This window comes from Protopterus annectens, chromosome 8.part0, assembly GCF_019279795.1.
Source record: "Protopterus annectens isolate FY-2018-M chromosome 8.part0, PAN1.0, whole genome shotgun sequence".
NCBI lineage: Eukaryota > Metazoa > Chordata > Ceratodontiformes > Protopteridae > Protopterus > Protopterus annectens.
The window spans coordinates 995101366-995173454 of NC_056741.1; positions in this window are offsets into that span (position 1 = coordinate 995101366).

The following is a 72089-nucleotide window of genomic DNA, read 5'->3' on the forward strand; positions in this document are numbered from 1 at the left end:
TACAATGCTGTACATGTGTCAGGACACCATTGTGTCAGACATGTATGCATGTTAATGAACACGTCAGCAGATTACATGTCAAGGACACTTCAGCCATGTGTACTGTTAATCTGTTCTGGTCCACATGGTGTATCATGGGGATGCATGCTTACTACCATGATTGTGTGAACTGCATGGCTACTGATATGACACCTGCTTGCTGTTGTGTGCAACCCAGGGAGGTATGCTAACTAACACTATTGTCTGAGCTGCATGCCGCCTGCTGTATCACATACATGCTGCATGCCGTCTGTCAAATCACATGCATGGTGTGTCTGTGTGCGTGTGTCTGTGTGTGCGTGTCTGTGTGTGTGTGTGTCTATTGTAATATAGAGTCTTTCTTTGCATTCACAGGTGATGTAGGTGCATTACCTTCCTTCGGTCCATCTGATGTTAGTGTCCCCACAGATACTAGCAGTGATGAACATATGCATGAGGTACAGGCAGGGTTGTCAGGGGCTGAATCTGTGCCAGTGGCTGCCATCCCAGCTATGTCCCCCTCTTCCCCACACAGAGTTCTGCTGCCAACACATACTGCATCACCAGTGGCCATAGAGGAAGGACAGTCAGCATCTGTTAACATGGAACAAGAACATGTGGTGGCTACAGAAGGTGTGTCTCCATACCATGGTGTCAGTGTAATGACTGCAGATGTGCCACACAGGCATGTGGCCAGTGCTGCTCAGAGGAAGGCCTCTGGCAGACATGCACCTGCAGGACAGAGCACAGCAGCTGGTGTCACCAGACGCATGTTCAAGACTGTAATGGCGGCATAGGCATGTGCTGAATGACAGAACAGAGAAGGGCAGAGGCTGCAGAGGGCTGCTATCCATACTCTAAATGACAACATCCAGGCATTGGCAAATGCTCAACAGCAGATTGCTGATGCTCTGTACAGGCAATTGGGTGACATGGTCAGAATCCTTGACCATAGCATGGCAATCCAATCCGCGAGTGTGAGCTGTCTGTGCTGGAACATCTGGTAGGAGTGAGGCATAGGCCACGTGGACATAGGCCAGCTACACCACCTAGTGCAGGTCAACGTGAGCATGCCACCTCACATGCCTGCTCCCATAGTGCCAGTAGCAGTAGCAGTGCAGCTGGTGCTGCGCTGTCCACACCAGGACACAGCAGGCCACATGGACGTGGCCCTGGATGTTCCCAGCGGGGACACGGTTCCAGTGGACATGTGTTGTCAGACAGTAGCCAATCTGTACCTCCACCTGGTAGTGCCCATGCAACCCCTGGCTGGCACAGGTCACGTGGCCGTGGCCAGACACAGTGAGCTATACATCCTGGTCTCTGCAATCTGGAGCTGTCAATAATACCCCTGTGTAGGCCTCACAAAAGGCAGAACTGTGTGCACGCATACACACACATGGCAAAAACATCTGTAGGGCACCGCAACACCCACATGCATAATGACCACATGTGTCAGATCACCGGCCCTTACCCACACACATGACATCATCCATTGGAGCAGCCTATGCCCCTGGCAAACATTATCACCCTGTACATATGATGAAGCCTGTGCCGCATCCCTGTCATCACACCATCGGTGCAGGGACATGATCAAATGGTCTGATGCACAGGGTGAACAGAATAGTGAGAGAAGTGTATATTACATTAGTTGTGTACTGTTGACACCCAACAAGTAGCAGTGTTTGCAGTTTCCCAAGTGTAAATGTGGAGTAGTCACAGGCATGTATGGCAATATCAGCATGTTATATGTAGCCTCAACCTGACTGTTGGAAAGGCTAACATATCACAGATGTCCACACATCTACTCATCCAGAAGCATGTGGGCTGTTTAATAGGCTACAGTGGCTAGAAACATGACATCCATACCAGGTCACATCACAGGTATGTTGACATGGTGTGGGGGGTGTACACAGCGGTCTGGACGATGATAACGTTAGAGGCCACTTGATAGCATGAGGCCTCACTGTGTAGCAGTAATACCCTGTCACATTACAGGAACAGAAAATATATTTTAATGTTTAACTAATAATAAAAATATATCACTAACATATTAAAAATATATAAAATACATAATACATAAAGCCAACATAAGTATTTTTAAGTATTTATTAGCACAGCTGCACTTTCGACAGTGGATCAAATAATAGAAATACATTAATGGGTTAACTCAGTTTGGGTAACCCAACTTGTTATATTCATTGCTATACTAATTGGTTTTTTGAATGGTTCACTTGATGGTTGTAATTAATTAATTTGTCAATTATTGAATAATTACTGCAGTATTAGAATTGTATAAAAATGTGAGGCACTGTTTAGTAATTATTCTGATGAAGTCTGCTTAGGGCAGATGAAAGCGCTCAACTTGGTGGATTTTAAGCTACATTAAAGACCTTTTTGTTTGTTTGAACGGAGCTTCGTATTCGTTTTTTGGTTGCAGTTTGGCTTTCCCTACATTACAGGAACATGCCCACACTCACGGGGTCAACAACACTAGAATGCACACTCCATAGTGTTGAGGTGATGACCCCTGCCTATGTGGTAATCACCCTCACAGTACTGTGCTCCCACACGACGCGACACAGAGAATGAACATGTACAGGTAGCCAGTAAGGCTGAGACCAATGGCATCAACAGGGTAGTAGACTGCATCACCATGAGGGGTTAGAGATCCTGTCTGTTCTGTATGGTAGCGTACACCCTCACTCCATGCACCAGACAACCATACATACATACACACACACACACACACACACACACACACACACACACACACACACACACACACACACACACACACACACACACACACACACTGTGGAGTCCACAAATGTCATTCACATACGGATATCTGACATGTGTGTGATACACACACCACCCCTGCCTACGTCATGCTTTCCACACTGCAGTATGTACAGATCTCTACAACAGTGTACAGGGGTGTGTAACAATTGGGATGTATTCCCCACCATATGTGGCATATATGGTCACACAAGCTAACACACATGGCAGTACTGTGAATGATACACCTGCTATATGATGATACGTCTGACAGACATGCAGCAGTATTGGCCGCATTATGTGTACCAACACTACCTCCGGCAATTGTGCTGCTATATGCACATGGGAGGATGTAAGTGTTACAGTTGTCAAGTGACTTACAGTCAGTAAGACCCAACTGCTGTGTAGGCTTTATGTCTTCACCGTCAAGTAACAGTAACATAGTGTACTATTTGCACATGTAATGGTAGGATGGCGTATGACACACCTGTGAGCCGTCCCCAGCAAACATCCATCTGCAAAGGTGGATCACCAGTTTATGTACACACATCCATCCATACCTGATGTACATCCTACTGTACTGTCAGTATTTCACCATATACAGGTGTCAATGATGGGGCTTCATTGCAACTGCATGTTGTAGTTAGGCACAGATGAATTACATACATCAGCTACTGCACATGCATGGTAGCTGCATGCACACCACTACATGTACATGTGTGTTGGTCCTACATACCTGTCACGTAGCCATGTTTGTATGCATTGCAATTGGTGGACATGTGCAATGACATACATAACACATGGACTGTTGTATGATATGATGGGTGTCATGGGTAACTAGTACAGAGGGAATGTGTCCTCAGTCAGCATTGTTACCTCATGTACTGTTAGCATTCAACAGCCATGGACCTACCTTCCATCTGCATGCGTGTGATTGCTGTAGCCACTTGTCTACACGGAGGACAGCAAAAGCTATGCTATGTACATATGTGTTGTGTGTGTGTGTGTGTGTGTGTGTGTGTGTGTGTGTGTGTGTGTGTGTGTGCGTGTGGTCCATGCACATATCCACTGTGATTACATGTATGTCATATCCAAACATGTGTGTTCTTTGGTGTACAGTGACAGTCATCTGACACAGCTGTGTAAGACCCAGGGCCCCTGTTATGTGTAGAGCCGACCTGGTTATGTACAGTGGTATCATTGCATTGCATAACACATGATGGAACCCTGTCAGTACATGTGTAGTCTGCACAGTTGCTGTAGACCTATGTACAGTCCACTGGTCATGAGTCACACGGTGTTGTGGTAATGTATGACTGTGTGTTGCTGGTCCAACGACATGGTGATGTCTGAAGGCTACATAGTAGAATGCGGCATTTACCTCTGTGATCTGCACCTGAGACATCTGCGATGGCTCTTGAATGTGTACTGGTCAGTACATGCGAGTGGCCTTCATGTACGTGGGGACAGTAACACCATACTGTGCCCTTCCATGTTTAGAATCCTTGTGCATGCAAGACAGCCCTTTGCTACTGCTAAGTGTGTGAGCATGCCCAGTATGCCATTGTGTAGATGGACACACAGTACATTCCAAACTGTGCCCTTCCGTGTTTAGAATCTGTGTGCATGCAAGACGGCCCTTTGCAACTGCTAAGTGTGTGAGCATGCCTAGTACACCGTTGTGTAGATGGACACACAGTACATTCCAAACAGTGCTCTTCCATGTTTAGAATCTGTGTGCATGCAAGACAGCCCTTTGTTACTACTAAGTGTGTGAGCATGCCCAGTATGCCATTGTGTAGATGGACACACAGTACATTCCAAACTGTGCCCTTCCGTATTTGGAATCCGTGTGCATGCAAGACAGCCCTTTGCAACTGTTAAGTGTGTGAGCATGCCCAGTACACCGTTGTGTAGATGGACACACAGTACATTCCAAACGGACATGTGATACTAAAGTGTGTGAGCATGCCCAGTGACACCTTGTGTCTGTGATGTGCCTCTGTGTATGGGCATGGCCATTGACATCCTGTATAGCGATGGTGGTCATCCAGGCAACAGATGTCCATTTTCCACGTCAGGATGGATGCCTACATTGAACACACTGGTTGACTGTCTTGAAGGGTGTACTTTCTGTGGTGCGTCTTGTATCTATGTAGTGTTGTAATAGTGCTCCATAGATAGGCAGTTGAGCTACTCACACCACTGCCATGTGTTTATCTACGTCTACCTTGGGACAGTAATATGTTTTTAGACTGCTCACTCTCTATACATTCCCTATCAGCGTCTTTACCTTTGCGGATGATGTCATCCACCTAGAAGTATGCCTCTGGGAGTGCTGTGTTCCAGTAATCTTGGTAGCGCATTCTGTAACTGCGTAATGCTGTAGTGTGATAAGGTAGTTAGGTGTATGTTTGACTCCCAGCCCTGCCAAGTGTGTGTGTGTGTGTGTGTGTGTGTGTGTGTGTGTGTGTGTGTGTGTGTGTGTGTGTTTCCAGCTGCCAGGGGACCGAGTCATGCTTTTAGATGGCTCACTCCACATACATTCCCTATCGGCGTCTTTGCCTTTGTGGATGATGTCATCCACTTAGATGTATGCCTGTGGGAGTGCGGTGATGCCGGAACTCGGTAGCGCATTCTGTTACTGCATAATGCTGTAGTGTGGTAGACTAGACAGGTAGGTGCTCGATTCCAAGGCATGGCAGGTGTGTGTGTTTGGCAGTTATACCATATGTGTTGGTATCTGTGGGTGGCTAGCTCCGGGATGTGTTCAGTGTGTTTTGTTGCTGACCTATATAGTGTCCACAGCCTGCATATTCTGCCAAAACACTGGGTTGTCAACAAATACATTCGCCAATAGGTCTGGTGAGTAACTGTCAGCAGCCCTACTCTTACCCTTGATACGGTCTGACCCGTGTGACGCAACATAACACACGTGCCTTGATAGTAACAACACTACATGATGCAGGTGGCACATGTAGTTTCCTTTTCATTCCTGTCTAATGCATTGCTGTCATGTGGTCTGCTGTTGTGATATAAATGCCATATCTATATATGTGTACAAATAATATATATGATATATGTAGATGTAGCGGTGGACATAGATGTGAACATATATGTCTGGGGACATCAGCACTATTGAATGTTTGTGCCGGATGATCTGTACGTGATAACCTGGGATCTATATATATCTGCCATGGCGTGGTGGTAATGCACATTGTCTGTAGTGTGCAGGGCCACGGGTTGTAGTCGTGTAGACACCGGTTATTTTGTTGCTGGGAAGACCATGGGACATCGAATATGGTGATAGTAAGGCACATGTTGCCAGTTGTGTATGGATCTGAGCGACACTGAGCAGTGGTTAATAATTTGGAGGTTCGGTATCGGTCATATAACTATTCATTAGAAGACTATACTATGCAGATGAGGTTGATTATAGTGTATCACATTTATCACCAGGGTGTGCTCCTGGTCCCTGGAGTGTATGTGTGTAGTCAGCCGGGTGCAGGTCTCGAATATAGTTGACAGCATGGGAGGGGGGGTGAGGCATACTGTACGTACATTGCAGAACTGTGCCTCACGAGTGCTCCTGCCTTAGCACACCTAAGCTAGGGGTGTGTCTATACCTGCCTGGTGACATTGGGAGGGATTACAGCAGTGGTGGGGTAGTCAGGGTGTACAGGCTGCACAAACAGTTGTTGATCAGCACAATCAGCAGATGACATGGCCAGTCCGCACATGAACAGTACGTTAATGCGAGCAAGCAGCATACACACAGGTTTCATCCGCACTCTACACCACCGGTGTATACCTGCAGGGACATTTCACGACACAGTCCAACCAAATGACACAGGCTGCAGCAGGCAACATATACCAACATGTGCAGAAGGCTGGGGCAGTGAGGATGTGTATGCTGCCGAACAACCTTTACTGGGGGTGACATAAGACTTTATAGACCGAGGGTGACTTACCAGGGGCTACATGGGCTGGGGATGTTGGAGCACTATGGGGTGGACAGAGATCTCCTACAGCAGCTTGTTGACCTGTGCCTGCCACACCTGACACATCAAACAGGCCAAGGGAAACACATCACAGTGGATACCATGGGATGTGTTGGCCTAGGTGTACTAGCCACAGGTACCTCACACAGCACAACTGGGGATATCATGGGTATCTCACAGGCATCTGCATCCAAAGTATTGCACCAATTCACAGATGCCATGTCAACACATGCTAGTGAGCACATACATGTTCTCAACACACGTGATTAGTGGACCAGCAATATGCACCTGTTCAACCACATGGATGACTACCCTGGGGTACTGGGTGCTATAGCCTGCACACGTAGCACCACCCGGGGAGTGGGGTAGGGCCTACAGTCACTGCAGGGGCATACCCTCCAACAGCTAGGCCATATGCGATGGCCAGGGCATGAGATTGAATGTGTGTGCTGTCTGCCCTGGAAGCTATGATGTGTCCGATATATGGTTTCTGACACAGCTGTAGCACACCAATGCCTATATGGACATTCTCTACAGTCTCCTAGTGGGGGATGCTAGGTAAACATTGGTGTAGTGGCTGATGACACCCATCAGCAATGCACACACACCTGAACACTCACACCATACTGAGGCAGATGCACAGGCAAGACATATACTTGTGAATGTGTTTGGGATGCTTGGTTCACAGTTCTTGGTATCCGGACACATCCGTTGAAGCTCTGCAGTATTCACAAGCTACATGCATATAAGTTGTTATGGCATTTGCTATGCTACACAATGTTATCCTGCAGTAACAGTTGCAGCAGGAACAGCATGGGGCAGGGCCACACAGCTCAACACCACTGCCAAAGCCTGTACAGGCACAGTGTGACTTGGTGAAGGAACTACCTGACTAGGGCACAGTCGGCGAAAGCCCGTGCACAGTATGACCTGCCCTTGGCAAAGAGGCAACACAAGGCATATGCACTGACACAGTAGGTACCCACGGATTTCCCCTCTCTGACCCACACAGAGTACAATGGATGCCAAACATGACAGTACCTATGCTCGGCCATGTATAGGAGGTGCACTGTGTGCATCCGACATAGGCAGCACTCCAGCACCGTCCTCAAGTTCGGAACACACCCAGGGTATGTCTATTGACCTAACAAGTGGCAGTTGTATTAGAATGTGTAGTTACCCATTGCTATGGCATGTATGTGAGCATACAAGTGACTGTGGTGGCCAAATGTTAGGGCAGCAGACAGTACACATCCATAGTGGCACTGTGACCTCTGTAGCACATATGGGGGTCACAGTGGTAGCCTGTAGTACACAGGGTGTCCTAACCCACTGTAGGTTATGGGCTGACCATTATGTATGTCTGTACAGTCCACACACATTCCATGCAGCTGGACAGATGTGGACCAATACAGACAAATGATATACAATGGCCTATGGATATGCCCAATGAATGACCCCAGCCCCCTAAGACACATACAGATGACAGCAGGCCAGACAGTTTGATGTAGGTTGTGTAAGCTAGGACGTCCAACACCACTGTGCTGGTAATTAAAGCTGGGAACTGACGTACCCTGGTATCCCTCCAACCAGCAATTTAGGTAGGTCCACACACTGACATGGAGTACCCAGCATACCAGTACAGTAGTGGCAGATGTGTACAACTGTTGGCTGTGCCCCCCCATCACACCTACACATGTGAGAGTCATGTGCACCACCCACAGTGCTGTGTAGGACTGCGGTTGTGGTTGCATGTCCCCCCACACTATGCAGACATGTAGCAACTGTCAATGCCACATGACCATTAGCTACCCTGTAGACACAGCATGACAGCTGTCTGTGTAGAACGAAGGGGTCAGCAACACAGTGCTATCTGGACATGTGACACATGCAATACAGTTGACCATACTTTGCATGCTCACACACATGACTGTATGACGGTATTGTCGGTCGGCAACATGCGTAACAGTCATACTGGGCATGCTCACACACTGAAACATAGGATGGCCAGGCATGCATACACCAGTGGTCCGGACATATCTGCCAGTACATTGCTATACTGTTGGATGTCTGCGCTGTATGGTGTGTGTGTGGTCTATTGTCTGTACATATGCCATGGTCTATTGTTAATTCACATGAGCTATGTGCACAGGGTACTTCTGCCATCACGTGTATAGGGCGGTTCTTTGTTTGCGGACAGGCTGACGCCTTTGGATACAGACCGGGTAAGGCACAGTCCAGCAGGTGGGAGCTGTTGTGCATGGGTTTGCACAGTGTTAAGCACTGCTGACCTCTGGTCACAGCACCATATACACGTTTAGACTCCACATTTCTTTGACAGTGCACTACTGGCATACTGGTAGACAAACACGCTTACAGCCACTCGCTCTCCGACATTTCCGCTTACATTTGTCACTCACGCTGGGTGTGTGCAATCCCTTGTGATGCGTATTACATTGGACTACATGACTATAGTATTGGGTATGTGTAACCATTTTGTGATGGCAGGCGTTCAACTGTATGGACTCATATTATATGCGTGTTCCACATATGATCTGCTCCCATCTGCCTGATACATGGAAATCGATACTCTGCAATGCTGACATGTGACTTGAGTTTGTTAATGCAGCTGTCTGCCGAGTTATGCTACCGCATACCTACTGCACGTTGACCACCTTTCAAATTGCACGACGGGGACTGTAGGAGTGACACCTTTCCCACTTTGCATGGGACAGTCCCTCATCACACATATCTCATGTGACAATACCAGAACTCTCCACCAATTGGGAGCACATTTCTGCAGAATCAGGGACAGGTCAAGAAAAATCAGGGACACTTTTACAAAAGTAGTGTTATTAACTTGAAACATTGACAGAATCAGAGCATATGACTTAATTCACATATTCTGAAGTAAAAGTTGTTTATAACTCTTACTTATTGTCATTAATTAGTAAGTGTAATTCACCACCTTTCCTTCAACAACCACTAATTTTAGGAGGGATTAAGAAGGACAGAGTTAGACTTTCAATCAAACTCAGGGACGTACCTGACATTCAGGGACAGTTGAGTGGTATGGACAATACTCTAGCCATAGCAACTGTCCTGATTAGGGGACATTCTCATGTTGTAGGTGTCTGTACTGATTGCTTGTTACAGGTCTTCTATACCTGACACGTTGATATGTCATATGTAGTAGCATAAGCAACTATACTGCTGCTAGACTACGCTTTGATTTGTTGCGATATGTATATTTCTGTACTATGCATGGCTGTAGGTATGTTCTGCCCTGGTACATCTGACAGTTCTACAGAGCAGGTTCCACTTTGGCCATTCAGAATGGTGGCGGCCCTATAGACCCTATATGTAGAGCTATCACATGTGTCAAGGCAACACATACCCACAGCCAGAAGTAAACGGACGACTTTCACGGTTTGCATACGTTAAGGTTATTCATGTAGCATTATAATTGATAATACTGTTTCCTATTACTTGTAGCTGTTACTGATACAACAAATTGATGTCTGACACCACTATACACACTATATAGCCTCCATTCCCGAACTCACAGGCCATGTGCCATAAGTGTCATTTTGCAGGACACAACTGCCCAGACGGGTGTGTCCCTCACAGGCGTACGGGTGTTGAACCTCTTCTATTATGCTATCATCTACCTGAGGTGGTCAGCAAATTATGCACTTTCCGTCAGTAGCAGAACTCACATACCAATGGGTGTGAATGAACACTGTATCAGGAACAATGCATAACACCCTGTGGGACACATTTAGATGATTGGTTCTATTAACCAGACACATTCACAGTCACAGAGCATATGTATTCATTCACGTTTGTCGAGGTACATGCTGCTTATGACTCATACATGTTGTCACCTGTCATTACCTGTATTCTGCCACCTGTTCACCTAATATCACTAGTTCTGGAAGTGTTTAATTGGACTTTGTTACATTCTGATACATAACTATGGACACCCATGCTAATCAGATACACGGCACTGATTAGGTCTCTATGTATTCCCCCGATGGTTTACAGAATATCCGGTAGATGTGCTCTTCAGGTTTGGGAGGTGTAGGCGTATGCTATGCCCACATAGGAATATTAATGGCTTCCACTGGGCGGGCCTACTACATCTCTGCCAACCAGCACCTGCACACTTAAGCCCATTAATGCATACCCATGGTCCACCTACCTGGCACCCTTCTACTGCAGTCATGACAAATACTTACTGCGAGCGCAGCTGGGGTAGGAGCACAGCCCTACACATTGCCCATTCTCCCCATCTTGGGACACATGTCATACGTTTTGTCAACCCATGTATTATCACACTTGCACAACCTACTGTTCCATGTAAACCTACATCCTGCTCATCATAATGTCAGCAGATTCACACGTACCCTGAATTTTTGGGGTCCCGCAAGGGACACCATTATCCATGTTTAAAGTGTAGACCTTGCAGAACTCTCCCACTAGTCCTTTCCTACCGGTGTTTTGGACAGCAGCAGTGTATTGATCTGTAGTGCCTGTCTGCATGTCTGTCCGGCCTAGCTGGGCGATGAGGGGGGTACAACGTTTATTTATTGGACCTCCCAGTTACATATGCCCGGGCTGTAAATATGTTACCCCTAATTGCTGCGAAGTAACCTATTTATGTACATGTGTATATCTACAGTGACATATATATTTTGTTTTGTGTGTATGTGTATATATCACTACCTGTTGTTTGTGTGTATATATATATATATATATATGTATATATATATATATATATATATATATATATATATATATATCTGTAGTATATCCTTGTGTGTGTATATATGTATATATATATATATATATATATATATATATATATATATGTATGAATATATATGTGTATGTAAATTAATATAGATATATGTATATATACGTTTTTATTTATATATACATTTGTGTGTCCATTAACCTATACATTTCCCGGACATGGACACTTGCACATGCGTATTGTTTTTATCTCTGCTTCAACAGCATACTATTGCCTTAGTCATTCTGACACCGACACTTCACTCCGGTGAACTTGTGCTCAGTATATTGCACGTTATGCAGCGGACAGATGTCACACGTTTTTCATGTCTGGGGTGCCGCTGCTAACTGGGATGTGATACAATGTCATTCGACCTATTACTCATATGCGCAACCTATTATTCCTGCTACTGTGTTTGTTTCTGTGCACATTCATATTATTACTGTTGATAGGATGTGTGTTTGTGTTACTGTGACTGTACGTCAACATATTGTTGACTTCATGTAGTTGTGTCTTTCTGCTTTTCCCGGTTTGGGGTTCTCACAGCAGAACTCCGTTCCACTCATGGGTGGCATATAGGATTTACGTGCTGGGCTGCCAGACCTGACACACAATGTCCGACAACGATACGCCCATTCACGCATGTCTCCATGCCAAGGACACTCTATCTGGGAATCGTACCTACGTACTAGCTGACCTCCACGGGCCGCTCCATTGCACCCGGTGCAACATACCCTAGCACTCCTGTGTCCATAATCGCATATCCATAGTTTCTCCTGCACACCTGTACTGAGTTTCCGTGCATAACAGCTATTATACACCTGATCTCTCAGCCATGACACACCTTTACACATTGCCCTCTCATGAGTGTTGGGGCCCTACACATATTTTGTACTGCCTCGTGTATTCACAGGCTCACCATCCATTCATATTTGCACATACGTGCCTTTCCTGTGTTATGGATTACGAACGATTTGCGGGTTACAAGTGTAGGTGGTCGCAACATGTACTACATTCCATCTGTTTACAATGTTGACGTAGCACTTCAACGATGTTATGGCCACTGGTATAGCCCTGCCTCTGGTGTGAAGAGTGGTGCTCTACTCACACTTGTGCAGCTTTATGTGACATACGCTGCGAGCACTTCATAATTCCTTACTTGCTCTGGATTCCCTTCACAACCCTTATGTTTGCTTTTGTCTTTCAGCGTTCCTTATATATCTATATATATATATATATATATATATATATATATATATATATATATATATATATATATATATATATATATATATATATATATAGATATATATATGTATATATATAAATATATATATATATGTGTGTGTGTATATATTGATAAATATGTAGATATATAGATATATGTAGATATATAGATATATAATTGCATATTTCTGTTATGTCTGGATATTTATCTATACATACATCTATCTATCTATATATATAAAAGTTACAGTTGTACAAGACAACATACATTTGCTATGCTCATAGCTGCATACACCCGCGCAGGCCCACTTGCATCTACTTATTCTGAGTTACATATGTTTACAGGCACTTCTTTGGGATTACATGTACCTTATTCCTTATGACAGTACCACTTTGATGGAATCTGGTTAACGGACCCATGTGAACGCGGTCACCTTTACATGTATAAATGTTGGCTTTACAGCACAGAGGCATTCATTACACAATTAATATGTGCTATAGTCGTACTTGAACCGTGAATGCCTTTACGTTGGGTGGATGCTGTAACCACTACACTATTGGTGTTCTGACTCATTTATATGTATACCCATGGTTCATAGCTATTCTGACACATGCCTCACCACTTCCCTTACACAGCAAGCATTCATTCTCCTTCTGGGAAAACCGCAGTACTACAATTAGGACATTCCCTGTTTCCTATTGCTCTGGACCCATGCTACAAGTCTACTCACTCCAAGGATATTCAGAACTCCTACGATTATAGTCCTCGCACATATACATGTTTGATTGTCAGGGTGTTCATGTGCTAGTCTGGGTTAAGGCTCAGCCGACTGGTGACTAGAACTGCCCTGGTGCTGTTCAAAGATCAAATGTAGCACATGGACAGAGTTAGTCCAGAGTTTAACATTCCACCTGTGTTTACAGACACAGATGTTTGGGCACCTCCGACCACATTATTGGGTCAGCGCTACATAATTTAGGATGGGGAGTGGTTCCACTACATAATGCAGGTTGGGGGGTGGTTTCCACATGTTTCCTTTCCCATTTGACTATTTCATTCATTTATAGATTCAATGAATATTATTCTGGGCATCTGTTATAAATTCACTACAGGTATGCAATAATCCTGTCAACAGATGTGACAGCTGGTTGGTGTACTTATGTGGACGGACCTCTATGATACTTCGGGACTCATTTCTACAGTGACAGGGACAAGGCTATGACAAATCAGGGACAATCACGGACACTTCTACCATCTTAGTACTATTAACTTGGAACATACTGACAGATTCGTAATACTACTAATTTTCTGCAGTTAAATGCATCTATTAATCTTCATTGTTGTAAGTAGTCATTCTCATTTAACACCTTTCCCCCAAAGGTCACTGACTTTGTGAGTGGTTAAGGGGCTGGCCAGTTGTGCGAATGCTCTGACCATTGCCAGCGTTGACATTGTCATATGTACAGGTTGGGATGTATTCTGGGGACTAGGGTTGCCACATTTTCAAATGGCCAAGATGGGACATTTTTGGAACACACATCAGATTTTGCAAGTCGACACATACCCATGGTCAGTACAACGGATAGAACTTTAGTTCTTTTCCTACATAAAAGCCTACTGTTGTAGCGGTTTAGTTGCTTATTCGGTTTCTTGTAACATTTAGGTATTTTAGATACTGCAATAATTATTTTCTGCAACTATTACATAACATATGGGACATAATTATGTCCTACAATCCCAGGACATTTGCCATTTGTAATGTATTTTGTCAGGACACAACTGTCCAAAGAGGGACTATCCCTAGCAAAGCGGGACAGATGGTAACCCTACTGCGGACACCAGATTGTTTGGGCCAACACATATCCACGGTCAGTGCAGGTTTAGAACATTCATTTGTTTCCTAGCTGTGAGCCTTATACCTTTGGCACTTTTTTTGTTTGCCTGTTTCTTGTATGAATTACATTTATTCTATCCTGACGTGATTGCTTTAGGCAACTGTTACATGCAGTATGGTACATAGTTATTTCCTACGATCACAGGACATTTGGCATTGTATCATTGTTGGTCAGGTCACACCTACACATACATTAATTGTCCCTCACACAGTGGATCAGGGAGTATCGTGTTTACATCAGTGCCTTCATCACCCTTATACCATGTGCCACTATGCGAATGTGTGCAATATATTCTCTCGCTTATTCGTGTCGGGACACGTGCTTCACAGGCAGGTGTTTGATCCTGGGTAGTAGGTTCTGCATGGCCATCAAGGGCTGACACTCTCGTGCACCACTACTGCACACTCAAACCTGTGTCCAGATATCTACAGGACTGGACTTCGTGTCTTCCATTCTAATGTTTACACAGGTTACTTATCCCATGTGGGATATCCCAAAAACTGAACAAGACCGAAACAAGACAAATACCGAACATTCTTCTGGCGTTATGAAAATGGGCTGGGGGTTTTACATGCATGAGAATCATAGTTTGGAATCCTGAAACTGCCTAGGGTGACACTACCTACTACATATGCGTAATGGTCACTATGTGTAGATGTGGCTGCACCAAACCAGTAGGCCAAGTATGGCTGGATTTGGTGGACGTTCAGGTATGGGAGCGGGTTGAGTGCTGTGTAGGGGATGCAGGGTAGTCCATTATGCATCCAGGTGTGTTTCATTTGATATAGCCAGTTCCATCAGGACCAATCTGTGGGTATGTGCCGGTGACATGTCTATACATTTGCATCGCACATTTTAATATTCATATGTTTTAGGGATTGTGTTCTACAGTATGGCCTGTCTGGTTGTATTGCAGATGTTTATACATGTTTTTGTGTTTCTTTCTGATTCACCCACTGCTCTCTCATACACCTCAGGTTCACCTATTCTGCATACAACACAGTATCACCTTGGAGGATTTTACCATTACCCATACCCCCTCACACATATTCCTGACACTCCATCCATCACTGCTTTGGTTGTTGGCCCATGACATGGTCAGAGTAACACATTGCATACCCTACATATGTCAGGTACCTGTATGGTTGTGTGGACTACCCTGCCATGTTTGCTTTCCACATGCTATACCTCACGCACATAGGTACATGCCCATACTTAACTTTCATTACATGGTTGGTATACCCAGGTAATACCCGTTCAACTGTGACACATCCTGACAAGTTTGGCTTGTACCGCTGATGTGTGGATTTTGGCAGACTGTTCTAATCATTGGTAGGATGCCACCTTTTCCTATGTCCAGGATGGGATATATTCCGGACACATATCCAAATGTACTGGACAACACGTACCCACAGTCAACGGTATGGATAATACTGTTCCTTTCAACCTACCTGTTGCCTTATTGTTGTAGCAGTTTATATGCTCCTTCTGTTTCGTTTACATGCTTATTCTATTTCCTGTCACATTTGGTATGTGAAATACAGACATACCTTTTGTATGTGACTATTACATGCCTTGTGGGATATGATTCTGTCATATGGTCACTAGATATGTACATTTATCGTATATTTTGTTATGGACACATCTGCCCATCTGTTTACCCTCCCTCACAATATGGGTCAGCTGGTGACCCTAACCATTGGGCTGAGCGTACCTATTGGCGGCACGTTAACATATGATGCATTTCACCTCCACTTGGTATAGCTATCTACACTGCGTTGGACTATGGGCACATGGTTTTCCATGTCATTTGTTCATGGGATAGGGACCCATTATTCCCTACCATGCATTTGTGTTTGCTTCCTCATTTTGTGTTTGCAGGAACTATCTTGCATGCTTTGCGTACGTTTCAGTATCCACGGACACTGACAGATGTGATTACTATCTTGCAAGTTGTTATATGCAAGCATTTTAGGTTGCACGTCGACAGCTGGCATTTCCACGCCTCCGTGCAGCACTTCGACATGCCCTATGCACTTGCGCTCCTTTCCTATGCACGCTGCTGTAGCGGCAGTGCACCTTCATTAATATGCATTTGGTGCTACTGCACCATCTTCAAGCTGCACTGTCGGCGCAAGCCTACCGCCGGCCTTGTGCCGAGCTTCATGAATCCCGGGGTATGTTTATATTTAATTTACCAAAGAGCAACAAGGTAGGCCGGTTCCAGGTGACCTACTGACCTTGGCTCCTCCAACCACAGCACCGGAGGCCAGTAAATCTGGGCCACAGCTTGGTGACACCCCCTCTGCTGCCCCTGCACTACCTGTTCCATTGGGTAGTACCACCCCACAAGCTTGGGGTGGTCCCCCTCTGGGAGTGGAAGTGGAGGGGATGCTTATGTCACCTTTGAAGAACTGCTAGGCATGGTGCAAGGGCTGCTGCACCAAACTGTTGGTGCATGCCTATGTCTGATGGAGAGCATGTTGTCCATACTGGTGGGGTAGTCTGTCCCCAGGTGCTGGCATCAACCACTGCCTTCACAGGAGCAGTGAAGGTTCAGTGCTGACAGTCCCATGGGTGAGGACTTGATTCACATGGTTACCATGTCTCACATCCATAGGACCGGGATCCCTAGTAGCCTCCCCAACCGAGGTTTTAACCCCCCCTCATGTGTACCTCATCAACCCTGTCTGTGTCTTGTATGTCTTCTCTATCTGCAAATGCTTACTCACCTTCCCAACTTACCTTCCCCACATATAACTATGTCCCTTCCCCAACATCCCACTTTCACCATTAAAAAATAATAGGCACCTGTCCCAAAAACATATCGTCCCATACATAGCTCTCCATTTTACACAAGTGTGCACTGGACACACTTAATTTGCGCCAATTGGCTTGACAACGCACTTGTGTTGTCCTCACCCCTCTCTGGGGGTGACAGTCCAAATTCTGCTAAACAATCTGTTAAAATACACAGTTGTTGCTGAACAAGAAATGGATAGCTATGGTTCTTTCCTACAACCTTACTCCACATACCTACCTGTCTTTCACTATGTTTTCCCCCTGCTTGCACCCCATTTCACCACTGTCCTATCTCCCCATTTTCTTTTCTTTGAAGAATTTTTGTGTGATGCTGTGTGACACATGGCATCACTAAGCTACCTTAATGGTGTTACATTGATATATGTTTTTGAAAAAATATTAATCACATTCAAAAGTTACACCTGCACCCTCTTTCAAAACCAGAACCATTACAACTGAAGAATAGTACATAAATCCTCCAAGCCACACAGCTGTTAATTAACACAGGTGTTTTAAGGAAGACATGGTAATTGTCAAGTTCCCGTCATTAAGCATGTTTAAGCCACACTGCGCATTGCGTCACATCATGCAAAACAGCTATGAGTTTAAAAGAAAAATAGGAGTGAAACTGGGACTCTGGTAGAGAAATACATCATTATAAAGCCATACACATAAGCATAGATGTAAGTGAGGTATGTAACATCAGCTAACTGTGCAGTTATATATACAACATGTAAAAATACACCTGCTTCATGAGTAATGGAAAAATAGGAGTGCAGCTGTGTCTCTGGTAAAGAAATACATCACTATAAAACCATACAAAATATAATATATACTATTAATAATAATAATAATTAATACTATTACTAATAGCAATTAATATTAATAATTAATAATAAAATATTATAATATTAATTTATTATAATAGTATAATAGTATTATTAATATTAATTATATCAATTACATTAATAATAATAATATTAATAATAATATATATATTTAATATATAATATATAATAGATGATAGTGAGGTATGTAACAACAAGCAAGTGTGCGGTTGGGAGCTTGACATAATGGTAAAGTTGTTTACCTTACAGACAGAAGGTGCAAGGTTTGATTCTCACAAGGGGTAGTTGGCTAGGCTTAAAATGGCCCACAAGGGCAGTTAGCCTAGAACTACCCTAATGAACTAATTATATGTACAACATGTAAAAATGCACCTGCTATAACAGTAACTCAGTCTGTTAAATGCTGTGAAAACATTAATTTTTGGTTCACATGGTCCTAGTTTCAAATACAGTTGTCTCTAGCATTTAAAATGCATGCATGTGTACATCACCAGTATAAATTCTGATATGTATGACTGTTTCATTACCTATTTATCCACCCATAGCAGTACACTTTGAATGCCTGCTTCTAAATAATGGCAGTCAAAGGTCTACAGATAGGACCACATTTAAACTATTCCTATTATTAGAATGTGCATAGAATATCGGGTCATGCATCAGTATGAATTCCCAGAGGATTTTGAAGTATATAATTCAAATGAAGCCCAGTCATAGCAGACTGGATCCCAGAATGATTTGCTACTGATATTACAGACAACCACAGCAGCACAAGTTATAAACATATAGAAAGCTCGTGCTATAAGCAATGGTTGCAGCAAACACGTTCCAGATGACTAACATGATATTACACATGACTTGGCAGTTACCCGACTGATTGACATAATAATTAATGTACCCCTACCTTGTTCTAGGATACAACAAGCGTGTTTCCTTATACTATGTTAATGGTACCTTTGGCTAACATACTTAGCTTAAACGCAGCCCTTACTTTCCATTAGGATGGTTCCTTCAGTCAGGATCTGGCTGTAGACCAAGGATGCCACAGGTCACACAGTGCTGTTGCCCTGCACATTCTGCAGCCTCTCTAGCTATGCCTACTGCCTGCAGTAGCAGCATCAGATTCAGCCTGTAGCACACACATCTGTATGTAACAAGTAGCTGCTACAAACATTCTGTGTATGCTGAGATAATCCCTTCCCCAGTAATTTCCAACTCAAAATGTGAGAAAGTGGATGGAATCTACATTGAGGCCTTATATATTGTTGAGTAGTTGCATGGAATTGGGTGATTATACTGAAAATCAGCTATGTATGTAGCATCTATGTAGCATTCCTGAACCACAGATTAGTTCAGAGGCAATCACCTGCTAATGAGAAACATCTTAAAAAGGCACACATCTAGCTAGAGGAGCCATTGTGTATGAAAGTTAGTTTGTATGGTTAACTCATTCACATGGTACTCATATAGCTGTATCTTTCAAAAGGTGAGTTTTGTACTCCATCAGGTATGTAACCATTTTGTTTTCAGCAGGATGCATATGTTTGAATATACTTAGGGGGAAATGGGGATTTACATCAGTAAGTCTTTCTTAGAATGTAATGATGACATGCCAGTGATCTCCAGCTGTGTTATGCCTACAGAGAATGTAGAGTACAGCAAGGGTATAATGCTGTGTTAGCTAGGTACACAGGTCTCCTGGATAGTTCCTTTGATAGCAGTTATAGTAGTACCCTGCTATTTGGTTGGCACTGTTGTTTATGAATATGTTATGGGTGGGGGGGGTTCCCTGTTATGGGGCACATTACAGTTGACTCCTGCTTTTGCTGTGTGATCATATATGAGTATCTGTCATGTCACAAACAGCAGTGGGTCACTATTGCTACTATCTTAGTTACTTCCACAACCTTTCTATGTTTGGAACACTGTTGATTAAGAGATGTGTAATCATGTATGGAGTACCAATAGCTGTATCTGTACATACTGTACTCCCACATATGTGATCCTGACAAGTGTTCGCATTTATCTGTACTTCAGGAGATATCATGCATGTCAGACACCATCCACCTTTCACTGAGGCAGAAAACTACCTCATTATTGAGGCCTTGAGACAACACCACCAAGTCCTGCTGTCCAGAGGGAGGGCAAATAGGCAAGAGCAGGCAGCCTTTTGGGATGAACAGGTGCACGACATTAATGCTGTGGGTCATGAGAATTTGATATATGCGACACCGTGCACTGACATAATCAGCTTGGCACACAGACGTAAAGCAGACGTGGCCAGGGACTGTTAGATCACTTATGGTGGGCCTGCAGCAGAACAACCTCTGTCAGCCACAGAATAATTCCTGGTGAACCTTGCAACACAGGGCAGCTCCCAGTCATCCATTACCCCATATGTCATGGATGTAGGTTCAACCATTTCCACTCAAGAGAAGCATTCAGCTATGCTTAGTCAGATCATCATTGGAATACTGTAGCATTCAGTGTGTCAAAGTGCACATAGTTTTACGTGGGTGTCAGGTATTTTTGTGGGGGTTAGCTGCAGTTTTAAATTCATGCACAGTTTGTGACCCACATACCTGTTAACAGCAGCTAATGTAAATGTGAGATATTTTGAAGTATTAGTCCTGTTATACTGTCACATGCACTGCTGTGTACATTACCTCTCCCTAACATTTTTCCAGGATCATCAGGAATAGGAATAAGCCATGCTCCTGCTGCTGGTTATTACAAAACTGTTTTGTCAAAGATGTAGATTTAGTTCACTGTATTCGCTCAAGTGCCATCACAGGCCTGCTGGCTGGATTGATGTATTGTCTGCATGATTGCCAACTGTATAGATATTTTCTGACTGTACACAGTTTAGACTCATACATATGCCTTCTAGGTGTGACCACAGTGACTGATTTGACAGTATTGTCAGGACATTACAGATTACCATAACTGTCAACTATGCAGAGTTTTTCAGAATGTCAACAGTGTACATCATTTATGTTTTGCTCATGAGATTCCTTTTTAAAGAACATTTATTCCCAAATGATTACAGATGTGGGTTAGAAAATAATGTCCTCATGTCCTACTGTATGAAGTTGTGGGTTATACAAGTGTGTAATACTGACAGCAGTGTATACAGTTTAACATATATTGCAACATAGTACTGCAGAGCATAGTAGTGCAGGTATTAATGTAATGTAATGCTTTTTCCTTTGTATCACAGGTGACCAGGAAGGTTGGTCTTTGTCCCCTACACAACCTGATGTCAATGTCTCTTCAGGCTGTGATGATGATGGTGGGCAAAGTGAGGCACAGCTGGGAGTTGTAGGGGCTTAATTTGATGCAGAGGTTGACATCCCTCTTCCCCCTATATCACCGTACACAGCCAGTATACCTACACTTACCCTGTCATAGATATTGGACTGTTGGAGGGTGGGGACATTGGACAGGGAAGTGTGGCTACTGTGGCTTCAGTGACTGTTGACACTAGCCATAGACAAACAGTTGGTGAGGTTCCACACAGGTGGATTGATAGGGGTGCTTGTGGGAGGCCTACTGTCCCTCCACCAGCTGTTGCAAGTGTCTCATCTTGTGTCACTCTGCATAAGTTTAGGGCTATCATGGAGGCACAGGAACATTCAGAAAGGAACTCTAGATAAATGCTCAGTGTTATGAATGCAGTGCAGTCTGACATCTGTGACTGTCTCCACCAGATTAATGATACCCTGGAATGGTTCACTGACACAGTGGAAAGAAGTTGCTTTGAAACCGATCACACACTATCTGTCTTGGAATGCATGTTGTCTGTGATGGAACATCTGGTTGGAGTTGAGCATTGGCTTCATGGACATAGGTCAACAACTACATCTGCTGAGAGTCAATGTGGTGATGCACAACCATGCTCCCATAGCGGCAGTACATCCAGCACTCCAGAGGTGACTGTGCTGTCCACACCAAGACATGGCAGGCCATGGCCTCATGCCCCTGAGTGGTCTTGTGGAGGTCACATTCCCAGCAGACAGCAGCCACCCTCAGGTACTAGCACAGCATCTGACCTTGGGCATGGAGGTGCCAGTGCAACTCCTGGCAGAGCCAGTTTGCATGTTTGGGGGCAGAGACAATGAGCTGTCAGCCCTACCACACACGTCTAACAGCTGTCTAACATACAGACATGTAGGGCTAGCACTGAGCTTGGCTGTGTACAGTCACACACTCACACACCAATGTCATATTCAGGTCACTTTAAGACACACATGCTACATTTCCATGATTCATTCTGCCTGCATCCCTTCCTGACTCACACACAAGCTTGACAACCTATTGGGTCATGCTAGGCTTCCTGCTCCCCAACACAACACCCTGTGCAAGTGATGACACTTTACTCGTGACACATCCCTCTTATCTCTCCCATGGATGAAGGGAAATAAAGTACATCTCACCCTGACCAAATAAGCAGCATCCTTATTTCAACCCCCTCTTATTTTACTTATCAAGCAGAGTCTCATCACTAACTTTCATTCCCACTTATTGAATTAAACATCCAAACCCCCTTTTACTAGGGCAGCATGACCTCACTCACCCTAACTACATAAGCAGCGTCCTTACCTCTGCTCACTTACTTTTAGTTATCAAGCAGATTCCAATTGCTCTCTTTCATTTCCCAACTCATTGAAATAAGAACAGAAGAGGGACAAGCCTGCCCTCTTCTCTGCCAACCAGCCTGACCAGGCTGTTCCCCCTCTTATTCCAAAATTCTTAACAAATCCTCCAAAACAAACCTAACCGTACATTAAAAAAAACTGAAGCCAAACATCATTTGGTGTACTCCACCCTCTCTGAACCAAACTGGATCCTTGTCATCAACATCCCAGAGCCCTATCATATAAATACCCAAAACAGCCAGTTGGCTAAGCAGCTGAAATTAAACCAATGATCTCTCTCTTCAGCACTCGCCTCCACAGAAAAGCCACCATCTTCACTCAACCACTCATTCTCACAAGAGACAAACATACACAGACCCCTCTTTTATGACATCCATTTACATACCACTGCAACTTCCTGAAAATGCACCATACTTAGCATTATGTGCAAACACATTTTGCCTGCAAACTTTTTGGGGAAATAAATTAATTTAAAATGGTGCAATTAACCTTGATTCTGACCATGAAGTTCAATGAATCCAAGCACGCCAATGAAGTCAATGAAAGAGATATTCACTAAAACTCCAACCCCCCCACCACCCAGCAACTGCCAACCTACCCCACTATTGACACACAAGCACTCCCCCAACTTTAAGATCAATGCTAAAAGTGAGAGCCTATCTGTGCTCTTCTGCTAATGCTTGTGTTGACCTCAACCTCTCAGAGAAAGTGATGGAAAAAATGAAATACTCCATCCTTTTCGTACGTCATTGTAGGTTAACTAGCTTGCAGGGACAATATCAAAATTATTGTGCTTACCAATTCTGCCCTTTCCAACATACCAGCTCTGAGACCCCCCCCCCCATGACCACCTAATCAAAGATGGGAATCAAACCCTTCACCTTATGTCTATGAGGCAAACACACTGTCACTATGCCTCCTTAACGTCTACATTAAGTTAGCTTTCCGATCTGGAAGCTCAAAACTGGAGAACCCTCTGAAGTTTAAAGAACAGGCTTAAATTATGAGATAAAATCTGTCCATTATGCCACATCTGGGCAAAAGTAATGTCCACTTACTGCAAATACCAGTAAAGGTGTGTGCAAGCCATACCTCTCAACCTCCTAGATAAAATATCTGGACACAGCCATAAATAAAAGTGCGCCAAAGGTCCAAAATAGGGACTTTTTTTTAATATTGCTCTTAAAAGCCTAGACAGTTGATAAATAACCAGTGTTGCATTAGCATGAATTATCTGAAGGGTAGAAGTCTGAAACTCAATTATCTGTCATAATTTTTAACTTCAAGCTTAATTATTTTCCAGTAATTTGCCAGACACCCACAACTGTATGAAAACAGACCAAAATATGAGGTCAAATCTGAACATTCTGTGAAAATCTGTACAGCTGAGAAGTATGCTCTCAACCTCTTAGAGCAAGAATTCTGAACAAAGCCATAAACAACAAAGGGACAAAGACCCAAAATAGGGACAACCACTAAATACTGCTTTTACAAACTTATAAAGTTGATAGAATAACATAGCACAACTCCTCTGAAGAGAATGGAGTCCTCTGTAACATGGTAATGAATTGCCAGAAAATCAAAATTTTCTGAAGCAGAGCTGAACATATGAGATAAAAATCCAGACAGTCCATGAAAATCTGTGTGTGTGTTTGTGTGTCTGTCTGTGTGCACACGTGTGTTCAGGGATTTGCAAAGGTTTTGTCATCAGCATATCTTCCTAATGTATAAGTCTGTACAATTCTCTCCAATTCTTACTATATTAAACCTGTACATTCTGTGATAATCTGTACAGTTAAGAGATATGGTATGAGCCCTTCCTCCAGACACCCACCACACACCAACCATCAAGTGCAGGCATGCTTCCCTCACAACAGACTCCAAGCCCCACCACGCATGTGTGGAATACAACACTGCCTCTAGGGACACTTTTTAAATATTGCTCTTACAAACTTATAAAATTGATAGAATAACAGGTTTTGCAGTATCATGAATTTTTGGAAGGGAATAAAGTGTACCTAAATACGAGGAACAAACCTCATGTAGGGTCCTAAAAAGTTCATGTTCCTCGAGGTTCCACACTGAAAGGGCTTGACACATTTCAAGTTAGGAATTTTAAACAGATGTTCATGGTAAACAGAAATTAATCCTATTTATTCCTTAAAAAAAACAATTATACATAAAACCAGCATATTTTAACTATCCTATGACCTTCCAAGTTGAAGTTGTTAGCAAGCCATAAGTATGTGTTCCACAGACACAAACGGCACCACAAACTGCAAAAGGAACAAACCAAGGCAGGAATAAACAGCATCATGAAATTTTCAGCTCTTCAGCTCTTTTATTAAAATGGCAAGAATAAAAACGATGGTAGCAAAAGCAAAATAAAAAACAAAAATGTAGAAAATACAATGAATCTGGTTGGATGTTTGCCACTACCCTGGCATTAACGATTGTTGTTCTGTTCAGAGCCTCTTAAAACTTAAGAACTTGAACAAGTAACTTACACATTTTTTAGGGCTAAGAATTAGTATAGGTTAGTCTTGCAGTTAATTAACATACTGAATGTAAAGGCTGAGTTTTACTTGTATAAGAATAGTGTTTGATGTCAGTTTCCGTCATTGTATTTTCTACATTTTTATTTTTCATTTTCTTTATTGCAATATGCCTGTATGTAGTATATTTATTGCACTATGTCTGCATGTAGTATTGACTGCTATGCTGCAAATTCAAGGCTAATTATTAAACCTAACTGATACTTACTAAGCGATTAAGTTAATAGGACAAAGAATGGGGAAATGTATTTAAGCAACTTTGTGCTTGCTGTGAGTTGTCTGAAGAAGTCTAGTTATTAAATAGGTGAAAAGCACTTAACTTTATTTGCTTTTGCTGCCATCATTTTTATTCTTGCCATTTTAATAAAAGAGCTGAAGAGTTGAAGATTGTGTGGTGCTGTTTATTCCTGCCTGGTTTGTTCCTTTTGCAGTATGCGTTCCACATTTTGCCAAGTTGTTCCACCTTATGAGGCCTGGTGTTCATCATTTTGTGGATTGAAGGTTGAAATCTATGTCTAAAACTCTGATGCCTGTCAGTATCTTCTGAATTTAACCCTCCATGTTTAACTAATGAATTGCCAGAAAACCACAATTTTATGAGAAATAGACCACAAATATGAGGCAGAAGACGTTCTGCAAAATCTATACAGGTGAGAGATATGACCGTAATGGCTGTAATGGTTCCTCTGCTCCCAAGTATATATGCTCCAGAAATACCATGCTTAGACAGACTACAATCCATGGGAAAGGGAAAAAAAATCCTGCAACAGATACAGACAATTGAAAAGAAAGCCACCAGCAGCTCAAACAAAAACAAGCTACCAACGACCCAGGAGGGAGCAGCAAGCACCCAACTCAACCAACCACAAGATATTTGCCTCCCACAGCCAAGGTCCACTATGCCATGAGCACATGACAAGCACCCATCTTCTCAACTACCATGCGGCTTCAACAGTTCCCTGTCCAGGTGCACAGTTCGTCCTCTCCACCTTTTGTTTCTTTGTAAGATAACACAACATGAGTCAAAAATCTGGACAGTTGAAAGGTATGACCTGGTGTACTCTCACTCCTATCCTAAAACCAACTAAGTTACTAATGCAGGTTGAAATCTGAGATGCAATTGTATGTAATTATTTAGTGAGTGCACTTATCGGATCCTCACAGTGATTTGTCAGAAACCCACACTTCTATGGAAAATGAAACCAAAATACACCTCCACCCAGAAAAATTCCAGACCTTCTATGAAAAATGGAACCACTAAACGGTTAAGCCAACAACCATGGCAAGGACCAAATGTCCGCACAACCACAATACCTCTGATAACATCTTAGCTGGGTGTTAACTGCACTTGTGCAGCATGTGAATGTTATTCAGTAGATATCACAGCCTGCAAAAAGGCATTCCCACTCAGCTAGACCCCTGCTAGCTTCCAAAAATAAACAACTAAAACAGTTTCCTAGCTAGGAAACCCCTCTCCCCTTGCCAAAAATACCATTAGGAGCTAACATGACATTGTACCACCCAACCAAAGCAGATTAAACACCAGTGCAACATCAAACAACTAAAGGCATGTTTTCAGTCCAGAAAATAGTTATCTCTGAGAGCATGTGAGTGAATTTCCCTCAAACTAAATGATCTTTCACAATTTGCCTGACTTATTTCTTTTTCTTTCTTTTTTTTTTTTTTGTATAAATGCACACTACTAAATCCAGGCCACTACCCTTTTCACGTAACACCCCCTCCCCCATCAAGAATCGTACAACAAAGGCCAGCCTGTGCTCTGCCCTGAAGGGAACAAGGGAGAGGAAGGAAAAAATATATATATCCCAAACCTTTCCTACCAGTCATTACCAATTTCCAGCACACATCTATCAATCCAAGGGCCTACCTGATCACTGCAGTATGTACAGGCTGTCTCAGACGTAACCCTGCACTGTAGCAAGTTCACGCCAAAATGTGATACCTTATCCAGTTACACTTGCATAAAACCCGTTAAGCCCCTCCTTACACTTACCTCATTTCCTCACAGTCTTCCTACTTTCCATTTAACCCTTTCATCCCCAACCCTAACTTTCTTCCACTGCCCACTTAATTTCCGTTACAATTTCTACCTAACCCACACATGAAGATGTCCCTGGACAAATTAGTTTGCTACCAAACCTCATATGTTACCATTATGTTGATTGTGCCATGTAATAAACTAACTCTGTCCTCACTTCATTTGAGAGCTGCATACCCTATGGCAGGTTAATCTACTCCACTACATCTCTTCTTTCATTTGTTTTTCAAGTAAAGTTAAGACATGCTTCATTATACCATTTTATGTTCTGTTTGTGTTTTCTAAATTGATTAATGCATTGGATAATGCAAGCAAGTAGGCAAGTAACAGTTATAAATCATTTTGCAAAAGACCTTTATTAATACGTGCCTTTTCAGTGCTATGTCTGATTTTTGCATTGCTTTGTTTGTCATTATTTATTTTAAAGGAATCCTTGAATTTGTTTAGTTAAACTGAAGCAAACCCACTGATTACATTAATTGCATACACTGTAATCCCAAATGAGCTAACATTCATTTGATTCTTAAGGTAAACTACAAGTGCCAGATAGTTTTCTCATGGCCTTTTCCATAAATTTTATTTGAAATTCAAATATTAAAATATAAGTCATATTAAAGCATTTTGGTGATAGATCATTAGTAGATCTCTTATCTGATATTGTTCCATTTATCAATGGCGCAAGACCCTTATTGCCAGAGGGTTTTAAAATATACATCAGAGCTAAAACTAGAGGAAAGATCATGTGCTTTTAATTTAACTGGAACACTGTTTTTAAGATTTGCCAGATCTGTATAGTGGAATACAAGGGTTCATGACTCACTGGCAGAAAATATCAAACTTTTGTTCATAAAAAGAGTATTTGCAGTTGGTACCTGCTTTTTGTGCAGTCGTTTGGCTTTTACAAGAGGTCTTTAATTGCATTGATTCAAAATTTCTTGTTACAGAAGAAAGAATTTTCCTACTTCTATTAAACTTTATCCATCTGTTTTCTTACTCAAAATGTATATATATATATATATATATATATATATATATATATATATATATATAATATATATATATATATATATAAATATATATATATATATATATATATATATATATATATATATATATATATATATGGGTCTATGTCAGATAACTGAGTTTTCAAAATCTCGAAATTCATACGTTCGAAACCATATAATTGAGTTTCCAAAAAATAATCCATCAAAAAATACAAAAAAACATAAAAATCTACCTTTTTACATTGTTGCAGGGGTAAAGCCCCCGTGCATCCCCCATGTTACTCCCCCCTCAGCCCTGTAAATTATATATATCAACTCCGAGATCACACTGCAATGAGAAAAAGGGTAAATTTTCCAGTCTGTCAAACCGTACTGTATCGCAATCTCCATTCAAAAGCTTCTGGTTTTCAAAAACTCGATCATAAAGTCTCAACCGTATGAATTTTGAGTTTCTGAGAGCTGTATATACATATGTGTATATATGTATATGCATATATATATATATATATATATATATATATATATATATATATATATATATATATATATTTATTAGATAAAGATATATAGATATAGTGATATAGTTTCAGAAGCATAAACCTTTCATTATTCCAAGCCTTCTTGAACCTTTAGAAAACATTTCTGTGCATGTTCAATGGAAATTATTTATTTATTTATTTATTTGTTTGTTTGATTGTTTTGCTTGTTTGTTTTGTTTATTGTTAATCAGATAAACACACTAGATGCAGCTGCCACTTTCCAAGGTCACCTGCCTCTTTTTAAAGGCAAAACAGGAACATATTCTTGTTTAATGAATGTGCAGAATCATCCAGAAGGTATTGGAGTGGATTAAACCTTTGACATTTAGATGACATCTGTTAGAAGCATATAGCCCTAACTTGCCCTTCCATCCAAAACCCCTTTTCTCATTTTTCCACATGTGTTTGTGATATTACACTAATGTTCACAGTAACTGTGTGGTTATCTCTGCCTCTGAAACGTAGCCATAACCAATAGTGCTAAACAAAACATGTGCAGCAGTTAAACTAACAAACTCTACTGAGCGTGCTGTTCATACATATGCATCACATGTAACCTATTGACATCTCCTAGATGTGAACTGGGTCCCTACTCTGCCCTACACCACTTACTCAAAACAAACTTTTCATCAATGTCCTATACTGTCTTAAGCACAAGTGCACTGCAGGTGTTATGCAATTAATATAATAAGACTTGGAAAAGACACAGAAACCCAACATACGTATCTGAGTTCATAGTGTTCTGCAATTGTCTGACATTATGTCAATTTGAAAATAATATTCTGTAGCATGCTAATTATACCTAATCCATTTATACCACAAACTACTTTCACTCATCTTTTAGAATGATAGCTCTAGATTGAAAGATTTAAATGTTCATGTAACACTAATTTACCTTGCTATATAATGTAAACATTATTAATTTCCTGTAGTGATGCATCTACTTCCATCGGTTAGATATACTAAACTAATGAGCTTATTCTTTTTGTCTTCCATCACCAATTATTTAATTAGTATCTTCCAAATTAATTTTAACTTTCTTACATTTTTTGTAATATGTTTATAATGCCTAAATGTACACCTTTATAAATGACTACTATATCATTATTCCTTTAGGAGCTGGTTAAAGGGGTGCACAGAGAAGGGGTCTACATTAATTAATTGAAAAACATATTTGTCAAATACTTATTCATTGATGGATAAACAGGAAAATTAGTTACAGTGGAGCATGGACGTTTTCCTAGGGTTAGGAACCACTCACTCTCTAGCACTCTGGAACACACACTGCACTAAATCAAACCCACCCACATTCTCCCTTACTATATATACCAACTCAGAGATTGGGCTATGGTGGGGAAAAGGGCAAAGTTGTGATGATGGCCAAGTGTTTTTTAACCTTGGGAAAAATTCCATGCTTCACTGTAATGAATTTCGCTGTTTAGCCATCGATGAATATGTATTCGACGAGTACATATTTTGATGAACTAATATAGACCCAAAGAGAAGTGTTGGCTCTTGTAAATGCAGTCATGCTCTCTTTAAACACAAAACATCCAACTTCTGATTCCTTTCCCAGGAACCCATCCAATAGCTTTTATCTTCCACAATTACTAAGAAGCACTGAAAATTGTTAATATTACTGTAGCAGCATTAATAACCAAAGTGCAGTACATACAGCCTGACTTCTAAAGGAGACCTCTTAAGTAATAGATTTAACAGAAACATGGCATAAAAGAACTCCCTTGTTATCCCCACTTCTAAAGACAATATGTAATTCCCCACTTCTTAACGCAATATAGTACACCTTTATAATTACAACAAGGGAATAAAAACAGGTGTTATTCCTACCATTTTAATTAAAAAGTAATTATGTTTTCAACATACATATTGACTGTTATGATTTAGGCATAGTGGCAGGACTTCAGATTTTTCCTCACTCTTCCTAGTTTTACAGCTTTTCCTCATGACAACGGACTTATTTTAATCAAACATGCATTGTTAAATTGCTAAGTGAAGACTACACAATGATTTCTTATCAGTAATCATGGGGTCTTGTATTTGAGGTTATTCTGTTCTGAAAAACATGAAAATACTCAGTTTTCTGATCCTTTGCTTTTGAAGACCAGTGCTATGACTTTTTAATTCTCAAAGGTTGAGAAGTCTGCCTCATTTCAATGATATTGCATCATTCCCTCCATTACAGCACTTTTGAGTGTGTACCTTTAACTATGAGAGGATGCTGTCTGAGCCTTTAAAAAATGAAGTCTCGCCTTACACTTCTAAGAAATACTCTTTGACAGAGGTCAAATATCAATACAATTGGGTTTGCCATAATGTATGCTTCAGGATAAAATAGTCTGATACCTTGTATACAGCATAGTTTTGGAATTATTAATGCTAATATGAACAATCAATATTTAATGCCTAGAGGCACAGTAGGAGATAACAGCAGAAATGTTTGGAGGCCCACTTAGCTATAATGTATTAACCAGTTTTGCTCTTGACTGCATTATGTGCTATACAGAGATACATAAGGCTGCAAAAATGAACAGTTTTGTAACATATATACCTTGCTCTTCTTTTATTTCAATATTCTGTATGGTTACCACTCCTTCAATTTATATAACATTACCTAGATTCATTTTACTAGGAGACTTAACTGACTTTGTCACTCATAAAATCAGCCTTAAAACTCTATTTCAAAATACAGTCTAACAAATTTTATCAGCTCCCTTATAAGACTGTAGCTATTTCAGGTAAAAAAAAAAAAACAGAGACACTAATTTTCCATTTTGCTTTGAAAAATACTGGTCAAACCCGAATTTGGACTTTTTCATGGAATTCAGCACTTTGTGACAGAAAACTCATTCATCACAACTTGTATTTCTTCTGATATTTACTGCTTATAATCCTGTCAAATTTTTATTGACTCATCTTTAGCCAGAACTAGTTTTGTTTTATGCAACAGAAAATAATAATGAAATCATTGCAATGGCCAGAAATTACATTTACAAATCACAGGAATAATTAATGGATCTCACTCGATGAAATAAAATTTAGTTTTGGTGAACCACAAATCAGAGTCCCTGCTAATTGCTTATTGTTATACATTATACACTATACTCTTACTTCTCCACTCTTCAGATGTTCTACTACACTTCTTTTATGATATCCTTATACTTCCTATATGGTAAAATCTCAAGAGACCACACCACACATAAAGGTATCAGTTTCAGCCGCTGTACTGATCCCCACATAATATTCTCAATCATTAACATTGTTTAATCTTTACTCTGCTCTACCTTTTATGTAAGTGAAGAGCTTCAGTTCTGCAGCACTTTCCATTTAAAATAATACCTTTTGTATAGCTATCTGCATGGTGCCAGATTCAGCTGTCACCACCATTTTTGAGTCAAAACCATCATTCTACCTTCTTCAATGGTTTTGTCTAACTGTTGCAGGTCTTCTCTCTTCTTTCATGTAATCCAGCCATCTCTTTGGTAGACATCCTTATTTCCTCATTGGTTCTTTCTGTCTCTCCCAAATCATCACCAGATCATCTTCTTTTTTGCTCACATGCCCCAAATCAACTTAATCTGTTTTCTTCGATTTTCTCTGCAATTGGAGCTACTTTGACATCTGTTCTGATGTCCACATTTCTTCATTTGTCAAACAGTGCATGTTCTACCACTCATTTCAGACACTTCATCCCTATTGCATCTAGCTTACTCAACTTCTCAGTCTTCATCAGGTTTCTATACCACCCTGTAGTATTGATTGCTCTACTATTTTGTATCTAAGATATAAGAGCCTTATCTATCGAAAGCCTACTTACTCTAATGCGTTCCTGCATTTTACGAGTTCTCATCCTGGTTATCAAAAGAAAGCAATAGTTAAAGGCCAGATGGTTAGAGCGGCCAGAATGATTTCTGAGTTTGATGATTTCCTGTTGGAATGTGAACAGTTGAGCCATATGTTTGTTAATAGAGGTTATCCTGTTTCTTTGCTTGTTGACATTAAAACAGAGGTTGTTAATAAAAGAAGATCGGGGTTTTATAAACCCATTCTCTCCTTTGATGTCAACATTTTGGAAACTGCTACCATCTCTCCATCTAGACCAGGGGCTGAAAATAATAATGGGTTAGTCTCTAGTATGAGATTTTTTTGTACATACTCAGTGGATCATTTTGAAATCAGGAAAGTGCTCAATAAATATTGGGCTTTGATTTCTGAGGATAGTTATCTGTCCCACAAGTTAGGAGAGGTTCCAAATTTAACTTTTAGAAGAGGGCGGAATTTAAAATCCTTGTTAGAGCTGAAATCACAAACTGTAAGTCAAAGGCTTTCAGGAATGATGAAGTGTGGGGCTCGTAACCAATGTAAGCACATACTTACTGACTCAAAAGTCAAGATTAGGGACTAAGAATACAAAATAATAGGAAAACATAGTTGTGATTCCACAGGTGTAGTTTATTTGGCCTTATGTCAAAAATACGCTGCATTTTACATAGGGAAAACTGTAAGAAGGCTTAAACAGTGCATCTATGAACACACTTACGCTATAGCAAAGCAGGACCTAAACAATGCCCTTGCCAGGCATATTAATGCATGTCCTGGACATTTTTTTAAGTTTACAGTCCTTGGTAAAATATCTGTGGATTATAAAAAAGGTGGCCCCTGGCAGGTTCATTTAGAAATAAATGAACTTGCTTGGCAGTTACATACATGGGCATATACTAATCCTGGCTTAAATGAATTTGTATCTATTGCCTGTGTTTTAAAACTATTATCTACTAAAAGGTAGACATAATGGGTAAAGCATTTTGCCTTTATGTTTAAATGTTGTATGCTGTTTAGCATATACAAGAAATAGGCAATATATGTTTCTTGGTTTTTGTTTTATTTACACAGGTTCCAATGTAATAGATGAATGTTATAACTTTAGTTGTAGGGACTACATTATCATCCATTTTAAATGTTTTTGGAATTTAGTATGTTGCTGTTATAAAGTGGTTAGCATTTAATAGTATTACTGTACATAATATTTTTTTTAAAATAAGCATTTTTTAAAATAAGCAATTTGATATTAATGTGTTTTAACATTAGACATTGATATAATTTTATATATTTACATACATATGTTATAAGTTATTTCTATATGTGTTTATTGTTTACTTTTGGACAACTATATTCAGACATATATTGAATGATTTCATGGGTTTTGGATTTTAAATTAAGGTATATATATATATATATATATATATATATATATATATATATATATTTTTTTTTTTTTTAAAGTTGTTGCATAATAATTATCTAATTGATTTAGTTTAATTGGATAAGTTATACTGATTTAATTAAACCTAATTGATTGCCATGTTGTATATATAATGGTTGTTAGTTGGCTTGTAATTTTGTCTGAAGACGGTGAGACACTGGGCTCGCCGAAAGCGTGTTTTGTGCTTACATTACTGCATTTAATAAATCAGTGCTTGGGTTGTGCTCCGCTGCTTATTCTCCGTTTTTTCCGGTTTTGTCTAACTGTTGCAGGTCTTCTCTCTTCTTTCATGTAATCCAGCCATCTATTTGGTAGACATCCTTATTTCCTCATTGGTTCTTTCTGTCTCTCCCAAATCATCACCAGATCATCTTCTTTTTTGCTCACATGCCCCAAATCAACTTAATCTGTTTTCTTCGATTTTCTCTGCAATTGGAGCTACTTTGACATCTGCTCTGATGTCCACATTTCTTCATTTGTCAAACAGTGCATGTTCTACCACTCATTTCAGACACTTCATCCCTATCGCATCTAGCTTACTCAACTTCTCAGTCTTCATCAGGTTTCTATACCACCCTGTAGTATTGATTGCTCTACTATTTTGTACGTCTTACTTACCTTCTTCTGTGACACACTACCCATGACACTCTACGTCCTCAAAACTGCCAAGCATAAGGCATTCATGTAGCTGAGTGATTCACAGAATCATTAGGTTGCATAAATTAACATGGTCACTTGCAGCCACTCTTACTAATAAATATGACCAAAACTTGTGTTTATCTATCACAGAAGAGGAACGTCCCAGGGATTTAAGTAGACAGGTAGTCTTGGAGGTGTACGCACATGTGAGTGTCACTGTCTACCTGGGAGGTCACAGTAGAGAGGATAGTTAGGGTATAGAGAGGGTTTGTGCTTGCATGTGCGTGCACGTGTGTGTGTGTGTGTGTGTGTGTGTGTGTGTGTGTGTGTGTGTGTGTGTGTGTGTGTGTGTGTGTGTGTGTGTGCAGGTGTTGGGAGTCTGTCATATCTTCACTCACACATAGACTAACAAACAAATCATGCAACATTAGACACCAGGAATAATTCTAAAAATGGTTGTTGAGGGACCAATAGACATGGAAATATCTGTAACAACATGCCTCAGTAGCACTTAGACATAACTTAGAATTCTTGTGCCACTACCGCTCTTTCAGAAGACATGGGTTAGGGGAACCCTAGACACTAGGGATGCATCTTTAAGAACATGCCTCAATGAGACTTAAATATAATGTGCAATGGGGGGAACAATAGACACTAGGGATACATTTTCAATATCATGCTGTAAAGGCTCTTAAACAAGATGAAGGCTGGGGAACACTAGTCCCCAGGGATAACTCTTCATTATTGTACCTTAAAAGCATTTAAATAAGATCTGGGGGATCAATAGCCACTAGGCATACCTATTACATCATACCTTAGAGCATTTAATAAAAAAAATAAAAAGAGCGAGAGAAAAAAAGACAACATGGGTTAGGAGGAACACTAGATAACAGAGACACTCACTATATCCTGCCTTAAAAGCACTAAAAAGACTCAAAGCATGTATCAGAAAGGATATTAGTCCCCATTTTGTAACATAATTATAAATATAAGTATCTAGCATGTTCTAATGCATGCAACAGTCTGTGAGTCAAGAGGGACGGTGGAGAAAAATTCACTAAAAAGACAGGAGGTGCACTAGATGAGACCAGGGAGATTATTTAAACTACTACTAGAACTCACTTAAAAAGTTTATAGAGTGACAGCTTTAACATAAACTTAATGTCTGGCATTATTAACTGACCATATGGATATGTGATTTACAAATGCAGGGGAAAAACGCCTAAGAAAAAATACTGGGGATCTTATTTCAACTCTTGGACAAGTAAGAGGTGTGTGTGTGTGAGTGTGTGTGTGTGTGTGTGTGTGTGTGTGTGTGTGTGTGTGTGTGTGTGTGTGTGTGTGTGTGTGTGTGTGTGTGCATGCATGTATGTGTGTGTGTGTGTGTGTGTGTGTGTGTGTGTGTGTGTGTGTGTGTGTGTGTGTGTGTGTGTGTATTTAAGTGCATGTGTGTTTCAATGTGTGTTTGTGTGAGGAAGTATGAATGAGGGAAAGTGCCTATACTACCATGATGCAAGGGCCACAAATGTTAACTACTGCAGGAAAGTGCTGATCTGCACTTGCAGTAGGTAACAGCAATTCAGAGACATACAAATTAGCCAGTAATGAGGGCTTTCCTCATTCTGGCTAATGTGTCTCTGAATTGCAACTCTACATATTGTACATAATATCATCCAAAGACTCCCAAAGTGTGTTTTTCAGTCTCCTCATCAATAAGGGATGTATTTAAACAAAATCAGGAACATCATAATTTATACTTTAATTACATATTTATTTTATCTCATTCTACAGATTTCATTCTTATGAAATGGAAGGTAGCAGCTAATATGTGACAAATGAACATCTCTCATCCCTTATTGATGAGAAGACAGAAAAACACTTTGGGGGACGTTGCATGATAGAGAGACAACTGATGTGTTGGTGCATAAACATAGCTGGCTTTAATCACCAGCAAACCCTGCAGTTACCAGGGGGCCCCCTGTTCCTGTGGGGCCCTAACCACAGCACATTATCTTATATTAATATTTTATAACTTGTCTGTCAAAACAACAAAATCTAGTACAGCAATCTTGTATACTTAATAAATGAGGTGGGTAATAATAACTATTTCTTATATCTCCTTTAAAATTAAAAGCTATCACTGGATATATTTAGTGTTTTTTGTAATAGGCATCACAGTTCCATTAAATATTTTACCACTGACATATTGCCTCTGGCTGATATAAACCATGCCGGTGGACAATTTCTCCACTAAAATTAACAACATAGCCAGGTTTTGATGCTTGCAATACTCGTGAGTGCAAGGATCCCCATTAATTGTCCTAGGTTGTGTGGGGGGCCCACAAAAGCTGCTGCTGTTTGGTGGAAAATGAGGAGAAAGAAACTGCATTCATTTCCTAATTATGCTCTTTAACCTGAATGGGGCTATGACATGGCCCTTTTAGGATAAATTTGATAATGAACATGAGCAAGGTAAGCACTAGGGAGATTAGCAAGCACAGAGTGACCAATCTCAGTGTTTACCTTGGGTTTTAAGAAGAGCTGATGCTCTCAATCTACATGGATAGTTTTCTCTTTCAAGGGAGTTTTGTAAATATTGGCAGAACACCTGATACTATGACTCTGAACTTCTTTGTTGAAGAATTCTGCACAATGCCAAAAATAATAGCTGAATCAAGTCACAAAATCAGGAACGCATTTTAAATATTATTCTAACTCACTTAAAAGTGAAAACCATAACACCTTTTGCATCAATGTGCATTTTTTAAACAATAAGTCTAAAACTCTGATGTCTGGATTTATCAACTGTCTGTAATCCTGAATGATTTACAAGCAAGTTAAACTTTGTACGAAGGGTATAGCAAAATTATGAGGAAAAGTCAGGGAAGGTCTGTGAAATCAGGGACAGCAACAGGTATGCACTACTCATCCATGAGGTAAATAAAAGAGACTTACCCCCTGCTGCTGATTGACGACTGTTAAATAGCAGTCACTGATCTGGTGTGGAAGTACCAGTGTTGCACAATGTGTTGCTATTTGATGAAACAAGTACAAGCTAGTGTTGCTAAAGCTTATGTGTGTGTGTTTGCAAACAATATCATAGGTTTTATCTGTCATACAACAAATAATCCCAGGACACACTCTTAATTTTCTGTGTATCAGTAGAAAACACAGCTAACAAAGTTATGTTTCAAAAGTAAGCTATAAAATATATCACAGAACACTCAGACATTTAGATCTTCTATGAGTCTGGTGGCTCTCACTCCCCCAGAATATATAAATGGATACAGGGAGACCCGTTAATCATCCTTGATTGTGTGGGGCCCCACAAAAGCTTTTGTCAGTTGGGGAAAAATGAGGAGAAAAACTGTATTAATTTTCTGATTACAGTCTATATCCCAATATTACCCTACTGGGATAAAGCTAATAATAGCCTCTATCAAACACACCCATTCTAAAACCAACCCTGTTAAAATGTGTATGTGTACAGAAAGTTGTTGAAAATGATATATTTTTTATTGTGGGGCTGGGAATTGTGTAGTTATTGTTTCTTTAATTTTCCTCTCAGTCAAACCCTAGAGGTATAGACAGGAAGTCATTATAACTTCTGTTTGGGCTGGGGACAGTGTGGAAATTGTTTCTTTTACTTTTATCACAGACCTCAGAAATATACAAAGAAGGTTACTGTAGTTTTTGTAGAGGCACTGAGCTGTCTAGGAGCACCAAAGTAGAATACATTACTGAAATCACTATTTTGTTTCACTTTCCTCACAGCCACACATCAAGCATGTATACAAGTTGCTGCTTTTGGGGGTTGGGGTGAAGCATGAAGAGGCAAACTAAGTATATGTATGCCAGCAGTCACTTGAAATACATGACAGTCTAAACTTCTGCTTTCATCCCAATCTAACACCAGAGGGATGCATAGACAGTGACCATCTTTGTTTTTTGGAAGTTGAGGGAGGCATGCAGTATTTCCAGACAGGACCTGTGTATTCTCACATTTGTCTTGTCAGTTTATTGTATGCAACTATTTTCTCATATTTGAACATTAAGCCTTGGGAAAAATGTATGTATTCCTTGAAAGAAAAAAAAGTACTGAAATTATTTTCTTATGCACAATGTTTGTTTATCCACCATTCGATTAAAAGGTTGGGAAATGCTCTAAATTTATAACCTCTATGGCTTCTGGGTGCCCTGGCTTAATTACATTATTTCTTGAATGGTTATTACTGTGCTGTCTTGATCAGTGAAGGTGTGTTGAAAGGATGCAAGAAAAACAAAGTTTGAACAACAAAATGAATTTCTTTCCTTAATCATAATTTGTGTTCAAGCCATCACTGGATGAAAAGGTTGTGGGAAAAGAAAGAAAAAAATCATCCGAACATATAGAAAGTTATGGCATCTTGAAAAATCTGAAGAGTAAGGCAAAATTTGAGAAGAGGAAGAAAAAAGGAATGTGCATGGTATGGGGAGCACTGGAGGATGTGTATGTATATATGTGGGGGGGGGGGCTGAAACAGCAGGCAGTGCCTAGGAACCATTTCAACTAAGTCCATCCCTGTACACAGAGTTGTAATGATTAATTGTTGCACCTAAATACCTGTAACTGCGAATGTCCCTTTGGGAGATGGGCCAACACACTGTGGTATTTAGGCCTGTTACAATGTTAGAGCATACTAGCTACAGGACAGTCTCTACGTACTATTTCTAAACGTTTGCACCATGAGTTAAAAGGTTGTTTATGAGAGGTGGCAGTGACAAGGTGATACTTAGTTTGGAAGTACCTAGGGGCCCTCAACTTGACATTTGCCTGGGGGTCCCCAAAATGCTAACACCGTCCCTAGGGGCCTCCAACTTGACATTTGCTGGAGGACCCCAAAATGCTAACACTGGCCCTGTGCATAAGGCAACATAAATCCCCGGGATTCATGAACCTTGCACCAGGCGCACGCATAGCGTAGGCGTCACAACGCCAAATTTGGCCGCCGAGCGATTCAGGTACGATCCAATTCCACGTGCACTACCGGCGTGCGCCAGATCTTTGCAGCCCCCGGTGTAGGTATGCTAAACACCCCATGTGTGGTGTGCCACCATGCAAATGAAGGCATATAGCGATTCACAAAGTGGTGCAGGCGTAGCATAAGCCCACGGCAATGTAAACCAAAAAAAACGGTTTACATTTTCCCAAACATAACATCGGACTAATGGAAGAGTGTCAGACCCAGGTATCACACTGTTAACATATGCCAATGGCGAAATACACAGACAATGGCAAAAGAAAACATGCACAACACATAAATAACAACTTAAATGGCATGTCCACAGTAACTCACATCAGAACCGCAGGACATGTGTGCGGAAGGTGCAACATAATGAAATAATATAACAATGTTATAAAACAGCATCGTAGTAGACATCAGGTCCACAGCATAATACACCATGGTATGCGTGGAATGCCACAACCATGGTGCAAGGGTTGCCAAGGACTCGCGGCAGTCTTTGGCGTGGTAACTATGAGGCAGGTACCATGCAAATGAGGTAGATAATACTGAATCGCAAATTCCCCGCCGGAGTTAGGCTGTACCAAACGGCGCAGCGGTAATACACCGAGGAGTGGCTCAGAGGGAATACATGACATCTGCAGAGGGGTGTGCCACCGTAGCAGTAAGCACATTGGAGCACAGCAAACCTGGGCTGTCCATCGCAAACCAAAGCTGCAGGACCAGGGTGTGGGGTAATAGTTTAGCTGAGAGCACACAATGCACGCAAAAGTGCATGTGTACGAGGATGACAATGTTACCGGAACCTAGTCATGTGACGCACGCCCCGCAAACAATATCGGAAACAGGAAGGTGATGTGAAGAATATAAGGAAATGTGGAAGAAGTGTAATTGGAGTACTAATGAGCAATCAACACTAATCAACCCACGAAGGCCAACCGGCGGCAGCTGACAACTCTGCATGCAGAAACCTGCAAAACGGGATAGGGGAGGCATATGAATGCAAAGAAAGTAGGGGAGGTAGCAGACTGCAAAGATAGAAGACCTGACACAGCAGAGCAAAGCAGACAGGCAGCACAAAGGCAGTAGCACACAAAACGCATGATATGCCATGTTCATGAAAGTAGAAATGACAGTGCTCTGCAGGATGCATGCCAGAAAATGGTAGGTGCAACGTGCAGAAATAGTAAGGGAAGGTCGAAAGGTAATCCATGGCAGGCAAGAGTAATGCAACACCAAAGGCAACACCGTTGTAGTTCCATCAGTAAAACACGGAAGATAACCCTTAGATACGGCCGTACAAATACACCCTATGACATCATCGGTGTGCACAGCACAATAGTATAAAGTGTGAATGCACACAACACCCAGCCGTGTATTCCCAAACACCGCACCATAGGTGTAAACACACGGGGAACTTTTAAAATGTACATGTTGGGTGCTGCCATAGCTGTGATCCATCAGCATGTGTTAGAGACAGACGGTGTTGTGGAGGAGGATGCCGACAACCACCGCAGGCCTCAGAGGAGAAGGAGAGTGTTCAGACCAAGGGTAACCTACCAGGGGCTACATGACCAGGAGATAGTAGAGCGTTACAGGGTGGACAGGGACATGTTACAGCAAATAGTGGAGCTGTGCCGCCACGCCTGAGAACAAGAAACAACAGAGGGGAACCCATCCCAGTGGACACAAAGGTATGTGTAAGCTTGCAAATACTGGCCACAGGTACCTTTCAAAGGCCAACTGGAGATATAATGGGCATCTCACAGGCATCAGCATCCAGGGTACTACACCAGTTCCTGGATGCCATGTTACCACATGCCAATGAGCATATATACTTCCCCAGATCTCAGGAGGAGTTGGCTAGCAATATGCGCCACTTCCACCGTGTGGCACAATACCCGGAGGTACTGGGTGCGATAGACTGTACGCACATACAAATCAAGTCACCACCTGGCGAGCAGGGTAGACGCTACATAAACCGCAAGGGATTCCACTCCATCAATTGCCAGGTCATATGCAATACCCAGGGCATTATCATGGATGTGTGTATGGCAGCCCTGGAAGTTACCACGACTCCCATATCTGGCATGCCTCACAGCTGTACCAGGTATTTGTCAGGGGGGACATCCCACAAGGCCATCTCGTGGGGGATGCTGGCTATGCACTGGAGCTGTGGATGATGACTCCCATCAGAAATGCACACACACACACATGCAAGAACGCCATAATGAGGCACACGCACAAACCAGAATAATCATAGAGCGTGTGTTCGGGATGCTGAAATCACGGTTCTGGTGCTTGGATACATCTGGTGGAGCCTTGCAGTACTCTCCAGGCACATGTGCCCACATATTCATAGTATGTGCCATGCTACATAATATGATCCTGCGGAAGCAGCTGCTGCAGGGACATAATGGTGAAGGGCCACAAAGCCCACCACAATTGCCAAGGCCAGTCCAGGCACAGAGGGTTCCGGAACAGGAACACACTGTGCCAGCCCCAGTAGGCAGACGGAGGTGTACCCAATATGCCTACGCCTTGGCAAAGAGGGAACGTATAGCACATACTCTGACAGCGTAGGCCCCATGGACTGACACCTCCCCACCTGCACATGCAGTGAAATGGACGGCACACAAACATGACCACCTGTAAAGTGTAATGTATGGGTGGCCTTATGTGTGACTCCAACATAGGCAGTGCACAAACACTGTAAACCCAACAGCCAGTGGAACATGTGACGCCAACACATGAACAGTACGTGAGTCCTACAGCATATGGCATTGCTGTGTGCCTGCCACGGTCGCCGCAAGATGTATACATATAAATATATATATATATATGATATATAAATACATATATATATATATATATATATATATATATATATATATTTATATGTATACATCTTGCGGCGACCGTGGCAGGCACACAGCAATATATAATACAGATAAGACAGGGAATTAGAGGGATATAAGGTGACTGAGAGGTATCCCGCGATATCTGTACATAGTATACATAGTGCAATGACAATCTGAACATCCGGGAGGTTCAAAATAAGAGGATACCGCCAACCATGGAACGTGTAACATACCGATATGCATAACCGCGAGGCTGAAAGACCGCCAGAACACAGTACTGTAACAGACATGCGCGTGTAATAGTATGATGATATGAAGGGAGAGGTAGACACCGCCGCCGGTGTTGCGGTCCACGTAGGTACTGTGTGCAACCATCCCCGTGAGTGCCGTAGTATGTGTACGTGTGCGCTGAGGGTGCCGTGTGCATTGCTGTGTGAGTGTAATGTGTGTGTGTCTGCAACATGTGTATGTTGGTGCCAAGTCAGAGGCAGAGCAGAATATTAGGTGTAGGCATATGGTAAACTAGCCTCAGGCATATGTTCACTACTAGTCCCACAGTAGTAGTGACAGCCCCACCCTGGCTAAGTGTGTCGTGACATAGAGAGATACAAAGTGAATATGTCCCAGATGGTAGCACAGGAATATTCCCCATAACAAATGGAAAGGACGTATGTAATAGTCATGCCTGCATGTACGACACTGATTTGTTACATGCAATATGATACATTGGCAAAGTCACACAGCAATAGGTATGTATCGCGGAAATATGTATGTGCTATCCCAGTACTGACCGTGGCCACGTGTTGGCCCATAAACACCGCTGTGTGTTCTACAAGTGTCAAACAATCAATTCCCATCTGAATATGTGGCAACCACTGGCAAACAGGCTATCCCAACAACAGGACCACAATGACTGCAAATATCTGGGACAGACTGACAAGGGATAGTTGTCACGTACACATAACCGCTGATATACCACAGATGTTACGGAGGTATACATGCATCAAGCTCACCTGCAGGCGATACCGACACCACATGACAACAGGCCAACCTACAATCCCATAACAAAAGACTATTAACTGTTACCTCTCCAAGTAGGGATGGAGCACACAGACAACTATACTGTCTATGTAGAGATGCAAGGCCCACAACCCGTATCCATCACGGACAACCACCGATGTCCCCCACCGTAGATATTAAAGGAATACAAACCGTAATAGCAGCACAAACATACAGTCAGTCAATGACATCTGCATAACCACAACATATCGCATGGGAGACACAATTAAAGGCGGATGCATACCTGCATGCTTTGTATAAAGGAATACAACAGCCATGTTACAGTTTTGAATGCAATACCCCGTTATCATTCGTCGGCAGGACAGGTACACCCACATGTCGAACCAAATACTACACCTGTCACACACAATCCACGGGTGACATGACTTCAAAATATACTTTTCGCTATGCATAGCAGTTGCAGTTACACATAACATAACACAATACAGACCATCTCCACGAAGGTAGGGCAAATAGCCAACGCCCAGGTGGAGAATCCAATTATACCCCTGTATCGACGCGTAATTTCCGAATGGAGTAGATGCACAGGTGATATGCACGTAATCACTCACTGAGGAACAGCAATTGGTGGGATGAATCCACATGTTGCAGGTATCGACATATATAAGGATGACTCTCAGGATATTCAAACCGTATGCTCATACCGAAACAGCATTGTACTACCGAAAATGAAAGGAAACGGAAAAACGATACACGATACACGGAACGACACACCAACAAGGTATGTAGAACACACGATATGTAAGGTTGTGTAATGCATGATCTGTATTAATAAGCTGTACTGTATGTGAATGGTGGTTGTATTTAATTACACTTGTCCGTAATGCAGAAAGTGGTGAAAGGTAGTTATGTAGTGATATCTTACTGAGCATACCAACGCTTGTAGACACCGTGTGTACAGCAGTGGGACATCATGTACACAGCACATACACCACAAGGGATGCCACAGAAGGGCATTAAAGAGAACAATGCCATACCACACACTGTTGCTGGCAGTGGATGTCCAACAAGGAAGCGCCATAGCAGGGGATAGTACATGTATGTATACTGTCACAGCACGCATGTGTATGAGCATATACCGTTGATGTCATATGTAAGGTGTGGCCGACGTGCAAGTATGACCTGCATTAGGGGATACTATGTGAAATATGCGTAATGTAAAGTTGTCTAGGTAGATATGACAGATATCATGCACAGTATCACAGGCATATCATGCATAACACAGGTATCGCCCATTGGTATGTACAATAACAGGATATATATGGCCTGTAGGTATGGGACGGAGTAGTAGCATGATAGCTAGTCTAAATGGAAGGGACACCAAGTAACCATGCCCAAAGGACTTGTAGTAGCTGCACAGGTGCACAGTGGGCAACAATGCAGTCTGGCAGGTCCACGTGTAAGCACATGGGCAGTGTATACAGTAGTGTCACCTCTCCATGGTAGTGTCCTGTGAACAGCAGAGGCAGGTGTCAACTGCACCACTACACAGTACCGCTGCTGTGGTGGTACCAGGACTACGTGTCACTCAAACAGCAAGGGAGGTATCACATGAACAGTGCTACCGTGTGTCCCTGCGGGATGTACACAGGATCTATGTTCCACAGCATGGTGTGTGTTGTGTTCGTGGAAGTAACACAGAAGCCCAGCCCATGCAGTGTGGTGTGTGTGTGCACATATCCAGGAGCATTCCGTTCACACTGCCCACCGCAGATGGCATGTATGAGGAGTATAGTTTTATATATATATATATATATATATATATATATATATATATATATATATATATATATATATATATATATATATATATATATATATATATTTGTATTTACTCTGCCCACTGTAGTCTTTATGTAACCTGTCCTTTTTGGACATTCTTCTATTTTAGTCATGTGTTACAAAGTTGTTTACTTTGTTCTATTGGGCTTTTCTTTCCTTTGTGTGTGGAGCTTCTCTCCCCGGGCCTCTACTGAAAATGGACATATATCCAGCTAGACTGGCCCAGTCAACAAATGTAAAATAGAAATAAAATAAAAGTAAAATAAATATGCATCACTAATGTGGAGGACATGGGCCGTGTCAGAGCAGAAGTCACCCCTGAGTATGTGGTATGCAGATGTGTACAGATGTGTTGTCCGTATGTCAGCCGCATATGTGAACTGTCTGAGCCCAGTAAACATCGTGGCATGTCAATGTTGTGCCATGTAAAGCTGTAGCTGTTGTTGAAGGTACACAATAAATGTGGTATTGTACCCTTGACTGTGTGTAGATGTGTGTAGTTCACAGGTACAATGGCTACCTATGTACCAGCATCACACACAGTACAGATAGGTGTGGCCTTTCAGAAGGATATCCATGCCACAGTGGAATACGGTAACCACAGGACTGTGTGTGGCATGTGTGTACTGCAACCATGTACAATGTGATATGTATGTACGGGACCACTATCCATGTGATAGTCAGTGGGTGAATGTTGTTATGCAAAGGTGATGTGCATGCACCATGTGTCATGCATCCTGATGCCATGATACACATATGAAGTATCCGCCACACTGACACCCGTATGGTTGGTATTGGTATGAGCTGGTGGAGCAATAATGGCGCTTGGTATGTAGGTGTGGAAAACCTAGGCATGGACAGTACTCTGTGACAGCATGTTCTGTATGTAAGCATATAGTGAACATGAGTGGCCCTATGACTGAGGACTGTGTAATACAATATGTACCTGACATGTAGTAGGTACTATGGTATGCTGGCACCACTGTGTGTACAGTCCATGAGCCACATAGCATAACATCCTGAGACACAGGGTATGATGTGCAGGTGGATGTGTATGTTGTCAATACCAGAATGTGGAATGTTGCTGAAAGGCAATGTGAGGACAACGTATGATGTGTCAGCCTCCGTACCATCCTCAACTGCCCATGCAACTGTATGACAGGTGGCCAGCATGTGTATGTGCCTTGCTGTGGCATACACAAGCCCAACACGGGTGCTAGGAAAGGACTGGAGGCCATCAATGTGTGTGGGAATCACGTTCCTGTGGATGTGCCCCATTGCTATGCAGAATGGTCCAGTCATGGGTGTATGACTATAGTCCCACTCGTGTAATGCAGTGCCACCTGTGTGTAGTGCGATAAATGCCGCTGTGTGGCAGTCAGGGTCCACAATGTCTGACAAAAGGCTAGCAGTGAATATAGTGGCCTGGTGCAGAGACATATACCGAACAGGTTGGTGGGACATTACAGCCAGGGACAATTGAAGGTGACATTGGGCCAGTGTCCCAGGACATATTGTGTGCATGTCAGTACTGTGTATGTGACCACAGGGACACTACGATGTCCATGTACGGATTGCGACCCTGTAGTGAGTGAGAGGGTGTATTGTCGGTAAGTACGCCATCGCCTGGCACGTTGCCAGCATTAACTCGGTCTGCAATGCTTGGGTGACTATTGTATGTGACATCAGATGTGGATGTTGCCAAAGAATACTGACATACCACCACAATGCCTGAGGCCCCACACCGCAATGTGCGGCAGTCATGTTTAGGAAGCTAGCCTTGGAGTATGTGATGATGGACCTCGGGGACCCACCATGGCTGAAAAGTGATGCACCCCACACATGTGAATGTACACCACTGTGCAACAGCCTGTACATGTGGTTGTACATCATATGTGCATGGAACATGACCACCACAGTGGCGTCTGTGAACTGGTCAGTACCGCCATGTCCCTGTGTGGAATAGCATGATTCCTGCAATTGTGTACATACTACTGCAGTGCACTGTGGTACGTATCAGCATATGTATGTGCAGTGTCCATCTGCCTGGGTGTCATGATAACAAATGCTGTCAGCAGACGTCCGTAGTAGTAGTTGTAGTACACATGTTCCGTGCATGCTTTGATGGGTGTGTTTCCACGGTGTGGCTAGCAAGGCCGTGTAGCATATGTGTTGAATCCACCAAAGAGGGGATAACCCAGGTGTGTCACACCAGTCACATGGAGGTAGTGTTCATGTTAAGGGTAGTGTAGGTATGGTATGTGTTGTGTATTGTTTCATCCAGCTGAGCGGAGTGCATGACTCAAGCATATGTAGGTACATGGGTGTCTATCCCAGGGAAGTGTGGGTTACTGTCAGCACACGGCAGTGGTAGCTGTCTGAGGCCCAATGTACACTATAACAACACAGACGGTATGTAACCTGTGGTGTACACTGTCGACTCTGTCACGTGTTACAATGTGTATAGTGGTCACAAACACGGTTATCTGCACATGGAGCACCTATGATGCATTGTGTTAAGCAACTATCCAGGATGTGTGCAAAACACTGTGTGATGTGTGAACCCCTCATCTGTGGGTGTTCTGGTCCAGGTATGTGCCTGGAAGGTATGGTCCGTGTACAATCCGTAATAGCAGGTGTGCTGTGCAGAGCATGGAGGCAGGTCCCAGTCACCGCAGAGATATGTGAGTGGCGCAATAGTGTGTGTGCCTCACTTGTGTGCATCACAGTGGAAGATGCAAGCATTGTTCCACATGACCCCATGCCATGCCTGCCAGTTACAGCCCTGCCGGTGACAGTTATGTGAAACTGCCAGAGAGGCAGTATAGCATGTGATGATGTACATGTGTGCTCTACACCCCAGGCCGATGGCTGCAGGTCATGCGTGCCACAGCATTGTATTTGACCTGGACTGTCATAGCGGTCAGATACCACATGCCTGTACAATAACAGTAGGAGCATAGGCAACTGTTGCAGTGACACAGTAGGTCAATGTACAGTGTCCCCATGTCCAGACCACTGCCGACTGTACACCATGGCTAGACACACACCCAGAGGGCTATAACACCGGTGAGCCATTGCATGTCCCAGTACACTTAGTCTGTGTATTGCCATCACAGGGCAGTCACAATAATATGATGTATGAGAGATATATTGTACCAGGTGATGTGTCATGTGTGCGTATGTTGAGTTTCAGAGGTGTTCACCCATCCACAACATCTCAGTGCATGATGCCTTGTGTAACATGATGTGTGGAACTGCAGTGTGATTCACAACAGTGTCATCCGTGACTGGTGTGTTGTGAATGTTGTAACCCATGAGTCTGCGGGATATACACTGATGTTGGCTGCCATGCTGGTGGCCACCAGTGGTGCCTACAGTGGTCATACAGACATATTGCATACATTGTTCTTGCAGGAATGTCCATTGTTGTAGATGATGTGGTACTACGTGATGGTAGGTGTGTGTTGTGAATGTTATCCATCCAGACGTGACCATCAGGTGCAGTCATGGTTGTCAACAGCATCACCCCCATCCACAGCTGTCAGCACCCTGTCCCCAGAATGGGTAACAGTAGCCCTCATACTGTGTGACTAATGTGCAGATCGTAGAACACCTACTACTGGCTGCCTAACAGTGTCATCTAGGAAGGGTATATGATGGCTGGAATACGCCGCTCCAATGTATAAATATGATATCCCAATGAATTACAATGATTCCCATCTAGTAAGCCATGGCTGGCATGTAAACTGTGTACAACAATGACTGTGTGACAGACCCTTCCAATGTGGTGCCGTGATGAACATGCACCCGTTAGAACACCAAATGAGGTACGTTGCACGTAATGATGTACAACTGACAGCTATGGGCACAGCATGGATGCAGAAGCACATCTCCCACAGGCAGTACCACTGTACGGTGGTAGGGGGGCATTGCACGAGTACATGTGACAGTTGCTGTACTGCCACTTGTACGACATATCCATCATATAGGGGTAGCACTGGTACGTGATGGTCGGACATGCCTGTACATACGACCATGTCCCACAGGATATGTGTTAAGTGTGTACAACACCTGTCGTACCGTCAGCAAGCTGTGAAGTGTATGACTGCCAGTGTACCTGTGTGACATGTTGTGCAATGGGTGCAAAGGTACACAGTAGCGCATTACATGCTCACATGTCCTGCACAGGTGCATAGCTTGACAATACAATACAAATAGGGTGTTGGATAATAGCAACCCACAAGAGGTGATGAGTACGGGTGGCAATGCACTATCACCTTTCCAGGTAAGGTGTGCATGTCCATGACACATTAGCACCTGAGATGTTAGCAGTACAGCTGTACAGGGCGGCATGTATATTTGATTACAAATACCCTTGCGTGTTCCACCAGTGGCCTGTTGACAGACAGACATCAACACAATGTGCAGCATTGACATATGCACAGCACATCACCGCTGGCTACAGTAGAACAGGGTTAATGTGTTGACATGTGCACAGAACATCAGCGTCAGCTACAGTCGAACACGGTATGTGTTGAACCCCACCGTCAGTGTAGCCCATGCCACAGAGACATGTTATGCATCTGTGTATGTACGGCTGGGAATGGACCTGGCCTAGCAGTATAGCTGTGTCAGTGTTGTGAACAACATACTGAATGGGCTGTGTGTGTGAGGTGTGTGTCATAAGTGTATGGTCTGATGGATGATACCAGCATTGCCACCACTATGTGAACATCCCCGTCCCCATAAATGAATACCTCGGCTGTGCTCAACACCATGGTCACTGTGGAAGGGATGGTGCTGTGCGGTAAACCCGCTGACATGGTGGTGACAGCAGGCACTGGATGTAGACATATGAGGTACCCATGTCAAGTCGGGGTACCATCCATGTGCACGGGATATCACCGTGCGGGCATATACAGCACTGTGTTGAACAATATTACAGCACATAGCACCTGTCAGGGGTAATGTTTATGCATGGGTGTGTGATACCAGCATGCACCATACACACCCCCACCATGCAGCATGCTGCCTACCTTGCAGAAGGACATTGTCCACACCATGATGATGGACATGCGACATGTCCATATACCCATATAAATGACATATGGAATGGACAGCCACGTCCCAATACTGGTATTCCACAGACTGGACACATCCCTGTGCCATATATGTGATATACCCTGCCATACCATGCAACCCTGTCCATCACGGCTGCACGTGCCATCAGTCATACATGGTGCGATGGCCACATGGCACATGCACAATTAACTGACTGAATCAGTAATGTGGCACTGATGCACCTTGTGGTGTCACAATTGCTGTGTGACAGCGTGTAAAATGTGCGCGCACATGCTATGTTTGACCATCCCTGCAAATGTCATATGATTACACATTGTCCCATGTGTATCACATGTGCAATACAGGCGAGCCGTGGCAGGATGTCCAACACCTGTACAGTGCTGAGTAGATGTATATGGCAAAACACATGCATGTACAGGTGTCCATGTGTATGTGTGCAGTGCCACTGCTGACGTCCATAACGGCTGTGTCTGTGATGCTATGTGACATATACACAGCATCCAGGTGAACAGTAGTACTGTGGACACATCGGGCCAAGTGCAGATTGGTAAGAACACAGGTGCAGGCAGGTACACATGTCCACAGCAAGTTACCATCTACATGGAGTATGTACAGTGTGATGAGTTGACACAGAGATATGAGATGATATCCACTGCATAACGGTGTGACAGGTGTGGCAGCAACATGTCAGCTGTGTCAGTGGCATGATGCGTCCCAGAGATTACTGTGCAGATGTCATACATGTCATAGCAATGTATGTTCAGCAGTATGACAGTACATCAGCGTGAATGTGACCTGTCACCATCATTATGTCTTACAGATAATGCCACGTTCACGACTCCCAGCCTTCAGCTGCCAGGAGGATGAAGTCATCATACCATTGCTCCATGACAACTATGACATGCTGTTCAGCCATGCGCCACAGCAAGCGCAGCAGCGGGATGACCTGTGGCAGGATATACGCAGGAGGGTGAATGACGTGGGTGGCAACAACCGCATCTACCAGCAGGTACGCCGACACTGCATGGACCTCATACGGCATGTGAAACAGCGTGCCACAGCAATCGCCAGAGAACAAGGTGGAACGGGTGGTGGGCCACCAACCCAGCCTCCACTCACACACACAGAGGAGCTCCTAGCCAGTCTGGGGACATCCAGGGAACAGCATGCAGAAACACTGGCCGCCATTGTGGAGGTGGGTGTCTCCCAACCAATGAGCCTGGAGCTGCCTGGTAAGTCAGTCCTGCATATGAGTATGATATCCACTGTAGTTGCAGGTGTCACTGTACATCATGTAAAGTAACAACACATGCCAGGTATATGGGCACACAAGCCACATACTACAGTATGCTATGTTGTGTATGCAGACGTGTGCATACCATATGCTATCACACAGGTACATGATGTCACATGCACAGTGCAAACTGTGGCTGTCATACAGTCATGGATAATGTTTATACTGTTGTGTCGCCCCTATACAGGTACCTCTAGTGTGTCACAAAGACATGGGTCCATCGCAGGTGAGACTGTTGTCAGTATCAGGCATGCTACAGTGTAGAGTTATTTGCCATGTGGCCAGGTATAACATGCACACCTGGGTTTAGTTCCAGTCACGTTATACAGGTTGCACCACCAGACACACACATGCCACCCGTGTGCAGTAGATACAACCGTTATTATACACCGGCATGAAACCACAGTACCTGTCGGTGTGATATGTGAGTTCAGCTATGCATACCACGGTGGAGGTGTTCTACAATGGATGCATATGTAGTATGCATTGGAACAACATTTGTGGATGCACACAGTACCACACAGTGAGCAGTGATCTGTGCAGCACACAGGTGTCACCAATGTGACATATGCCCCTACATTGTGTGCACACATTGTGACATGCCACCCGACATGTCCCAAGCTTGTGGTGTTCTGTCTGCAATATTGTCACATCATCACATGACCTACACCCGACATAACAAACATCCACACTGTTGTCTGCATAGCCCTGTGGATGGTGACACCTCTGACATGTATGGGTGTATGTCACATGGGACATCACAGACATGTGTACAAGATGCCCATCACACACAATTGTCCCAGTCCCGTTCACACATGGCCATGGGTGATAGCCACAGGCATGTTGCCACACAGTACGTCTGATGTGGATAGACCCCGTTGCACATTGTCCAGACATAGTGCAATCATAGCAGTAGTGGACCACCTGTACATTTGATGTGTTACACCTGACAACCAGAATGCCTGTCTGCAGCCACCGGAGGTGTCACCGATGTCTACCATATACGTGCTGTGGAACAGCATGACTGTGTTGCAGTCATAGCAATGCAATGCGCCCATGTTATACATTGCACAGCAACATACATGCGTCATGTTGCCATGCAGTGGCACAGTGCCAGTACTCCACACTGTATAGCTATGTACACGGCTCACACTAACCACACCTGCACATACATATGTGCTAAACATGCATTCTATCTGTAGGCTGTACACACAACAATGCACTGTGAAGCACATTACCATGCGGTGCATGTGGCGGGACACCATTGTGTCACACATGTATACATGTCACTGCACATGTCAGCGGATTACATGTCAAGGTAACGTCAGCCATGTGTACTGTTAACCTGTTTGTGGCCACATGGTGTATCACGGTGATACATGCAAACTACCATGATTGTGTGTACTGCATGCCTACTGATATGACACCTGCTTGATGTAGTGTGCACCCCAGGGTGGTATGCATACTAACACTAATAATGTCTGAGCTGCACTCCCTGTGCTGTAGTGCAGGAATGCTGCATGCCATCTGAAATATCACATGCATGGTGTGTCTGTCTGTGTGTGTGTGTCTGTGTGTCTGTGTGTGTGTGTGTGTGTGTGTGTGTGTGTGTGTGTGTGTGTGTGTGTGTGTGTGTGTGTGTGTGTGTGTGTGTGTGTGTGTGTGTGTGTGTGTGTGTGTGTGTCTGTGTGTGTGTGTGTCTGTGTGTGTGTGTCTGTATGTGTGTGTGTGTGTGTGTGTGTGTGTGTGTCTGTGTGTGTGTGTCTGTGTGTGTGTGTGTGTGTGTGTGTGTGTCTGTGTGTGTGTGTGTGTCTGTCTGTGTGTGTGTGTGTCTGTCTGTGTGTCTGTCTGTGTGTGTGTCAGTGTGTAATGTACCTTACAGTATGTCTTTGCATTCACAGGTGGTGTAGGTGCGTTACCCTCCTGCGGTCCATCTGATGTTAGTGTCCCCACAGATACTAGCGGTGATGACCATATGCATGAGGTACAGGCAGGGTTGTCAGGGGCAGAATCTGCGCCATTGGTTAACATCCCACCTATGTCCCCCTCATCCCCGCACACGGTTCTGATGCCAACACATACCACATCACCGTTGCCCATAGAGGAAGGACAGTCAGCATCTGTTGGCATTGAACAGGAATGTGTGGTGGCTACAGAAGGTGTGACTACACACCATGTTGCCAGTGTAATGACTGGTGATGTGCCACACAGGCATGTGGCTGGTGCTGCTCGTAGGAGGACCTCTGGCAGACATGCACCTGCAGTACAGGGCGCAGCAGCTGGTATCACCAGACGCATGTTCCAGACTGTAATGGCGGCACAGGCACGTGCAGAATGGCAGAACCAAGAAGGGCAGAGGCTGCAGAGGACTGCAATCCGTACCTTAAATGACAACATCCAGTCATTGGCGAATGCTCAACAGCAGATTGCTAATGTACTGGATAGGCGATTAGGTGAAATGGTTGGAATCCTCGACCGAGGCAAGGCAATCCGCGAGAGTGAGCTGTCTGTGCTGGAACACCTGGTAGGGGTGCGGCGTAGGACATGTGGGCGTAGGCCAGCAACACCACCTAGTGGAGGTCGACGCGTGCGTGCCACCTCTCATGCCCACTCACATAGTGCTGGTAGCAGTAGCAGTACAGCTGGTGCTACACTGTCGACACCAGGACACAGCAGGCCACGTGGACGTGGCCCTGGCCAGTCCCATCGTGGACACAGTTCCAGCGGACATGTGTCATCGGACAGTAGCCACTCTATACCTCCACCTGGTAGTGCCCGTGCAACCCCAGGCAGGTACAGGTCACATGGCCGCGGACGGACACAGTGAGCTGTACAACCTGCACTGTACAGTCTGGGGTTGTCAATTATACCCCGTGTAGGCATCACATATGGCTGAACTGTGTACACACATACCCACACACAACAGACACAACTGTAGGGCTCCACCATATCCACATGCATTCTGCACAGACATGCCCAGTAAACTCACCGGCCCTTACACACACACATGATGGTATCCATTGGTGCAGCCTATGCCCCTGGCTAACATATCACCCTGTGCATATGATGAAGCCTCTGCCGCATCCCTGTCATCCACACCATCGGTGCAGGGTTATGCAAATATATTCTGATGCACAGGGTGGACAGGATAGTGAGAGGTGTATGTGATACCTGTGTATGCATAGCGTGGGATGTGTATGTTGCAGTGGTTGTGTATGAAAGCTGACAGATGTGTATGTGACGTGGGTTGTGTACTGTCAACATGCAGCAGACATACCATGTTGTGCAGGTGCAGCATGCATTGTGATGTGTTCACGGTATGTGTGACGGTTACATGTGTAGCACCATGTTGGTTCTGATAACCTGAATCCCTCCTATGGTGTACTCGCATGTGCCTACAGGGAGCACTGTTATCGGTCCCCCACATGTAGCTGTGGATTACCCACAGGCACATCTGGCAATAGCAGCATACCACATGTACCCGCAACCTGCCTGGACACCTACATGACACACATGTCCGCACATATACTGCACCTGATGCATGTGGTCAGTGCCAGAGGCTACAGTGGACAGAGACGTCACATACATAGCTGGACACACTACAGGTATGGTGACATGGTGCAGGTGTCGTACACAGCGTGCTGGCCACTGACTGCATGTGTCACCTGTCAGCTGTGTGGCACGCTGTGCAGCAGTCGGACCCTGTAACAGTACAGGAATATGGTCGCAATCGCGGGGTGTACACCACTATGACGCACACCCCATCGTGTGCAGATGGGGACACCTGCCTATGTGGTCAGCACCCTCACAATACTATGCACCCACACGCCATGTCACAGGGGGCGGACTTGCACAGGTGGCCAGTATGGCTCACACCTATGGCATCAACAGGGTTGTGCAATGCAGCACCAGTACGGGATGGTCACCCTGTGTGGTTAGTGTCCGTTCACAACAGTATATTTGCATACACCCTCACACCAAGCAGCAGACATACAAACATGTCGACACACACACATTGTGGTGACCACACATGCATACATGGAGAGATGACGTGTTGCATGTACTGCACCATCCAAATCCATGCACCCCACACTGAGATATGTACAGATCTCTACTATGATGTACAGGGATGTGTAGCACGTGGGACATATTCCCCCGATATGTGGCATACATGGGCACACATTCATGCACACATGTCAGTGCTGGGAATACTACACCCGCCATATGATACGTGTGCAGGCATGCAGCGGTATGTAGTGCATTATGTGTACCAACACTGTATCTGGCAGATGTGCCGATATATGCACTTGGGAGGTGGTAGGTGTTATAGTTGCCATGTGACATACAGGCGATGACACCTGACCGCTGGGTATGCATTATGTCGGCACTGTCATGTAACAGCGACATAGCATACTGTATGCACATGGCAGGGTAGGATGGTGTGTGACACACCGGTGAGCCACCACCTGCACACATGCATGTAGACAGGTGTTTAAACACATGATGTACACGCATACCTCCATACGTGCTGTTTCTATGCCACCATATAACGGCCCCTATGATGGGTACACATGTGGTAGGGTGTTGCAACTATGTTATGGACATCGGCCACTGCTCATGCATGGCTGCTCCATGCACAGTACACGTGTCACATGTGTCTCCTGTTGCCATGTGTGTATGCATTGCTACGTTTTGACATGTGTGTTGACATACATGAAACATGGACTGTGGTATGGTATCACAGCTGTCACAGGCAAACAATACAAGGGTATGTGTCCCAGTCAACACCGCTACACCCTGTAGTGGGAGCATTCCACAGACATGGGTCCACCTTCCAATCGTGTGTGTAGCACCGCGTACGCCAGTGTTATGCATGTGGTACATCACAGGCTTTGTATGTGTCATGTGTGCAGTCCATGCACACATCCAATCACATGTATGACATATCCGGACGTGGGTTCACTCTGGTACAGCAGCAGTCGTGTGTCACAGCTGTGTCAGGGACGTGGTATATGTGGAGCCGACCTGTCCATGTATACAGATATGGGTGGACTACATCACACATGTTGGATCATTGTTAGTACATGTGTACTCTGCACAACTGGTGTGCACTGCTATACAGACCTGTGGACATATGTCACATGCTGTAGTTGGACCGTGAGGCTTACTGCTGCACCAATGACATGGTGCTGGCATGGCAGCTACAGTGTTCACTGCAGTGTGTACATGTTTGACCTGCACCCGTGACGCCTGTGATGTCATCTGTGTGAGTACGAGTAACTGCATGTGTGACCACCCTGTGCATGTGGACAGGTTTACCTTACTATGACCTGCAGTCTGTACACTCCGTCTGCATACTGGATGGCGCGTAGCAAATGCTAAGTGTGTGAGCATGCCCAGTAAGCAGTTGTGTAGATGGACACACAGTACAGTGCACACTGCGCCCTTCTGTGAGTATACCCCATGTGCATGTATGTTTCCCCTTTGCAACCACTAAGTGTGTGAGCATGCCCGGTTTGCTGTTGTGTAGGTGGACATGCAGTACGTTCCACACACTGCCCTTTCATGATTACACTCCATGTGTATGTATGTTTGCACTTTGCAAATGCTAAGTGTGTGAGCATGCCCAGTAAACAGTTGTGTAGATGGACACACAGGACAGTGCACACTGCACCCTTCTGTGAGTATACCCCGTGTGCATGTATGTTTCCCCTTTGCAACCGCTAAGTGTGTGAGCATGCCCGGTTTGCTGTTGTGTAGGTGGACACGCAGTACGTTCCACACTCTGCCCTTTCATGATTACACTCCATGTGTATGCATGTTTGCACTTTGCAAATGCTAAGTGTGTGAGCATGCCCAGTAAGCAGTTGTGTGGATGGACACACAGTACAGTGCACACTGCGCCCTTCTGTGAGTATAACCCGTGTGCATGTATGTTTCCCCTTTGCAACCACTAGGTGTGTGAGCATGCCCGGTTTGCTGTTGTGTAGGTGGACACGCAGTATGTTCCACACTCTGCCCTTTCATGATTACACTCCATGTGTATGCATGTTTGCACTTTGCAAATGCTAAGTGTGTGAACATGCCTATATGGACACACAGTACAGTGCACACCGCGCCCTTCTGTGAGTATGCTCCATGTGCATGTATGTTTCCCCTTTGCAACCACTAGGTGTGTGAGCATGCCCGGTTTGCTGTTGTGTAGGTGGGCACGCAGTATGTTCCACACTCTGCCCTTTCATGATTACACTCCATGTGTATGCATGTTTTCACTTTGCAAATGCTAAGTGTGTGAGCATGCCCAGTACGCCATGCATGGACACACAGTACATTCGGCACCGACGTCTGATACCAGGCATGTAGCCATGCCCAATGACATCCTGCATAGCCATGCTGGCCGTCCAGGTGAATTATATGTAGGTGCTATGCCACAGTGGATGCCTACATCATACACACTGGTTGCTCTCTCAAAGGGTGTACTGTCTGTGGTGCATCCCGTATCCATTTCATGCTGTTGTGCTCCGTAGATAGGTAGTATTCCCGAGTGCAGCACTGCCGTGTTACTGTACGTCCACCTTGGGATAGTAACATGCTGTGTGACTGCTCACTCTTTATTCATTCCCTATCGGAATACTTGCCTTTGCAGATGATATCACCCACCTAGGAGTATGCCTCTGACAGTGCTGTGCTCAGTAATCTTGGTAGCGCGGTCTGTAAATGCATCATGCTGTAGTGTGTTCATGTAGTTAGGTGCAGGTTCAACTCCCGTTCCTTCCCAGTGTGTGTGTGTGTGTGTTTCCAGCCGCCTCTGGGGACAGTAATGTTTTTAGATGCTTCACAACACATACATTTGCCATCAGCGTCTATTCCTTTGCGGATGATGTCACCCACCTAGAGGTATGCCTCTGACAGTGCTGTGCTTAGCAATCTCGGTAGCGCGTTCTGTAAATGCATCTTGCTGTGGTGTGTTCGTGTAGGTAGGTGTAGGTTCAACTCCCGGCCCTTCCAAGTATGTGTGTGTTTCCAGCTGCTTCTGGAGACAGTGATGCTTTTAGACGCCTCACAACACATACATTTGCTATCAGCATCTATTCCTTTGCGGATAATGTCACCCACCTAGAAGTATGCCTCTGACAGTGCTGTGCTCAGTAATCTCGGTAGCGCGTTCTGTAAATGCAGCATGCTGTAGTGTGTCCATGTAGTTAGGTGTAGGTTCAACTCCCAGCCCTTCCCAATGTGTGTGTGTGTGTTTCCAGCCGCCTCGGGGGACAGTAATGCTTTTAGACGCTTCACAACATATACATTTGCTATCAGCGTCTATTCCTTTGCGGATGATGTATCCCACCTAGAGGTATGCCTCTGACAGTGCTGTGCTTAGCAATCTCGGTAGCGCGTTCTGTAAATGCATCTTGCTGTGGTGTGTTCGTGTAGGTAGGTGTAGGTTCAACTCCCGGCCCTTCCAAGTATGTGTGTGTTTCCAGCTGCTTCTGGAGACAGTGATGCTTTTAGACGCCTCACAACACATACATTTGCTATCAGCATCTATTCCTTTGCGGATAATGTCACCCACCTAGAAGTATGCCTCTGACAGTGCTGTGCTCAGTAATCTCGGTAGTGCGTTCTGTAAATGCAGCATGCTGTAGTGTGTCCATGTAGTTAGGTGTAGGTTCAACTCCCAGCCCTTCCCAATGTGTGTGTGTGTGTTTCCAGCCGCCTCGGGGGACAGTAATGCTTTTAGACGCTTCACAACACATACATTTGCTATCAGCGTCTATTCCTTTGCGGATGATGTCATCCACCTAGAAGTATGCCTCTGACAGTGCCGTGCTTAACAATCTCGGTAGCGCGTTCTGTAAATGCATCTTGCTGTAGTGTGTTCATGTAGTTAAGTGTAGGTTCAACTCCTGACCCTTCCAAGTGTGTGTGTGTGTGTTTCCAGCTGCCTCTGGAGACAGTGATGCTTTTAGACTCCTCACAACAGATACATTTGCTATCAGCGTCTATTCCTTTGCGGATGATGTCACCCACCTAGAAGTATGCCTCTGACAGTGCTGTGCTTAGCAATCTCGGTAGCTCATTCTGTAAATGCATCTTGCTGTAGTGTGTTCATATAGGTAGGTGTAGGTTCACCTCCCGGCCCTTCCAAGTGTGTGTTTCCAGCTGCCTCTGGAGACAGTGATGCATTTAGGCGCCTCACAACACATACATTTGCTATCAGCGTCTATTCCTTTGCGGATGATGTCACCCACCTAGAAGTATGCCTCTGACAGTGCTGTACTTAGCAATCTCAGTAGCACGTTCTGTAAATGCATCTTGCTGTAGTGTGTTCATGTAGGTAGGTGTAGGTTCAACTCCCACCCCTTCCAAGTGTGTGTGTGTGTGTTTCCAGCCACCTCTGGGGACAGTAATGCTTTTAGACGCTTCACAACACATACATTTGCTATCAGCATCTATTCCTTTGCGGATGATGTCACCCACCTAGAAGTATGCCTCTGACAGTGCTGTGCTTAGCAATCTCGGTAGCGCGTTCTATAAATGCATCTTGCTGTAGTGTGTTCATGTAGGTAGGTGTAGGTTCAACTCCCGGCCCTTCCAGTGTGTATGTGTGTTTCCAGCTGCCTCTGGAGACAGTGATGCTTTTAGATGCCTCACAGCACATACATTTGCTATCAGCATCTATTCCTTTGTGAATGATGTCACCCACCTAGACGTATGCCTCTGACAGTGCTGTGTTCAGTACTCCGAGTAGCGCATTCTGTAATTGTGTCATACTGTCGTGCGATAGGGTAGGTAGGTGTAAGGTCAATTCCCATGCCTTCCAGATGTGTGTGTGTGTGTGTGTGTCTATGCTCCAAGCCGCATGGGTTCGTAGGTTATGGTTTTAGACACTTCGCAACACACATATATCCTGCTGACATCTCTGTGTTTGCGGATGTTGAGACACACCTAGTGGACTGCCTGTGTGTCTGCTGTGGTTAGCGACCTCCGTAGCGTGTTCTCTACGTGCGTCCTGTTGTGGTGTAGTAGGGTAGTTATGTGTAGGTTCCACTACCTGCCTTGCCACATGTGTCTGTCTGTATCTCTCTCGATGTATATACATATACATATTTTATGCCCATGGCGCTGCTCTTGCATGGACAGCTGTCAGTCCCATGTATCGCATGTGTGCACAGCTTACACATAGCAATGTGGTACGATGCAAATCCAAACATTGTCCATGCAACGTCCATGTTCTGGGAGGTGTTACACACCCTACAGACATCTGCTGTATATCTTGGCAGACAGCTATCCTTGCTGTACTGTCACTGTACTCGTACACGCCATAGACTTAGTGTATCATTGCCTGTTTATGGTGTGTGTATGTCTATCTGAGCTGTGTGCATGGCCGTGTGTATGTCCCACTATAATCATCTGTGCAGGTGTCGCCAATATAGGTTATTCATGTAGACTGCTGTTTAATGTGCATTTCAGCACATACCTGCGGACAGTACTGCCCCTCCTACTGCGGCACATTTCATCGTCTTGTAGTGCATAATAATGTTTCCACACACATGTATCTGTGTCTTTTCATAACACTCCACCTCAAGGAGCGTATATCTGGACAAGGCCTTATGTGATAGTGGGACACTCAGGGCCAGTCATGACATGTTGCTCTTAGAAACATTGATAGTGGGCACAGTGATATGTTATGCATGCGTATGGCATTTCTGTCTGATTTGGTGTCTTCATCGCTTGTTTGTCGTTGTTTCCTGTCGTCAGTTATCATGAGAGTGCCGGACTGTTACTGTGACGTGGAACACAGCAAACATATGAGGCATACTTCTACACAGTCTGCATACATCTGTGCAGTTGCAGAGTATGTGTCTGATACAATGTACCTACTGTCTGACTACAATACACACACAGTGTATGGTGGCATGCCAGACCACATGACATTACTTTGTATTTGCACAACACACCCACACAGACAGTTGTACTCCTCACACAGGTCTACATCTGCTTATCCACACTAATTGTTCTTTCATGTACCATATGTGTGCGTCGTATTTGCGCTTTCCGTCAGTGGCGGGGCTCATGTACGGCTATGGGGGCCTGGTAATTGTTATGTTGATACGTCATGACACCCTGGGGGACACTTTACCTTTGTGTCTGGTTACCTTCCACAGTGACCTTCGCGGGGCATATGTTGTCATTCACATCTTCCAGGGTATGACTTATACATGTTTGCATATTTGTCCTGCTGTCTTTCTTCTCACCTGTCCGCCTAGTATCACCGGTTCAGTACATGTAGTTTGGACAGGTTAGCTCCTTCATACCCTTGAACTGTTGTCATTATGTGTACACGCCCTGACGTTCGGCCTTTGCCCTTGTTACGTTTCACATAGTGATGTGCCTTCCTAGCTGATTGCTGCCTAGGCATTACGGACTGTGCGGTAGGTGATGGTGACCGCTATTTCCATTGCATGATTGGTGACACTCATAACATCCGTATTCATGGCTACGCCAGTATTCGCACAATGGTCTGACTTTGTCTGGGGTATTTATAATATAGTCCCTATCTGTATTTCCTGTACTATGCCTTACTGCAGCTGTGTTATTCTGATAGTTTTCCAGTTATGGGTACCATCTTGGTCGTACGCATGTCCATCCATGGGAATCGCCTACAGGACACTGATATAGGGCTGTACATATTTCCAACCTGCTTTCCGCATTATCCGGTGGATGCTTTGCACCATTAGTGGGGATAAAGGCATGTGCTATACCCACATCCCTCCCACGGGGCGGGCCTACGGATTATCCACCAAACAACACCTAGGCCCATTTCTGCATACCCAGGTTCCCATGCCTGCAACCCTCTATGGTACACATTACACATGGTTAATGTGTGCGGTACTGGGATGTGGACGCACTTATATGCACTCCCCACTCTAGGGATATCTGTCCATATGTCCTGCATTTCATGGACACGTGTCATCACCCTTGAACCTGCTTTTAGTGCATGTATAGCTGATTCGTATTTGCGGGTGTCACTTCTTTTGCGTCGATCGTAGCAGGTGCTGCGAATGGATACATTTTTGGAGTCCTACAATGGACACCAGTGTGCATGTTTAAAGTGTAGAACTTGCTGGACTGTCACTTTCTGGCCAGTGATTTTGACTGCTGCTGTATGTTCCCCATTCGTGGATGTCTGTTTGACTATCCATATTATCTATTACTTGGCATAATTATATCCATGTGTCATATATATGGACATAGGTCTGTTGTGTGTACATATATACATGTAAACTCCTCGTTTCATACCTTGCTTTGTTAATGTCTGTGGATTACCTGTGTACACACATCTATAACCATACCATACCTTTCCACTGTACAGATACTGGCAGAGTGTACGGATGGTTGACCCTTTATCTTAGGTGTGTTTCACATTGACCTGTGTCTATCTGGCAATTTGCTGGCATTTCATGTGAGACTTACGGTGGCACCTTCTGACAAGTAGGTCAGGTTACAGATGCATACCCTTCGTCAATCCCTGCTACTAACACACCCGTTATTCTATCCACTTTCTATGTTTGTCTTAGCACATATCATGTGTTTCTCACTATTTGTAGCAGTACTTTGCATGGATTTGTCCTGTTCCATACTTTCAGAGGCTGACAGTTTTGAGACATGTATAACTAACATGGGGGAAACAGCATTAGGTTACTCTGCTGTGAGCGGATCACACATGCACAGGCGCACTTGCATTCCCTTATTGTGGGTTATGCGCAGGCACACATGCATATCCGTATTCTGGGTTACATATGTTTACCGAGTCCGTGTGCTTACGTGGCCTGTATTAGTTGTGACAGTTCCAGGGACATATCTCTGATCCGGTTAACGGACGTATGTGGAACACACTTTCACCTTTACAAATGTAACTGTCTTTGCGGCACAGACGCATTAATTACACGTTCACATTTATATGTTCTATAGTCGTAATTCAAACCGGACTGCATTCACGTTGGCCGGTTGCTGTGACCACTGCACGTTTGGTGTTCTGTCTCATTTATATGCATACCCATGGTACATAGCTACATTAACATATCCCCCCCCGCACTCACCTACGTCACAGGCATCCATTCTCCTGCTGGGAAAAGTGTGGTACTACATGTTACACATTCCCTATTCCCTAATGCTCTTGACCCAGGATGCATATGGCGTAACCGCAGGGATATTCAGATCACGGAGGCTTATAGCCCCAACGCATACAGGTCTTCGATTGTCAGGGTGTTCCTGTGGTGCTCTGGGTTTGGTCTTGTCCGCCTAGTGTACTGAACTGCCCTGACCGTGTACGAATGTCAGACGAGGCACATGGGCACGATTTGTCCATGTTCATTATACCATAACTCCCCCATTATTCCAAACCGTGCACACTGATTGGGTAGCGTGCCCGTTGTAAATCGAGTTATAGTAATGGAAAACGGTCTGGTCGCCCGGACCTATTTCCATTAGTATACCTCGGTATTTGAAGCCTGTCTCGCTATGTTACATGGGTTTAACATAGCATGACAGCTTTAAATTAGCCACGGAGATGTCCGTTGCTTACTTTGAGGCAGTCTCGCTATACTATACACATTTACCATAGCGACACAGGTTGTAAAACAAAGCAACGGGGACAGCAAGCTCTCCGTTGCTTTTTTGTAATGTTTTGCTATGTTAACTGGGTTTAACATAGCGAGACAGTTTCGACATTAGCAACGGACATCTCGCGCAGTACATCAGCACCGCCGCGGATGCCAGACTTCTGCGGATGGGCAGCAGACAGGTATTATACTATGCCATTATGTCAGGGAATTAATAGTTTATTTTCTTACATGATGTCATGGTATAATAGCAATAACCCACTTCTGGGTGTAGGTAATGCTGTATTTACCCACGGTTGCCTTTGTTTGGTCCCTCGGGCTTCGCCCTCGGGACCGCACCATGCCAACCGTGGGTATATCCAGCATTACCCACACCCAGGCGTGGGTTATTGCTATAATATTCAATCCATGTTTACAGACACGGGTGTCTGGACAACCGACAATAGCTTATGCTGTTGGCATACAATGATGTGGGTGGTGCCGGTTATCATACATATGCCATGTTGTGCGTTGTTCCCCTTCACAATTGTCTATCCCCTGTCATCATTCATATGTGAATATTTATGTGGCACATGACTGAACTATGTATTACCTGCAGGTATGCTGTGTTACAGTGAACATATGTGACGGTTGGTTACAGTGTATATGTGTACCACACATCCTTCGCAGCATATCCTGCGTATGTACATACTATTATTCGGTGGCCTGTTGAAGGTTGTGAGAGCACCGATTACATGTGTCCCTATTTGTGCACGCATCGTGTTAGTCTTTGTCCAGCTTTTGTTGCTGTCATGGGTTGGACGGTGGTGTTGGTGTGTCATTTGGTTGTATTTCTACTGCCGATACTTCAGTGGGGGGTGGGGTTGGCACTTGTTCCTCTTTGCAGGGGTGGCCCCATTATGGACATTTGTGTCCTGCGTGGACACTTGACATGTGCCATATGTCCTGTGATATTAACACAGTAGTGTATTTCTTACCTTCATTACTACTTGCATGTTACAGGCATTTTGTTTCTGGTAAACATGACTATTATACTGGATAGCTTAGGCTATTCACATGCTATGCAATAACCGTTCATTCTGGCATATGCGTGTTATTCTATCCTTTGCATTGGCCGTGGGTGTTTTACCATACAGATCCACACATCTATGAGTGATGTCCCACCTTGACAATCTGCGCATGTGGTAACCCTGCTGGGGTGGCCTGCTTGGTGGACAGCTTTTCCGACCTGTGTATTGTGTTTGGCATGTCTGCAGAGCTACTCATCGGTACTGTGGCTGCACATACTGCTTTGTTCAGATGTGTACAGTTATGGACACCGTGGCGTGTGAACACCTATGGGGTTTCAACAGGTCAGTAACCACACTTGGGATGTACACATTTTGCTGACACATTCACATGCAGCCATTTGGATTTCAATACCTGGGATGGGTTGTTGACATATGTGGGGTACATATTTGCAAGCCTGTCCCTGCCTAGGACAATACTTCCTACTACATATGGGGTATACCCGCTCTGTGTAGGTGTGCAGCTGCGCATGGCTGCTAGCTGGATTGGGTGGACATTCGGACATGGGTGCGGGTTACGTGCTATGACGGGGTTGTTGTGTATTACATTTGCATGCATGGGTTCTGCTTCTGGATATTCCGATTCGGCATATGCCATTCTATGTGTATGTGACAGTTACGTTGCTGTGTATGGCACATTTTACTTTACATATGTTTGTGTGTGTTTGGGATATCTGGTTTCTTTATGGTTGTTATATGGCCACGACTGCCCGGCTGTGTACTATCACTGCCACTGTGGGACTGCTGGTGACCATGCCCATGGGGCTGGTCGTGTGTATTTGCGGCGCGCTGACATGATGCAGTACACCTCCACTGGGTATGACTGCTGACAGTGCAATACGTAACGGACACAGTATTCTGAGTATCATGTGTTCCATGAACGGGAGCATTTTGTATGTCGTGCATTTATATTTTGGTTCTCCATTTTGTATGGACGGGTACTATGTAGCATACTTTGCATAAATTTCATTATCCACGGACACTGGTAGGTGCGGTTACTATTGCAGGTGGCCTGTAGATCTCAGCACATTAGGTTGCTCATCGCCTGCCGACTTGGCCACGCCTCCGAGCGCAACCTAGTTAGGCTCCCTGGGCTCGCGCACGTGCCCGATGCACGTGGTTGTGGTTGCAGCGCACACTCATTACTATGCATGTGGCGCTGCTACGCCATTTGTACGCTGCACGGCCGGCGCAAGCCTTACACCGGCCTTGCGCCAAGCTTCGTGAATCCGGGGGATAAGTGTGTTAACAATATCTCTATATTTGAAAAAAATATATTACTGACCAAAGATTAGTACATTTAATATCAGTCATTGTTTTTTCATAAGTTACGTGTATTTTCCTTTGCTTATTTATTAGTAACATTCATTCTGTTACTTGTGAACTAATAATTTATATTATTAGCATTTCTTCCATTAGCAGCTGGATAGAACTTAAGTTTTAGCAGGTCATTTTTTTTTAAATTTAAACTCATTCAGTGGGATTCAATAAACTGAAATCTCCATGCAGGAATAGTGCTGCCATACCTGCATGGAATATGGCCGCCGAGCGATCCAGGAAACTACTCTTCTGATGTGCATGAGCCTGCCTACACTATTCCTGCATGGACACCACTGTATAATGCTAATTACCTCATTTGCTGGTGAAAACCATGCATCCGTGCAAGAAAAGTGTTAGTTGCAGGAATGTATTTGGCTACTAGCCGAATACATTTCTGCAAAAATTAAAACCGAGGCATGACAGCTCAAATAAAAACATGTATTATAATCTTTAGGCATGCCAATGGCCTAATATATGGCCATTGGCATGGAAAAGTGTTTCATTTTTCTAAAAATAAAAGTTTATTTTTTTGGCCGATCTTGGGCGTTTAAGCATAGTGCAGCGGTGCGCAAATGGGATTGTGCCGAAAAAAACCCGTGAAAACACAATTTTAAGGGAAATCTACAGTTTGCCATTATAGTCTATGGCATTTAGAATCAAAACAATACCAGGGAACAGTGGTTGCTAAGGGGAAAGGCTCTGGTGTAGTGCATTAACTAGGAACTAAGGCAGTGGGGTATGCAAATGAGGGGAAATTTACTGAAACACAAAAATATTCCAAGTGCCAAACTGCACCTAACTCTGTAGGTGCTATAACATGATCATGTAGGCAGGAGAAGCAGCTGACATGAAAAGGGTGTGTATCATGCTTGCTGTAAGCACATTGGAGCTCAGCAGCCTGTTTTTGCTCTCAGCTAAGCACAGCTATGCAACGGGGTGTGTCACAGGCAGCTTAGCTGTGCTTAGCTGAGTCAATGAATGGTAAGCGTGTTCATGTCCAGGGCAGAGCCATTTCACAATGTTTACTTTAGCTAAACGGGTTTGTGTGGTGTGCCCCAGGGCTTAAACAGGACAGAAATAGGAAAAAAAGGGAACTAGCAGAAGAAAGGAAATGCAGTACAAATCACTAATATGGGAAGCTGCAACTCATAATGGGCCATTCAAAGCACTCAGTAATATAGCTGGCAGGTGGTTGCATAGCTGAAAATAGGAGGTAATGTAACTAAAAAAATGAAAAAGGGCAACATCAGAATAAAGGCAATCATGTATAAATTGCCACCAATGCCGTTACCACTCACCGTAGCCAATTTAAAGCCATTAGTAATATAGCTGGCAGCTAGAATGTATCATACTCAGCCAATCACACAGGTAGCAGTTGCAGCACACCAGTATGAAGTATGCAAACACCCCTCAGTCTGGTTTTTCCCACAAACTCTGCACCTTTGGAGTCAACCTGGGAATTTTAACTGACAAAATGCTAGAGGCTGCTATCGCTTTGATACATCAGTATTTGCTGGATGCTGACCGTGGTGAGGAAGATAATGCTGACAACTGCCCCAGACTGAGGAGGAGGAGAAGAGTGTTCAGACCCAAGGTAACTTATCAGGGGCTACATGAGCTGGAGATAGTACAGCACTACAGGGTGAACAGAGACATGCTTTAGCAACTTGTTGAGCTGTGCCGACTTCGCCTCAGAGCCAGAGCGAACAGAGGGGATCCCATCCCAATGGATACTAAGGTATGTGTAGCCTTAAGAATACTAGTTACAGGTACTTCCTAAAGAACTACTGGGGACATCATGGTGTTTTCACAGGCATCTGCATACAGGGTACTCCACCAGTTCCTGGATGCCATGCTACCACATACCAGTAAGCACATATACTTCCCCTATACCCGTGAGGAGTTGACCAGCAATATGCACCTCTTCTACTGTGTAGCTGAATACCCGAAGGTACTGGGTGGTATAGACTGCATGCACATCCACATCAAAGCACCACCCAGTGAGCAGGGTAGGGTCTACATAAACCATAAGGGCTTCCCCTCTGTCAACTGCAGGGTTGTGTGCAATACCCAGGGTATTATCATGAATGTGTGTGTTGGCAGCCCTGGAAGCTATAACGACTCCTAATTCTGGCATTCCTCACAGCTGTATCAGGGATTTGCCAGGGGGGACATCCCATATGGCCATCTGGTGGGGGATGCTGGCTATGCACTGGAGCCGTGGATGATGACATCCATCAGAAATGCACACACACCCACTCAAGAACGCCATAATGAGGCACATGCACAAACCAGGATCATTATAAAGCATGTGTTTGGGATGGTCAAGTCACAGATCCACTGCCTTGACATATTTGGTGGAGCCTCGGAGTACTCTCCAGTCACATGTGCACACATGTTTATAGTATGTGCCATGCTGCACAATATGATCCTGTGGAAATAGCTGCAGCAGGAGCAATATGGGGAAGGGCCAAACAGCCCACCACCATTGCCAAGGTCCTCACAGGCACAGAGGGACTTGGATGAGGGACCCCCTGAGCCAGCCCCTGTAGGCAGATGGAGGCATGCCCAGTATGGCCTGGCCTTGGCAAAGAGGCAATGCATAGCATACACACTGGCACTGTAGGCACCCAGGGACTGACACCTCTCTCTACTCGCACACACAGTAAAAATGGATGACGCACACATCTCACTACATGTAACGTACCATGTATAGGCAGTGTACTGCATGTATTTCAACATAGGCAGCCCTCAACCACCATCCACATAACTGCTACAGGCACAAGGTAAGTCAGTTGCCTTAACAGTAAATTAATGTATCAGTATGTTCTGGTAGCATATATATGGTATTGCTGCATGCATGCAAGGGAATGGGGTGGCCTACTGGCATAGCAGCAGACAACTGACAGCTATGTGGGACACCAGGAAATGTCTGCCCAATAATGGCCTCCCCACACTATGCAGTAGTACCCAAGGTGGCAAATCCTACTGCAATATATGTGTGGGGCCAACTAACTGCGGGTCATAGGTCACATGCATGGGTGTCAGTGTGGGGGTCCCATACCCACCCCTCAGACCCACACAGCAAGTCAGCTGTAGAAAAACAAAGAGAAATGTCTAGCAAAGGCCCACAAATGACAGCAATGTTGAATTACTCCCCTACAGACTCATACAGTGATAGCACAGCAGGTCTCACAGTTGCAGTAAGGCTATGAAGGGTAAGAAGTCTGAAACTCAAATGCATGCCATTAAAATCTGACCTGTGGTCTTTACTAATATGCCTCTAGTCCCTAAGATAGGGCACACTAGTATAGTAAATGGAACCAGAATATAAAGCAAATATCAGCACACTCTGTGCAAATGTGTACAGTTGACAGGTGTTCCCCCCAATATACCCACAGAAATGTAGTAACATGTATGTTTGCAGGGAAATAGCAGCATAGCACACATTGGAAGGGCTGTCCCAGTACACATGAAAACATGTTGCATGTCTACAATATGCAGGGGTCAATGAGCTATGTGTATGTGTGGTTAATACTGTCAGGATCTGGCCAGCACCTTCTCCTGGCTGTTGTCTTGTAGTGTCCTAGGTACAGTGCTGTCTTTGACAGGGTCATGAGCAGATAACTGCAGTATCAACTAGTATGCATGCCAGTGACACCTACTGCTCTGCCACTGACATACCTGGAAGTCACAGTGCTATGTGGAATATACTACACATATAATGGACTTCTTGAAGGCTGTGTAGCTGAGGTGCTAATGCTTTTGTGAATATAGTGCTTTTTGATATAGTTGCCAGTGGTTATTTTCAATAATTCTTTTTTTTATGTTTCACATATAAAGGACATTTCTGCATAGTAGAATGCAATCTGTATCCACACCCATAACTCCCAACCTCTGACACCAAGACATCTGGACAAGGGCAGAAATAAAAGTGAAACAAAGGCACAATGATAGGCATGTGTTGTAATTATCACCCTTACATACTGAGAAAGTTGGTAGGCTGAGGGGTTTGCAGTAGCAAGAATTGTTTAAAGGTTATGTAGTCTGAAACAGTAATGTCTGTCATTGTTTTGTAACATCATTCTTCAATTATATGCAACTCACTTGCCATATAAAAGCAAGTTTATGTAGACTGGATGAAACCTCTAGCTAAATACCTGGACAATCTGCAAATGTACAGGTGAAAGGTATGGCCACACCAGAATATGACATCTCAGGTTAGAAAGATACCACATAAGCAGGAGATCCCCAGCCAGTATATCACCAAGTTGCTGGACTGTTTACACACCCTGTCATCACTCAACTGGCTGTAGCCACACCTCACAACTGGTCTTGGCAAAAATGTACATAGATGGCCACATAATATTGGTCTATGCATCATACAATTAGAATTCCTCTGGTAAAGCACTGTGATGATCTGAGGATGCCTGCCACTAGGTAATAATACAATACACTGCAGTTTCAGATTAAAGATATGTCGGAAAATGTTTGCTAAACAAACCCAGTACCATGAGGAAAGTCCGGTGTACTCCTGAGAGGTATGGCTGCAGCACACAAAACCCTTGGACCAGAGTACACTTATCTCTGGAATGGAGTCCCACTCTAACTATAGAAGGTCACACTGGGCATGATCCTATACTTAGAAGAATGCAAGACCATAGCCGGCCTTAGGCATAGGCCAACTAGGAGGCCGCCTAGAGCGCAACTCTAGCAGTGGCACTTTTTCAGTGTTTATTTGGTATAGGTAGACCAGGATGGGGGCACCAGGTGGTGTGGTTGAGGACACCGTGGAGCCCTTTTACCTAGGGCACCAGTTGACCAAAGGCTGCTCCTGCACAGGACATGTTGGAACCCACATCAGACTA